At 50.9% G+C, this 60,948-nt stretch overlaps 1 protein-coding gene across 2 annotated transcripts; it reads left to right on the forward strand.

Annotated features, from left to right (window-relative positions):
* The first annotated feature begins 11,492 nt into the window (after positions 1 to 11,492).
* Positions 11,493 to 52,401, forward strand: LOC116755532 (L-gulonolactone oxidase). 2 transcript variants are annotated; one of them, XM_032635126.1, is made up of 13 exons: positions 11,493 to 12,392; positions 23,520 to 23,673; positions 24,420 to 24,521; positions 27,170 to 27,298; positions 28,577 to 28,671; positions 32,533 to 32,623; positions 35,932 to 36,117; positions 43,572 to 43,679; positions 44,525 to 44,601; positions 48,247 to 48,396; positions 49,244 to 49,408; positions 50,876 to 50,966; positions 51,617 to 52,401. In XM_032635126.1, the coding sequence occupies exons 2-13, from the start codon at positions 23,671 to 23,673 to the stop codon at positions 51,743 to 51,745; spliced, it is 1,326 nt and encodes a 441-aa protein (XP_032491017.1). In that variant the 5' UTR covers positions 11,493 to 12,392; positions 23,520 to 23,670; the 3' UTR covers positions 51,746 to 52,401. The 2 variants fall into 2 exon arrangements, with proteins under 2 accessions (XP_032491017.1, XP_032491018.1); XM_032635127.1 differs by having other exon boundaries at positions 11,494 to 12,392; positions 27,173 to 27,298.
* The last annotated feature ends 8,547 nt before the right edge of the window (positions 52,402 to 60,948 follow it).

Here is a 60,948-nt window from a genome sequence, read left to right on the forward strand (position 1 = left end):
CTGTGCATCGAAGCAGAGAGGGGAGGAGCAAACCAGGATAAGCTCAAGGTCTTGATGGAAGGAGGGACCTCAGGGGAAAGATGCTTACTTAATTGCAGCCCTAGTAGAGCAAGGATTTTCATTTCAAAGGTTGTTACAGTCTTTGTGGAAAAATCGGTACCTTTATTGGTCTGTGGTAGCTGTTGGCGGATGGTTTTGTTCTTAGAACAAAGCCTCTTGGCAGGGAAACGTTCGATATTCAAATTAGTCATCTGGCCACTAAGGCTCCCAGGAAGCGGTTGGGGGAATCCAGCAACTGGGGCTGGTCCTGATGGGCACCAAGCTGGGTCTTAAGGAGAAACCATGGTGGGAGGGGGGGCCGTCCCGCCAGCCTGTCTGCTCCCTCTTGGTGAGGAAACGGACTGGCCAAGTCCCTTCCTATCTATGGCCCTCAGTTTCCTCATCAGAAAAAGGATGGTCTAGTGGGATGGTTTTCACATGGATGATAGCTTTAAACATAAGCTGAATTCAAGCCAAGGAATAAAACATAGCATAGAGCAACTCTTTGATCAGGGGTGGGCCCTGGGAGCCCCTCCTTCCCGTCCCTCCTCCCACCCCACCCCGTCTTCCCCACCTCTCTCCAGCCTGGAGGCCGTGTCCAGGAACACTCAGGGGTCCAGACGCCCGCCCCCAGCCCTTCCACCTGTTGCTCAAGTTTGCTGAGCACCTCAACGTGCGGCTTAGACAAACTCCAGGTTAAGATCCAGCTCCTTGAGCTCTTTGAACTCTTGGCCAACATTTACTCTCCTGTCCTGTGAATTTGCCGAGTCTGGTGGAAACTCAGATCAAAAGCTGTGTTTTTCTTCTCAGAGAAGGGATCATGGCCTTTGCATTTGTGTAGTAAGAAAGGGAAGAGGGGCTTCCCTGGTGGCGCAGTGGTTGAGAGTCCGCCTGCCGATGCAGGGGACGCGGGTTTGTGCCCCGGTCCGGGAAGATCCCACATGTCGCGGAGCTGCTGGGCCTGTGAGCCATGGCCGCTGAGCCTGCGCGTCCGGAGCCTGTGCTCCGCAACGGGAGAGGCCACAGCAGTGAGAGAGGCCCGCGTACCTCAAAAAAAAGAGGCCCGCGTACCGCAAAAAAAAGAAAGGGAAGAGGAGGCAGCTCTGGGCAGCAAAGACAAATAGAATCAGCTGGATAATTTCAGCATCACCTGCTCCATTTTTTGCCATTCGCGGGCCTCTCACTGTTGTGGCCTCTCCCGTTGCGGAGCACAGGCTCCGGACGCGCAGGCTCAGCGGCCATGGCTCACTGTGGGATCTTCCCGGACCGGGGCACAAACCCGCGTCCCCTGCATCGGCAGGCGTACTCTCAACTACTGCACCACCAGGGAAGCTCCAAGGTTGGTTTCTTATACTTCAGATCCTTCATGAGCTCTGTGTTGACTCTTAGGAAGTCTTTCTCCTTAAACAGCCCCAGAGTCTTCTGAGACAAAGCTCCAGGATTCATGGAATTCCAAAGGCTTTGTTCTAGGAGTTTTTCCTTAGAACCTACAGCTGCCTGCCCAGGTGATAGCTTTGGGGTAATAGTAGAGCAGACTCGTTCATTTTTTTTTTAACTTTTTATTTTATATTGGCGCATAGCCAATTAACAATGTTGTGATAGCTTCAGGTGCACAGCAAAGTGACTCAGCCATACAGATACGTGTATCTATTCTCCCCCAGACTCCCCTCCCATCCAGGCTGCCACATAACATTGAGCAGAGTTCTGTAGGCTTACTGCCCCCCTCCACCTCAAGCTGGAGGAGAACTACCTTTGCGACAAAAAACTTAATCCATCGATCTAAGACAGAAATGGAAACTTTGTTCAAGCCGAATTGAGGGCTGTATAACCCGGGGACAGCCTCTCAGAAGGTTCTGAGAGCTGTTCTGCCTGTTCGAGGTCAAAACGCAGTTACGTGTTTTGAGACAGAGGGCTGTGTATTAAATGATGTATTATTGACAGTTTACACAATCTAGCAAGTAGTGGGTCATGGCTCATCGTGGCCCCTTACGACATCAGGAAGGAATGTTATCTTTTAAGGAGTTGTCTTGTTGATGCTGGGAGAATATTGCTCTTTATGGTTGAGCAGGTATTTCTACTGATGGGGGAGGTTTGGTCGATGCATAATGCAGGTACGCGATGCGCAGTGGAGGGGAGAAAGGAGGCCAAAGGGCAGAGATTTTTTTTATGTTTAAATTTTTCTTGTCCTGCCATAAAATATGAATTTTATTTCACACCCTCTTTGATGAATGTGAGCTTGCAATGGAGGGCAAGAAAATAAAAGCCACAATCCACGTGATCGTTTAGAAGTCACCCCCACCAAAGTCTTTATCTCACATTCTTTCCTTTTTTCCCCTCTCTTCTTCCCAACCTTCTAGGCTGTGTTGGGTACCTGCTATTACCGTGCTATCACAGTGGGAATAAAAATATGAGTAAGATACAGTGTGTGTCCCTAAGAAATTCACAGGCTTGTGAGGGGACCGGATCCAAAAATAGACAGTTCTCATGCAACTAGATAACTTTAACGATGGAGATAATAATAATAATAATAATAATCACCATTTATTGGCCTCCCTCCTATGTATCTACCAGGCATGGTCAGAAACAGGCATTATCTCCTATCATCCTTACAAAACTCCCATTTTATAGATGAGGAAACTGAGGCTCTGGAAGATTAAGTTGCCCAGTTAATAAGTAGTAGTGGTGGGGCTTGGAGCCTTGTTTGTTGGATTCCAAAGTTCATCCTTTAATTCCTATGATCAGGAACACAAAGGGAGGAGCCCTATCCAGCTGGACTGGTGGGAGGCTTGTCATTGGCCTGTGGGACTTAAAAATAGGGTATCACCTTTTATGAATTACAGAGCGTCCGATGGTATCGGCAGGGCACACAACCAGAGTACAAATGCTCTTATCTTCTCTCCTTTCTGGCCCTCACCTTTGTCCTCTTCATCCCTGTTGATCTGACATGCTTTCACGTGGGTAGAGAGACTTATTTACCTTTGGGCTCTCTTTGATTTTTTATTGACCCTTTTGACATTCATTTGCTCTTTTAAGTACTATTTGAGCTCTGCAGCCAGTCCAGACCTCTGGACTCGTGGAGATTCCTCCACACACTGAGACACATCACAAGCTCATGAACGGTAGCTAGGGACTGCTCTCAATAAATAAGAATGATGACCTGTGGCAACATGCAGGGCGTTTATTGAGCGCGTAAAATGTACTGCCTTCCGTGGCTATTTCTCGCCTCGACGTTCATCACGTGACTGAAGGCCACGATTGATTCTCCGTCATAATGGAATCTTACACATGTGAGGGGATTGTAATTAACATGCCAGCATTGTTTTCTTCAGAAAATCTCGAACTGCAGATCCAGCACTGCTTGATGATAAATGTTTCCTTGCCTGCAGAGCTGCTGTCTCGTAGATCCAGAGCTCTCATGACGTGCCATATGCAGAACAAATGAGTGCAGGACCTCTTAAAGTGTGCAGGGTCTGAGGGCTGCTGGCCACCAGAACACTTTGCTGACCTGGCTTACAGGACCCTTCTCTGCGGGAACATTCCTCAGAGGAAAGGAACAAACATACATTCAGCCTCTGCTCCATCCAGGACCAGTCACAGATGCCCTGGGGAAGAAGATGAGTAGGAGCTTGCCTGCTCTCAGGGTGGACCATGGAGAGGACATGAAAGGCTCTGTGAGATCCAGGAAGAGCTGAGCTGTTTTACTGTGATGGGGGAGGGTAGGGCTTCATGAAGAAGGCAGTGTTTGGCACAGGTGTTGAAGGCTTCTTGAAGGCCAAGCTGAGGGAAGTAGGTGCTCTTGGTGGAAGTTACAATACGTTAAACCACAGAGCTGAGAAAGTAGGGCGCCCTTCAGAAAACATCCTGCAACTCAGTTTCGCTGGTTCAGGTGAGCAGTTGGAAAGGAGGAGAAGAAAGTAGGCCAGTACTGTGCTCTAGATTGAGTGTTTGTGAGTCCCCCAAATTCGTGTGTTGAAATCCTAACCCTGATGTGATGGTATTAGGAGGTGGGCCCTCGAGGAGATGATTAGTTCTTGAGGGTGGAGCCCTCATGAATGGGATTAGTGCCCTTTAGAAGAAACTCCAGAGAGCTCTCTTGTGCTTTCCTCCATGTGAGGACACAGTGAGAAGATGACCATCTACGAACCAAGAAACAAACTGTCGCTAGATACTGAACCTGCTGATGCCTTGATCTTGGACTGCCCAGCCTACAGAGCTGTGAGAAATAAATGTCTGAGTTTATAAGCCACCCGATCTATGGTATTGTGTTATAGCAGCCAGAATGGACCACCATACACTGCCATACTCTTACTATTATAGGATCCCCAGCCTATAATAATAAAGTGATTATTATAAGTAATACATTCCCACTGTAGGGATTTAGATAAACAGAAAAGAAAGCAGCAGCCATAAACCCACCTCCCCGGTGTGGGGCGGGGTGGACGGGACCACTGTGAGCATCTCATATTTTATTCAAACCTTTTAAAAAAAACAAAACGTGTTTCAACATGAAAATTCAAATTCACGCACTTCTGAATGAAACTTGGGCTGGATGGGACAGAGGTTGGGAGCTTCTGGCTTTGGGTCAGATCAGTTTCCAAGATCTCTGCTGAGTCCTTCATTTTGCTTCCTTGGTTGTTCTAGGGAGTGGCGGAGGTTGAACTGGAACAGAACCTGAATCGGACTTTCAGAAGCTTCTTCAGAGCAAGTGATGAGGTGAGGGGTGTGGGCGGCAGGGTCGGGGGTAAGCAGGATGGGGGAGCTGCAGGGGTGCAGATCCCCAGATGGCTTCCCTGGGAGGATGGGGGGATAGGGGATGTCAGGGTGTGGGAATAAGCAACTTGCCTTCTTTTCTTTGACTTCTGTAGTTAGGGCAGTTAGGGTCCTCACTCCACTGGTCCCTTCATTAATGAGGAAAGGTCCTGTCCTCTCTGTCACACACCAGTAGGGCTATGAAACCCAGATCAAAGAAGGATTATAATGGTGACAGTTTAGAAATTCTGCTGTTATTACCATTTTCATATGGATAATTGCTTATCAAAGTGCAGAATTAATTGACGCTTCTAACCCTTTTCTTGAACAACCACAGGAGCCTAGAATGCTTTAACGCGGTAACCCCACCCTCCTGTCTTACGTGTTAGGAGTCACTGTTGCTGTTGCTGTATCTGGTCAGTGCCTACTTAGCTGGCCTGACTTTTGCCAGTTTCTTTGCTGACCACTTCTGGCACCTCACTCTTTTATACTAAGTGCAAATTTCTTTCTTACTGAAGTACCTTCTTTTGCAGTTTTCTCAGTAAGAGTCTGTTAGCAGTAAACTCATAATTTTTTGGCCTGAAAATATCTTTATTTTGCTTTCAATCCCAAAGAACAGTTTATCTGAGTATAGCATTCTAGGTTGACAATTATTTTCTTCTAGAAGCTTCTGTCATTGCTTGTAAGAAATTGGTCTCAGGTCTACCTTCTGGTGTATTATTTGTCTTTTAGTCATGTCTCATCTGCAGTTCAGCCCGTCTTTAATTTTGAAAGTTGCATTTGGTTCTTTTTCAAAGCCTTCTGATCTCTTTCAATAGAGTCTTGTTCTATTCTTGTTGTTCAGTTCCTTCTTTGGTCTTTAATCATTTGAAGCATACTCATTTTTCATTCTCTCTCTGTGCAAGTTCTATTATTTGGTCTTCCTGGAGAGTCTTGTTTTACTGTTTGCTGTGTTTGCTGTCTCCTGCAATGGGGCTTTAGTGTATATGTGCAGGGGGTGGGGCAGGGTAGGGAGAGAGCTCTGTAATTTGGGTTTGTGAGCTCATCTTTAACAGAACTTACTTACTCTGCTCCAACCTGCTCCAGCTGAGATGGAGGAAATGGCCCTCCTGGGTGGTTTAGCTTTTGCTTCTCCTGCCAGGCCTTCTGGTGGCATTACCAGCCCAAGCTCACTTTTGCTGTTGTTGTTTACTTCACTTAGTGGGGGTTTCCAGATCTCGTAGTGTGGATTCAAACAGAAACACATGTGAAGGCAGGCTTGTGGCCATGAATCCCTAGGGGAGCTTTTTTTGGGTTTCCTCTTAGTACCAAACTGAATGGACCAACTCCTTTGACATCCCTCTGTCATGGTGGGTGGGTTCTTTCTAGTCCACCCTTTAACTGAGGACCCCAGATTGAGTGGATTCACCGTGGAGGGGTGGGGAGGATCTCACTTTTACCTTCGCATCTGACCTGAGGTCTCATCTCCTGTTCCCACTGGTTGATACACCCAAGTCCTTACATTCCCAAGACCCGCCAGCACCCAGGAGCAGTCTTGGCCTTGGAGCTTGGTTGTGAGCTGCCTCTGCTCTGACCACTCAGGACCCGCCTAGCTCTCTTGGGCATTTAGCATGTGTGTATAGGCTGCTGGCACTTGTAGGGTTTTTAGATGCCCCGTTCCTACATGTTTCCTTTGCTTGACCCATGACATCCCTTCTAACTTTTCTCCCTCCAGACTTTTCTCACCACGAACAGAGTCTGTGAAATGGGTAAGAGACATTCTCAGGAGGGAATGGAGACAGGAGGGCCATGACGGGAACCAGCCGAACGTTAAATGAGTGTTTCTCCATCTGCCAGCTGTGGGCAGAAGCAGCCACCTGCCAGCCCTGAACTAGTTAAGCCCTGACTTGCTTAATGTAGATCCCCGCTGGGGAATCGCACTCACCCTAACCCTGGGCTGACCACACAGCCTTGGCTTCCTCTCCCCCATGAAGTTTTGGATTCAAGATCTTAAACAGTCAGAGCCTGGAGGACTCTCAGAGCTCTTCAGGGCAGATCCACCCTCTACTGATTAGGACAGAGACCCAGGAGAGGAACTGACCTCTGCAGGGTCACCTGGTGCAGGCAGAGTGGAAATCAGGCCAGACCCCCGGCCAGGTCTCCTCTGTCTTAGTGCCCTGGCCTCCCCTCCATCAGGCTCAGTTCCATCCCGTGAAGACAGCCCCTGTTCTCCCTCCCAGTTTGGATATAAGTGAGGAGCCAGAGCCGGGAGCAGACTGGCGCTCATCCCCTTGACTGTTCCCACAGAACCTTGCTTGTGACTTTGCCATCATTCCCTTGTATTTTTATTAATAATGATGATTGCTATCACTTGTTTGAGCACCTACTGTGTGCATCAGACACTGGGTTAGCCCCCTTTAGTAATATTGTTTATATTTCTCGTGACATCCGTAAGAACTCTCACTATTATCTCTAGTCTACAGATGAGGAAAGTGGGTCTCAGAATTTGTCCAGAGTGGCCAGGCTGGGATTAAACTCCTCCAAGCCTAAAGACCACACTCTTCTCACTGGTCAGGAACACCTCTCCCTTCCCTCCTTCCACCTCTTTACTTATTCACGTAGTCAGTCGTTCAGTCCTTCATTCCTCAAAAGTTTTGAGCACACACTTGGTGTGAGGCAGGGGCAGGTATCCACAAGCACGAGTCAGAGTCATTGCCCTCCGGGAGCCCAAGTCTCTTGGGGAGACAGAGAGCAGTAATAAAAGAAGCAGAGGTGGTGAAGGGTCTCAGGTGTTGGAACTTGGGACACCTGACCCAGAGGGTGGGAGAGGAAACAAGTGGCTTTTTGTAGGAGGACTCTTTGTGAGTACGCCAGGGGAGCCCAGCCTCAGCAAGATGGTCACCGAGGAGGACATCCAGTTCTACGTTCAGCAGTTCAAGAAGTCTGGTTTCAGGTAAAGAGAACAGCACCCCAGGAGAACACAGGAGAGAGAAGGTGGGCAGACAGGGGCTCTTCTGCTCTCGCAGTGCAGGGTGAGGCCCAGTGCCAGCTCAGTCCCAGTGAAAACCTGGCCAGCGTCTGCTTGAATGCCTCCAGTGCTGGGAGGCTCACTATCTGACGATGCTCAGCCTGCTCTAGTTTGGAGAGTTCAGCTTGTTCTCCCTTATGCTTAGGGGCCCCTTCAGAGCAGATGTTTTTAACTTTTTTTCAGTGGTGACCTCTGTGAGGATCAGATGACAGCTCTGAGTTCTTACTTCAGAAAAACACAAAATCCCACGTAACCTCAAAAACATATTCAGTGGGGGGGGCGGTGGTTATAGGCTCAGCTTTACTGAGCTCTAACTCACATACCATAGAATTCACCCTCTGAGAGTGTACAGTTCAATGGTTTTTAGTCATTTCATGGAGCTGCGCCGTCACGACACATTTTATGGATCGCCACGATCCATTTTAAAGTGTTTTCATCTCCCAGAAAGCAGCTCTGTTCCCTTTCGTGGTCACCCCCACTTCCCCTGGGCCCCCAGGTCTGATCACTCACCCATCTGCTCTCCGTCCCCCTGGAGCTGCCTATTCCAGATGTTTCATGCGACCGGAGTCGTACGCTGTGTGGTCCTGCGTGTGTGGCTCTTTTCACTCTGGTCCGCCCGTGTTGTAGTCTCTGCCAGACTTCGTTCCTTTTTCTCAGGTCTGTTTCTATGCTGCGGTTCAGGGCCCTGCCCTGAAATCACTGAGAATCCCTTTTCACAGCCCCTTTTCTGCGTGTCCCTTCACGTATTTGGGTATTGCAAGTCTTCGAAGCTCGTGAGTCCTTCAGGGGCGCTGCAGGTCACCGCGTTTCCATCTTCCTCCTCTCTCCTCACGCCCCCATCCCTCACTCAGACCCAGGGGTGCAGAAGGAGCCCAACAGCAGGACCGCCTTCGTCAGCCCAGCCCACAAGTTCACAGTGTGGCAACCTTGGCCGTGAACACCCGTGGTGGCCTTTAGACCCCAGTGTTTCCAGTATCACAATTTCAACCTTTCCCTAAGCATCTCCTTTCTTCCCCCCTCCCCACCCGAAGTGGGGGACAATTTAAGAGTCTCAGACTGGGGGACAGAGGTTCTCTGGAAGGGAACATACAGGCAACCTGATCCGACCCCTCCTTGCACAGGAGGGAAAATCAGAAGTCCCCAAAGGGCGCGTGACGTGTCCAAGGTCTCTCCGGGCCCTCCCTCTCACCGGAAGCCTCGAGGGCCGGACAGCACCAACCCATTCCACACCTGAGGATTGGGACAGTGCCCCAGGTACAGCCCTGGAGCCGCCCTACCTGTCCGGAGGAGACACCTCGGCATCACTTCCCGATGTCACGTTAGGAGGAAGCGCCTCCCGGTGGCCCTTTTCTGTGGGCTCCCTGGGACAGGGGAGTGGCCCTGGTTGGTGAGGGCACTAAACCAAGCTCCCCCACCCCCGTCTTCCGAGACAGTCCCGGGAGAAAATGGAGAGTCCTGTAGGGCTGATTTCTGTGTGTCCCCGGATGCCCACTTCAGAGAACATCAGCCCTCAGCCCAGCGCTGTGCCTGCACCAGGCTGTGCTCGATAAAGCCCGGCAGGCGCGCAGGGCACCGGGGTGTGAATCGGCACCAGGGTGTGAATCCTGGGATCTGTTCTCTTCGCCCTGCAGGAGCCTTTGCTCTTCCTGGGAAGACTGGCTCTATGCTGAGCAGGTTGCTGTGGTGGGGTCTGTAGCACAAGCGTCTACTAAAAGCTTTCCTCTTTTTATTCCTTTGTCCGCCCCCCCAGGGGGCCTCTAAACTGGTACCGAAACATGGAAAGGAACTGGCAGTGGGGCCGCAAAGGCTTGGGAAGGGAGGTGAGTTCAGCGCTGTTCTCCTCCCCAACGAGTCACCCTTCGGGCATCCATGGACCCAACGGATAGACCGCTGGGTCAGAGCCAGGGGTGGACAGACCGGCCGGCTGCTTTTGGAGGTGCCTGCACTGCAGGGTTTCCTCTTAGGACCTCTTTTGCTGCTGCTTCTCCTGGAACGGCAGAGGGGGGGGAGAGGGTGGGGACAGGGATCTGCCAGGTGACTGCAGCAGCGGTCTGGACCACCTAGGTCTCCCGGCGGTGCCCTGGCTCAGGGCGCAGGTGGTCCAGTTAACTCCCAGAGGTAACAAGGATGAAGCTCCTGGCTCACAGAGGAACATTACGTGCTGTCAGAGAGACGGGGCTGTAACCTCTGGCTCCTTCACCTCGACCGAGTCAGTCCGAGCCTCAGTTTCCTTGTTTGTCAAGCAGAAGACAGGTTTCCAACCCCTGGGTCTGCAAAGGGAGTCATGGGGTCCCTGGTTTACATTCAGAACATTAAAAACCTAAGGGAAATTGCATTTTCACATTCCTCAGCTCACTCAGTAGCCCTGGCCATCTTCTTGATTCAGTCAAAAATGAACGGCCCTCTAGAGCCAGGAATGGTGCAGATGACACAGGCGAGGTCCTGACCTCACAGGGTTAGGTCTTGAGGCAGTAGAGCATAAAAACAGTGGTTCAGAGCAGGCTGGGCAGAGAGTCGGCCTGGGATGTGGGACCTGTGCCCTGTGTGACCTTGGGCAAGGCACTTAACCACTCTGTTCTCCGTGGCCGCTAATATGGAAGTGACAAGAATGGTGCCTACCTCAGGCAGGAGCTGTGTAAGGATAAAGTGGGTTGACGCACATCAAATGCTGAGTTAGAACAGTGCCTAGTACGTAGTCGTGGTTTAATTAATGCTCTTTAGCCTATCATCACTCTAATCTGTGATGGACAAAAATGACAAAACTGCAGTTTGACTGGCAGAGACTCTCAAAGCATGAGGGACGAGGATGAGGTCTTCGGGGAGGTGAACCCCGATGGCAGTAGGTTTGGTGACCCCCTCTTCTGCAGTTTCCTTCCAGATCTTCCTCCTCTCCCACCTCCTCCCATTGCCTCCGCCACCATGTTACGTTTTCACCTGGAACATTCTAGAGTGTCCATCCCACCCCCACAGCAGCCCCAGGATTCATTTCAGCCACAAAACCACCACTGGGTCTTCACCCCTTGGTGAACGGGGCGCAGTGAGAAGCGCACAGTTCTGTGTTGTAGGTAAAAAACAGTGCGCATTCCTTACCCAGGGACAGTGAACGCCATTTGGAAATTGTCATGGTAGCTTGAGAACACAGAGTAAAAGGAGGTTCTCTCGACCTTGCGGTGCCCCATGCATCAGTAGACAAAAAGTGAAGTCCCTTTGCTGCCTGTAATGTCACACTGGCCCCAGCGTGGCTGGCCCAGTCACACTCTGGCTGCCCTGGTGAAGCATCCGTTCAATTCATGGAAAAGGAATATTGATCTCCATCTAAGGGCATCTTTCCTCCTTCCCAGTGCCATCTGTTTGGTGTCAGGAATATCAGTCACACAGAGTGGACCACACGTGTGTTCTTACTTGTACACACACACACACACACACAACCTGTGTGGTCAATACGTGGCTGAATCCATCCGTATGAGAAAAACCCATTTTTTTTCCTCCTGTGTGTCTCCTTTACTTTCACACAAATCGCTTTCTTTCTGACACTTCTTATCACCAAATGTGTGGAGGTTTTTCCACACACCACCAAGCCGTTCTCTGCAACACCAGCTGGGTGGCCTGCAATTTAACTCAGTTCTGGCACCATCTACCTGGAGACGGCGTCAGAGCCCACAGGATAAGGGCCCAGTCCCACAAGACTGCTCCCCACTTCAGACGCCAACCCCAAGTCCAGGTTGTTACCTGTGCTTCCAACTGATTGGCTATAAATTGGAGGCTCCCAGGACCTCCTCCTTGGGTCTATTAATTTTCTAGAGTGGCTCACAGAACTCTGGGAAACACTCACTTACGTTTACTAGTTTATTAAAGGATTTGATAAAGGACACAGATGAACCGCCAGACGAAGGAATCCACAGGGTGAGGTCTGGGAGGGTCCCAAGCCCAGGAGCCTCTGACCCTGTGGAGCTGAGGTGTGTTATCCTTTTGGTGTGGATTTCACCAACCTAGAAGCTCTCCGAACTCCTTGCTACTGGGATTATGTGGATGTTTATGGAGACTTCCTCACGTAGATGCGATCAATTATTAACTCCATTTCATCCCTTTCGCCTTCCAGACGTGGGGGAGAAGGAGGGAGCTGAAAATCCCAAGTGTCTAATCATGGCTTTGTCTTCCTGGTGACCAGCCCCCAGCCAGGAGCCCAGCCAGAGTCACCTCATTGGAACAGAAGTGCTCTCATCACTTAGGAATTTACAAGGGTTTCAGGGGCTCTATGCCGGGAACCAGGGGCAGAGAGCAAGATACACATTTTCTAATCTCGCACACCATCCTTTCAGATCTTTAGTAATACTGGTGCCTCCTTCACGCAAAGCACGTGGCAGAAACAAAGCCAGACCAAAGTGGTGCTGAGGGGTCTTCTGCGGGGTAGTTAATAGTGGAGGAGGCCCCACGGTGTGAAAATAACATCTCCTCGCCCGGGTGAGGGAGGGCCTGAGCGTGGAGGCTGCTTCTCCTTCCCGTTATCCCTCCCTAGATCCTGGTGCCGGCCCTGATGGTCACCGCGGAGAAGGACTTCGTGCTCGTTCCTGAGATGTCCAAGCATATGGAGGACTGGGTAAGGCAATGGTCCTGCTCGGGGCCATCGGGGCTTCTTGGAGGAGGGCGCAGGCATCCCAGAGGATGAAGAGTGGGATGTTCGGGGGAACTGCTCGCTTGATGAGGGCTTCCTCAGCAGCATCACTGTCGCCTTTTGGGAGCAGCGATTAAGACTGCTCCTCGGGGGCTTCTCTGGTGGCGCAGTGGTTGAGAGTCCGCCTGCTGATGCAGGGGACGTGGGTTCGTGCCCCGGTCTGGGAAGATCCCACATGCCGCGGAGCGGCTGGGCCCGTGAGCCGTGGCCGCTGAGCCTGCACGTCCAGAGCCTGTGCTCCGCAACGGGAGAGGCCACAGCAGTGAGAGGCCTGCGTACCGCAAAAAAAAAAAAAAGAGAGACTGCTCCTTCCTGGACTTCCCTGGTGGTCCAGTGGTTAAGACTCCACACTTCAGGGAACTAAGATCCCACATGCCACGCGGTGTGGCCAAAAGAAAACAAAAAAAGACTGCTGCTTCCTTTCCCCTTCACTGATGCAATCTCTCATCACTCACTCATTCTTTCATTTCATGGGCTTTTCCTGTGCACCTAGATGAGTTGGGACAGTGCTAGATACCAGGGCGGTAAAGATGAATGAGGTGCAGACCCCACCCCACAGGAGGTCATGTCCAGCAGTGTACCCCATATGCAGGAGGCTTGTGTGGACAAGGGCCCAGCTGGGAGCGAGGGCTTCACAGAGGTGCTGACCACTGCCTCTGGCCTTGAGGAACTCCTAAGCCTCGCCCGGCAGAGAGAGAACAGGAGAGGAGACAGGGTGTTGAGAGGTGAGGATGGATGAGAGAGGTCAGAGGGTGCGGCTGGGAGGTTATCCTGAGCCCACTGGGCCAGGCTGAGCTGTGTGGACCTATGGGTGAGGGGACCGTTGAAGTGGAGAGATGGGTATCAAGCCTGTGTTTTGGAAGCACACACTGCTGAAAGCGTGGAGCTTGGTAGGGATTGGGAGACCTGCAGGTGGGGTCCCCATGACTGCTCGTGTATCCTGGCTGGATGCTGAGAGCGTTCGCCTGCACTTGGCAGTGTCTTTGTTAGCTTCATCCAGTGTGGTGGAGAGAGCGTGATTCAAGGCATGTTGCCAAGGACGCCCTTTGTGGGTGGTGGAGCCAGTCCAGGGAGGGCTGTGACCCACTTTGGGGATTCAAGCCCCAAAAGGGAGACTGAACAGCCCTGCGTGCAGACCACCAGGGAGGAGGGAGATGACATGGGAAGGGGACGCAATCACGGCTACAGGGCAAGAGCCAAGCTCGACCCGGCATTTTCCAGGCAGTGAACGGGCCAAGTCCTAATGGTTCTGGAGGGAGACAGTCTTGTGATGAGTATGGGTCAGCCTGAATTCGAATCTTAGCTCAGCCACTCTCTGTGTGGCCTTGGGCCAGTTACCTAACCTCTCTGAGCCTTCATATTACCCAGAGGATCATGGTCAAAGATAAATAAGGCAGGGCTTCCCTTGTGGCTCAGTGGTTAAGAATCCACCTGCCAATGCAGGGGACATGGGTTCGAGCCCTGGTCCAGGAAGACTCCACATGCTGCAGAGCAACTAAGCCTGTGCGCCACAACTACTGAGCCTGCTCTCTAGAGCCCGCGTGCCAGAACGACTGAAGCCCACGCACCTAGAGCCCGTGCTCCGCAACAAGAGAAGCCACCACAATGAGAAGCCCGCGCACCGTAACGAAGAGTAGTCCCTGCTCGCCACAACTAGAGAAAGCCCGCACACAGCAACGAAGACCCAATGCAGCCAAAAATAAATAAATAAAATAAATGTATGTAATAAAAAGATAAATAAGGCAGCGCATGTGGAGCACCTAGCACACAGTAGGAGCTTGATCAGTGGTCATTCCCTTCCTAAATCACGCGGAGTTTTCAGGGGGGCGGCCCACCGGGAGCAGAGAACTTGCCTTGTGCCATTTACTTTTCCGGGTGGGGTTTTCTTCCAGATCCCCCACCTGAAAAGGGGTCACATTAAGGACTGTGGACACTGGACACAGATGGAGAAGTAAGGAGATGGCGGTCCCTGGGTGGGGGACGTCAGGGCTCCCTGTTCGCCTCCAATAAGCCGCTTGCTTTACCACCTCTGCCTTCGCCTGAGTGAGGGAGTGCGTCCAGACAGATGCGAATTGCCTTCTGTTCCCATTCCAGGCCCACAGAGTTGAATCAGATTCTCATTGAGTGGCTGGAGACCGACGCCAGCGACCCACCACAGGTCTCGAAGCTTTAGGGTGTGACGTGTGTCAGCCGCCAGCAGGCAGTCCAACCGCTTCATCTGCTGGGGGCTCTTCTCTGGTACCCGGATGGGGCCTTACCCGCATCTCTCAAAACCAGCAGCGTTGTTCTCAAGGGGTTTGCAGCAAAGAGTGATGTTCTCTAAATGAAATGAGTCAGATTTGACATAATTTGAGATATAGGAAAAATCACGTGTGATTAATCCTCTGGGTATAAACGTATCACTTTATGTCTAAGGATGGTTAGTGCTCTGTGGGGGACAGAACGGGATGGCCAGGGGGTGATTTCTCTTTGATTATCAAGTCAGCGTTTTGATGATGGAAAATCAGCAATTGAGAAGCTTTTCAGCAGAGATGGGAACTCCTTTATTCAATAAAGTGAAGACAACTGGCTTAGTGCTGTTTGAGTTCTTGGGAGAAAAGCAGAGTGATTGTTCTAAGAAAGTATCGCGTTTGGGTGAACACTGTTTCCTCTGCTCTGACTCTCTACGAGTCTCTGCAGGATCTGGAACAGTGCTGTCTGGTAGAACTTTCTTTTTTTATTAATTTATTTTATTGAAGTATAGTTGATTTACAATGTCGTGTTAATTTCTGCTGTAGAGCAAAGTGATTCAGGTACCTATGGGTATCCATTCTTTATCCATATTCTTTTCCGTGATGGTTTATCACAGGATATTGAATATCGTTCTCTGTGCTATACAGTAAGACTCTGTTGTTTATACGTTCTATATGTAGTAGTTCGCATCTGCTCATCCCAAACTACTAATCCATCCCTCCCCCAACCCCCTCCCCCTTGGCAACCACAAGTCTGTTCTCTATGTCTGCGAGTCTGTTTCTGTTTTGTAAATAAGTTCATTTGTATCATATTTCAGATTCCACATGTAAGTGATATCATATGGTTTTTGTCTTTCTCTGACTTACTTCACTTAGTATGACAACCTCAAGGTCCATCCATGTTGCTGCAAATGGCAGTATTTCATTCTTTTTTATGGCTAATATTCCACATCTTCGTTACCCATTCATCTGTTGATGGACACTTAGGTTGCTTCCATGTCTTGGCTATTGTAAATAGTGTCGGAACAAACATAGGGTGCATGTATCTTTTCAAACTATAGTTTTCTCCAGATATATGCCCAGAAGTGGGATAACAGGCTCAGATGGCAACTCTATTTTTAGCTTTTGGGGGAACCTCCATACTGTTTTCATAGTGGCTGCACCAATTTATATTCCCATGGAACTTTCTGACACGAATGAAATGGTCGGTTCTGTGCTACCAGATAGAGTGGCCACCAGCCACGCGTAGCCATGTGCGCTGTCTCCCTGCTCTGCTGGCATGGTGTGCTCACCAATCTATGTTCACCTCCCTCGCTGCTCTTTCTGCAGGGCAAGCTTGTGGACAAGGTGGTGTCTCCAGGCTGAATTCTGAATTAGGATGAATGTAAAGTAACCAGGCAGAAAAGGGTATGTATGTCCAGGTGTGTGCAGAAAGCAAGGGGCAGCTTAGAAATGTTAACAGCGATCATTCTTAAATACCCCTGTGTGCCTGGAGCCCTACACTGACCAACTCTTATCCTTCCCATTTAACAGATGGGAAAACTGAGGTTCAGATAATTTCCCCTAGGTCACTTGGCTACTGCGGGGCAGAGCCTAGATTCAGATGCATGCTGTCTGGTTCTGCAGGCTGAGCTCCATCTACCAAAAGCTCTTTTCTTTTCTGAATCTGGGGTGAGACTACCCGGATCAAATCCCTGCTTGGCCACTGACCACAGAGTGACCTCGAGAAAGAGGTCACTGTGCTTCAGTTTCCTCTAGTAGAAAAGGACATTAATAGCACCAAATTCATAGGTGGTCGTGAGTATTAAATGAGTGAATGCATACAGGGCCCTAGAATGGTGCCTGGCACAGAGGAAGTGCTACTGAAGTATTAGCCATAAAATTTCCGGTTTATCCCGGGATGAGGCTTCTGAGGGCTTTAAACTTCCAGCCAGCCCACCACCACCTCCTCCCTTTTGGATCAGAGAATTAAAGGACTCATTTAAAAAGCAAATGTGTGCTCTGGGGGAATGACTACAGAAGCCGGCTAACATTATTTCACTAACTGCGTGTGTCCAGGCTTATTTGTCCAGAATTGGTTGGAGGAAACAAGAATCTTAGAACGTCTCTCATCTGAAGAAGTACAAGTAGGCAAACCTATCCGGCCTGTCTCCATGTCGAGTATTCCACCCAGTCATCTCTGTAAACCATTCAAAATGTTCAGAAATTCTACTCTTTCGGCAAATAAGGGCCGGACGAATCTAGTTCGTAGCATTGCAACACAAATATCACCAGTCGTACAAGAGTGAGGGTCATAAAGAAAACGCTCCATTGGAAAAGGTCTTTAGGTCATTCCCGAAAATACTTTTCAGATGCCTTGTTAACTACAAGTTGTTTGAAGCATGTTCAAATTGATTTGATTTAAAAATGTTATTTTTATTTCAGACTACAAAGGGCATAAATAACAAGTGTATTTACCTCTGCAGAGGGAAATAGCTTTTTAAAAGAGGCATGGAAGACCCCACCCACGTATCAGTGAGATCATAGATCTCCCTCCAGGGAGCTGAGATCACTCCCAGGTTCTGTCCTCACACTCGGTGGCTGTCAACTAGCAGGGTCCAAGGTTTCCGGGAGAAATATCTTCTAAAAATGCATCTATTTAGAACATGCGACAAAAAGCTATTCCTGTCTCTCTTGGGGTATAACGAACCCATGGTTTTAGGCCTGGAAGTGACTCTAAGGCCCACTGTTCACACTGACATTACCATGAGCACAAATTAAAACTAAACAATGGTTAAAATATGTAGGTCAGAAGCTCAAAGGTTTTGGCAACAAGAATTGGGTGGGAAATGTCATGCCTCGCAGTTCAAAGGAATCCATCTGGCCACACATAAAATACTTTCTTGGCACTTGTGGAAGTTTCTCCCCAGTGTTGGCCGCTGCACCCAATTGTTAATTGTTTCTTCTGCCAGACTGTCAGCTTCTTGGGATTGGAGCCTGCCTGTCTAGATGATTCATCCTTGACCCTAGCCCAGCGCATGCCTGGTGTTTTGAATGGGTAAATGAGTTAGTTTCAAATGCTTGATTTTTGATGTCCTTCTTCATGAGATGGATGACCAATTGTCTGAGTATTTTCACCGTCCCAAGCCTTGGTAGATCTCTTACTGTTGGCATGTGTGCCGATAGCACTAAATTCAGGAGAACACGTCCAGATTCTAGACATCTACACATCTTCCCTAGGATCCGTTGGATAAACCACGAGGGTATGTCACTGAGCTTCTGCTTCATGAGACAAATGCGATAATTATTTTACTAACACAGTTGAAGCATTTAAAGATACTGTAGGTTTTTACAGCTTTCATATTGATAAGGTATGGGTAGTCATTTTGGCAGTTTACCTAAATACATTTTGTCTTATTTCCATACATATTTCCTGGATTTTGAGGCTGGCACCTGCTTTAGAAAGAATACCAGTGATACCCCTATTCCTGTAAATTCACTTTTTTTTAATTGTGGTCAAACTTGCGTAACATAAAATTGACCATTTTTCAGTGCACAGCTCAGTGGCATTAAGTACATTCACATTGCTGTGTAGCCATCTCCACCGTCCATCTCCACAACCTTTTCATCTTCCCAAGCAACCCTGTCCCCATTAAACACTAACTCTCTTTTCTCCATCCCCCAGTTCCTGGAAACCCCCATTCTAGTTTCCATCTCTATAAACCTGGCTCCTCTAGTTACTTCATATAAGTGGATTCATACCATATTTGTCATTTTGTAACTGGCTTTATTTCACTTAGTATAAAATCCTGTCAGGGAGGAAGAAAACTTTCCTCTGCCCTTCTATGTTCTTCTGGCTGGTCTAAGAATTAAATTGACATGAGATAGATTAACAGGAAAGATCAAATTTAATTTTGCACAGAACGGGAACCCTACATACGTGAGAGGGTCAGAGAGAGAAAAGTAAAACGAGGTATATGTGCCACCCTGAGCTAAGGAATGGGATAGGAGCCTGGGGCTTCCAAGGACAGGAGGGTCATACACAGGATGATAAAAGGAAGAGCAGATGCTGGGTACTTAGGTATTTGCCCTGCCACATACATGGTGCCACTCAGACAAAACTTATCTCCGGTAATAACTCTTTTCTGGGAAAAATCCCCAATTTAAATTCTTGTAGGTAGTTGAGGAAGGAGCAGTAGTTTCTCTTGAACCCACAGGGGGTCTATAGCCTTTAGCTCCTTGTGCAAAAGTAACACACTCTGGGGAGGCTCGTTCTGAGCCCCTGAAATCCCCAAGGCTTGTCCACATTGTGGCCTGTGTCAGAATTTCCTTCCTTTTTAAGGCTGAATAATATTGCGTTGTATGTATATTCCACATTTTGTTGATCCAGTCATACATCAGTTGACACTTGGGTGTACAAGTATCTCCTAAAGCCCCAGCTTTCAGTTCTTCTGTGTGCGTACCCAGAGGTGGGATTGCTGGATCGTACGGGAATTCTCTCCATGGTAGTGTTTTCCACACGGACTGAAGCATTTTACATTCCAGTCAGCAGTGCCGAGGGTTTCAGTTTCTCCGCATCATCATTGTCACTCGTTGTTTTCTGAGTTTTGGGTAATAGCCATCCTAATGGGTTTGAAGTGGCATCTCTTTGTGGTTTGGATTTGCATTTCCCTAGTACTAAGTGATGAGCATCTTTTCATGTGCTATTCGCCATTTGTATATCTTCTTTGGAGAAATGGGCATTCTTTGCCCATTTTTAAATCAGGGTTGGGTTTTGGTTGTTGTAGGAGTTCTTTATATACTCTGGATATTAATCCATTATATGATTTGCAAATATTTTCTCCCATTCTGCAGGTCATAAACTCACTTTTTAATCAAGTAGAAATTTACTTCCAATTTTAAAAGGACCTGGGTTAGGACCTAACCTCTGTTGTGTATGTAGTACCTTACTGTTTTCCATAAAGTTGCTGCCAAGATGGATGGGCAGATCGCCTCAGCACTGGGGAGCTTGTGTGACTATTTGGCTTGTGTCAGAATTTGGAAGACAAAAACAATTCTTTGTTTATGCAAACCAAGGTAAGAAAAATCCAGAGAAAGCCCCAAACAGTGGTCTTGGTTGCCATTGGAATAGATTGAGGAGATGTATTATTTGGTCAGTGTCTCCATCACTTATCCTGGATTGAGATGGAAGGGAACCCTAAGAAGCAGGGGATGCTTTAAACCTTGCCATCCAGCTTTGTCATTTGTTGAATGACAACAAATGAACTTTATGCCTTACAGAAGCCTTTTTATTTATTTATTTTTAATAGATCTTTATTGGAGCATAATTGCTTCACAATACTGTGTTAGTTTCTGTTGCACAGCAAAGTGAATCAGCCATATGCATACACGTGTCCCCATATCCCCTCCCTCTTGAACCTCCCTCCCTCCCCCCTCACCCCCCCCCCAGGTCATCGCAAAGCACCGAGTAGCTCTCCCTGTTCTGTGCTGCTGCTTCCCACCAGCCAACTATTTTACATTCAGTACAGCAGCCTTTTTTTAATTTTTTTTAATTTTTACATCTTTATTACAGTATAATTGCTTTACAATGGTGTGTTAGTTTCTGCTTCAAACAAAGTAAATCAGTTATACATATACATATGTCCCCATATCTCTTCCCTCTTGCATCTCCCTCCCTCCCACCTTCCCTATCCCACCCCTCTAGGCAGTCATAAAGCACCGAGCTGATCTCCCTGTGCTATGCGGCTGCTTCCCACTAGCTATCTACCTTACGTTTGGTAGTGTATGTAAGTCCATCAGCCTTTTTTTTTTCTTTTTTTTTAAATTTATTTATTTATGGCTGTGTTGGGTCTTCGTTTCTGTGCGAGGGCTTTCTCCAGCTGTGGCAAGCAGGGGCCACTCTTCATCGCGGTGTGCGGGCCTCTCACTATCGCGGCCTCGTTGCAGAGCACAGGCTCCAGACACGCAGGCTCAGTAATTGTGGCTCACGGGGCTAGTTGCTCTGCGGCATGTGGGATCTTCCCGGACCAGGGCTCGAACCCATGTCCCCTGCATTGGCAGGCAGATTCTCAACCACTGCGCCACCAGGGAAGCCCCATCAGCCTTTTTAAAGAGAATGAGCTGGCTGAGTGTGACTAGGAAGTATATCTTACCTATCAGAAATCATTAAACACTCTTCCAAATGTTCACAGTGTTTCAAAGAAATGTGTTAAGTTACCATGCACAAATTGTATATTAAGGACTCGTTTTCATTGATTAATAAACACAGGAGGGGAAATGATTTTTAAAAAAAAAGCTTCAGCGGCCATCGAGATGGTAACATTAATTTCCCTTGCCAACAAATGTTTGAAAAAGTTGAGACTCAGCAAGTATAGAACAAGCTGAGTCCTTCAGACAAGAAGAAATGAGCGATATACCATCGACCTCAACCACGAGGTGGTGGCGAGGCAGATTGAATTAACTGATAGACACCATTTTTGCTGAGCTTTATATTTCCTTTCATGTCATTTTTTTTTTTTTCCATAAAGGCGATTCATAAAGGTGATGCGACTGGCTTGGGGGTGAGGGGGGAAGCGTTCCATGCAAGGGCGGTAGCACAGGGTGAAGAAAGCAAGCCTGGTGGGTGACTCCAGGCTTCAGGAAATCTCAGCAGAGGAGGGAAGGGAGCCTGCAGGCAGTCTGGGGGCACAGTCCAGGCCCACCGACACCCATGGCATCCAGCTTCTGGAATGTCCTGCCTCAGAATGCATTCGCCCACAGGAGAAAAACTGGCTTCCACTGTAGTTGCAGAGGAACATCTGTGGGTGGGCACAGGGTACATTTCGCCTGAAGCTGTGGGACAGGGCTTGAGGGTGAGCGGGAAGCAAGCTGTTTATTTGGGGTGGCATCGGGCTGTCCCCTCCCCTCCTTGCCATGGGCCTCTTTGCCCTTCTGGCATGATGCTTACCCCCCCCCCATCTGATGGCCACAGACCCTGGACCCCCTTCCAACTCGGAGGAGGGACAGTAGCCAACCTGATAGGTGCTTTCTCCATCCCTCAGCCCTTGGGCCTCCCCACTGCACCCCTACCAAGGCCTGCCTCTCCCAGGCAGGGAGTCTACGGGGAGGTGCCCTCGGGTGATGGAGCTGGCAGCCTTGGAGCCCCCTGGCCCTGACTTCCACCAGGGACAGCCCGAGGGAAACAGCGCAGAGGCGAGAGGGCTTGTTCTTCTCCCGCATAAAGTCCTTGGTGGAGACCCTAGCACAGGGGCTTGCAGGCAGCCACAGCAAGGAACCACAGACTGAGTGGCTTCAACAACGGACGCTCGTGGTCTCACAGCTCTGGAGGCTGGAAGTCTAAGGCCAAGCAGTCGGCAGGGTTGGTTTCTCCTGAGGCCTCTCTCCTTGGCGTGTAGACAGCCGTCTTCTCCCTGTGTCCTCACTTGGCCTTCCATTTGTGTCTGTGTCCTAATCTCCTCTTATTTAGACACAGTCATATTGGATCAGGGCCCATTCCAATGACCTCATTTTAACTTTACCTCTAAAAATCCTATCTCCAAATACAGTCACGTTCTGAGGTCCTGGGGGTTAAGGCTTCAACCTAGGAACTTGGTGGGGGGAACACGATTCAACCCATGACACAGGTCCCAGCTCTTGTGCCAAATCGGCTCCTTTCTGTGGCCCTGAGCTCTGCAGATTCCTCACCGATACCTGGGACTTTCCTCTCTGCTGTTGAGCTGCTGCTAAGCGATCATAAACAACAGCATCTCCACTAGTTGGGATCTCCCTGTGGGGAGCACATGGCTACCACTCCCCCTCAGCACACAACCTTGCAGTTGGGGAGTGTGATCTCACACACACACACGTGCACACACACACACATATGCACCTGGCAGCTGGAGAAGATCCTGGTTTGGGGGACACAGGTGTCCCCCAACCCCTATTCCAGAACAACTTCTGCATATATCTGACCCCAAGCTCCAATCCTGCAGCCCGGCCTCGCCTCCAAAACCCTGGAGCTGTTGCTCACGCTTCCCGCTAGACCCCAGCTCTTGGCTTGGAGAGATCGAATGCCAGGATGCTCAATGACTGATTAATCTGTTCGTTGCACAAACGTGCCTCAGAGGCTGGTGCGGTGCCAGGCACTGAGCCAAGGGGTGGTGACGTGGACAGGGACGTCCCCAGGAGCCTGCCACCGAAAGCTCAACGCTGGGGGCAGATGCAAGAGCTTGAAACCTTTTCCAGCTCTCATGGTGTCCCGGGGCTCCTCAGACGTCTGCTCTAACCTTTATGTCCACCCAGAGGATTAGGCAAAAGTGCCACCACTTTACTGGAGGGAAAACCGAGCTTCACAGAGGTTAACCGGCAAGGCATGGAAGAGGAACCCAGGTCTGCCTGCCTTAAGGCCTGGGGAAGGAAGACCTCAGCTAGAAGACTCTGCCTGGTCCGAGTGTCACTCGTCCGCCCCCCCCCCCCCATACCCCGTCCCCCGTGCCCCCGTGCTACAGCCACCAGCATCCCGTTCTGTCTCCCTATAGCGAAGGGCAGCCTGGTGCATCCCTCCCCCAGCTCTGACAAATGAACTAACACGCCGGCCCCCATGTCACAGCCTCCCCTGACCTGCGGCATTAAGGACCCAGTTTCGAGGCCGGGGGTCCTCCGGCTCCAGAATGCCTATACTTGGTGTCAGAGCTCAACAGCTTTCGGGAAGAGACCAGCCGCCTTGTAAATGCTGCCTGCCCACTCTGCGTGAGAGGAGCCCCGGGGCAGGGGGCAGGCCAAACTGCTGTTTGTCTGGGTGGAGCCTGTCGTCACACTGTTTATCTACCTCTGCTGGAGCCCCAAGCCCCTCTGTGTGCTGTAGCTGCAGAGTCGGCCCTGAGCTCCTGCGGTCACCGTCACCGCGCTGCTGGTTCCAGCCCCCTGCTCCGCCTGGCCTCCGCACCCCGCTGCCCTGTGCTCTGCTCCACGAGGAGGCCGGAGTCCGCCAAGGCCACTGACCCACCGCTGGAGCCATGGTAGGTCCACGTGGCCAGCCGTTCAGCCCTGCCGGTCCGCATCCAGGCTGGGCCTGTGAACCCGGCTTGGGAGGGCAAAATGAGGGCAGGTGTGGGGCTACTGGGAGGCCACGGGGAGGCTCTTGAATTGGACTCGCGGCTCTGGGGAGCCACTGGGGTGCTGGGGAAGGGATGGAAGAGGAAGGCCGGGGTTGGACTCCTGTGTCTTTCCTTGGTTGCTCTGTGAGCTCGGGGAGGTTACTCTACCTCTCTGGGCCTCAGTTTCTGCTCCTGAAAATGAGAGTAATATTACCTATTTCGTGGCTTTATTGTAAGGCCTAAATAAGGTGTGACATGCGGAGAGATATGACATGCGGAGGACCCCGGAACAGTGCCCAGCACGCAGCGGGGATCCCACAAACGGGAGTCTTTGCCCCAAGGCTCTCTGCTGTGGCCTCCAGGCCAGGAGAGGCTGCTGTGCTGTCTCCCAGGGCTGCATCCCTGATCTCACGTAGCCCCCTTCTCCGAAGGAGGGGCCGAGTTTTCTGCGTGATCTGCTGCCCTGACCATGGGGGTCAAGGGAGATCATAGCAGGAAGCCCGCACGTGGCTGCACGGCTTTAGAGCTTCCACTGTGTGTTCGAGCTTCCCAGTGGCTCAGCACCGTGGCCCCAGCCTCCCATCTCTACAATGTTGGGACAGTGGGATGGGGGTCAGGGCAGCCCTAGACCGCTTACTGGTGGTGACCCGGGTTTTGTCCTTTCACAGGTCCATGGGTACAAAGGAGTCAAATTCCAAAACTGGGCGAGGACCTATGGCTGTTATCCGGAGATGTACTACCAGCCCACGTCTGTGGAGGAGATCAGAGAGGTGAGTGTCCATCTCAGCACAGCATGCAGTGGTCCAGCTCCTGGACCTCCAGCTCCATCTGGGCCCTGCGGACCAGGCCAGCCCCAGAGAGGAGGTGGGCTTCCCAGCTAAGACCCTCATCCCCAGCCCAGAACTGCCGGTGGGGTGACAGCACCATGGGGTCATCTGCAGCTGAATGCTGCTGCTGCGTGACCCCTTGTGGTATCTGCCAATGACTGCCGGATTTTTATTTCTGGCTCAGGTCTCTTCTCTGAACTTCAGATTCGTTTTGACCTCTTTCATCAAAGACATCACAAACTTACATGCCCCAAATGATGTTTTTGATGTTTGCTTTCAACCTGTCCCAGTGTAGTCTTCCCTGACTCTATACCAACGACGGGATTGCTCAGACTAGAAGCCAGGAAGTAGGTCACTGTCCCTTATCGGACCTCAGCAAGTCCTGCCTCAGAAGTTTCTAGAACCCACCTCCCTCTCTCTGGCACTGTTGTCACTAAGCCCAGGCTACCATCCCTTCCTCACATGCCGTGGCCTGTGATGGCCTCACCCCTGCTCTCCCAGCTTCAGTTCTTACCTCCCTCAAATGCACTTTCCGCAATCAGCAAAAGTAATTTTCTTAAAATCTAAGTTGAATTGGGCTACTTCCTTGCTCTTCAGAGGCTTTCATTGTTTGTGGAATAAAACCCCAACTCCTGGCCCCAAGGCCACGCATCCTCTGGGCCTCTGGGCCTGTCTCTCCGGCCCTGGCTCGCTACCTCCATACCTTAGTACTTGCTGTTCCCACTGCCTGGGATGCCCGTCCCATCGCTTTTAATGGGACTGACTCCTTTTCATCCTTTAGGTCTCAAAGTAAATCACCTCCTCAGAGGCTTCCCAGACCATCTTATCTGAGTATTTCCCCATCTTCTGTATCTCAGCTCCTTGCTTATTTCTTTCATTGCATGTTCAAAACCTGCGGTGATTTCATTGACATGAACATTTGCATGCTTTTGTCTCTCTCCCTCATAAGGATTTAAGACCATGCTTGTCTTCTTTTCCATTTTATCCTCAGCACCCAGCCCTGTGACCTGTACACAGGAAGCACTTACTGAATATTTGTTGAATGAGTGAATGAATGAATGGACATGACCCGACTTCTGCCCTTAAAAGACTTGCCCCTAAGACAGGCTGCATGTGACTAACCCCAGAGGATGCAGACGTTTCACTAGCACCAGCAGAGAACAGAGAAGGGAGAAATTCATGGTGTGTGAGGGCACTTGGAGGAGAGTGGTGGGAACGGCACTGTCACCACTAAGTGATCAGCACCACTGCTTCATATCTGTGGTCTCATCCATCCCCACGACCCCCTGTGAGGTAGTGATTGTTACCCCCATTTTCCAGATGAGCAAACTGAGGCTCAGAGAGGCTTTGTAATTTTCCCATATTAGTAAGTGTCAGAGCCAGGATCCAAACCAGGATTCAAAACCCCCAACGTCTCATGCATGAGAATGAAGGAAGGTGGTCACTGAGCCAGGCCCTGGAGGATGCATAGGAGCTCCACAGGGAGCTGGGCAAGGGCAGTGTGAGGTGAAGGAAGGTGAGGAGGACACCTGGAGAGTCGTCAGACATGGCTGCCGGAGGGTGCATGGGGGAAGGGGAGGGCAGAAGAGGAAGGCTGGGAGGCAGAGTGGCTTTGAACAGATCTGAGGGCCTTGAATGCCGAGGCAATATGCTTCATTCTGAGCTGAGGGGAGAGGGTGGAGGGATGCCGATGTCCTGCGTGTGAAGGCTGTTTCTAGCCGTGCTAGCCTGCACGACTGTGACTTACAAATAGGAGGAGGCTACTGCAGGCCTGTGTTTCCCTGGAGAGCTGGGAGGGTCGGAGGGAGGGGCGGGTGGGGGGGAAATAAAAATAGTTGTGTGGTCAAGGGAGTGCGAGGGAGATGGTGTTAAACAGATGTCTTCATTGTATCGACATTCAGTAGAACCTGCAGCCTTAAACGTGCTTCGCGCATGGGGGTGGGCGTGGAAGACAAGTGCTATGGAGCATTTCCCAATCTTCCTTGACCCTGGAACCCCTCGAGGTATAAATCCTGAGACTGGTGTTCCACGCCCAGACACAAGGGTGAAAGAGTATGGATTCCTTTGAGTGACACCATGCATTCATTTCTTTATTCATTCAAGATCACTAGAGACGGCCTATTCCCGTCAGGCCCGGGGTAGACACGGGGGCGGGGGGGGGGGGGGGGGGGGGGGGGGGGGGGGGGGTGGGGGCGGGGGGGTGGCTACGGTGTCAAATTAAGCCACCGCCCCTGCCCCCGGGAGCCTTCATCTACCCTGGGAGGCAGCTGAGGCCCATGTGGGCCAACACGAGGAGACGGGCCTTCTTCTGAAGGTGCCAGGTGCCTTTGAAAGGTTTTGCCCAGGAGAAGAATGTGATCAGGTTTGCCAGCTGCCTAGGGGAGCACGCCCAGGAGCCCCACTTTGGGGTGCTTTCTTGGTTCTCCCTCCCACTCGCTCTCCGGCCCGTCTCTCTGGCTCTTTCCTGGAGTGGCCTGCACAGCGGCCTCCAGCCAGGCAGGGCCTTGGGGGGCTGGGAGCCCAGAGCCTGGGTGGCCCCGTGGCCTCACAGGGAAAAGCCTGGGCCGGGTCTGACGCAGGCGTTGCCTCAGCAGGTGCTGGCCCTGGCCAGGCAGCAGAACAAGCGGGTGAAGGTGGTGGGCGGTGGCCACTCACCTTCAGACATCGCCTGCACCGACGGCTTCATGATCCACATGGGCAAGATGAACCGCGTCCTCAAGGTACTTGGAGCCCTGGGCTCCCCGCCTCTGCTGGGCCCCATGCCGGGCAGCCGTGGTCTCCGTCTCAGAGTCCAGGCGGAGACTCCTTAACCTTTTCCCTTGGGCCTTATCCCCTCCCCACCTCTGAGTCCCAAGGTGACCCCCCAATTCCTGGTCCCCAGTGATCGCCCCTCCCTGGGGTCCTGCCTGGGCTTGCTCAGGCCTCTCGTCTGGTCTATGCGCCCCCTTGTGGCCACGGAGAGGATGTCCTTCCTCCCCTCCGGCCAGAGCCTCCTCTCCACTTCTCTAGAACAAGAATGGGCAAGTCAGGACCCCAGAGGTGGACTCACAATGACAAATCCAGAAGGCTTTGCACTTAACTTGTTTTACGTATGGGGAAACTGAAGATCAGAGAGGGAGAGTGATTTGCCTAAGGTCACACAGCCGATCTGCAGCAGAGCGGGCTGCAGACTCAGGGGTCTGACATCAGCCCTGTGCTGGGATACTGTCCATGCAAGTCAGCCATGAATTCAGGCCCCACCACCACTACCTCAGGTGCCTGCCTGGGAGTGAGAGTACTGGCAGGCGTGCCGCCCGTTAGGAGGGCTCCTGTTCTCACCTGACCTGACGGGGCCAGCTCCCCTGAGCTGTAATGTTTGCCAGGTACCCTCCCCTCCAGCCCTGCTAGCAGACGTTCTGGGTTTCTCTCTACTATTTAGTTCCTGATTTGCTCAGGCTGACGGTCACCACCCCGTAGAAAATGTTCCAGTCAAGACATCAGTCATGGCAGAAATTAACTCTGATCGCTAATCAGTAAGGACTGTGCTCCAGTAATTGATTTTGCCAGGCTCTGCACTCGGGGTCAATGGAACGTGTGTTTTGGAGTCACACAGATGGGATTCTCATCTCGGTTCTGCCACCGATGTTTGTGTGACCTTGGGCAAGTGACTTCAAGTCCCTGAACTTGAGTCTCCTCGCTGTGAAATGGAGGGAGACTTCTCCTCCCCCAGCCCCTGGGGCAGCCATGGTTGGGGGCGGTGGGTCTCAGGACACAGCACAGTTCTCCCAGTCCCGCAGTGACTTGGGCAAATCCCTTCCCTTCCCTGCTTCTTATTTCTTTCCCCTGTGAAAAGAAGGGTTACACAGAATAGTCCCAAAGCCCCAGCACTCTAGGGCTCTGCCTGCACCCCTTTGGCTGCCTGCAGCGGGAGACACGCTTGTACTCACAGCCCTGCGGGACTGCAGGACAAGGACTGAGCGACGGCCTAGCTCATCCCAATCTCTGCTGGTCTCTTGTAGGTGGACACGGAGAAGAAGCAGGTGACCGTGGAGGCCGGCATCCTCCTGGCTGACCTGCACCCACAGCTGGACAAGCACGGCCTGGCCTTGTCCAAGTAAGAGCCACCTCCCTGATTCCCAGGTGGGCCAGTGATGGCCCCTGCTCCCTGCCCTGGCCTTGGCTGGACACTCAAGCATCTGTCAGGAGCCAGAGAGAAGCACTTCTTAGGATGCACCTGTTTCTCTGGACCCCTGTTCCTCCCCCACAGAGTACCCATCTCCCCATCCCCTGTGTTCAGGGGCTATTGTGTGAGAATAGAAAGAAACAGGCTAGCATTAAAAAACGTCTAGTACAGGGATGGGAAAACCATGCATTAAGCCTTTCTTAAAACTTGCAATAAAACTATATGAACCCAAACAGAAAGATATACAAAGTAAGCACTCAGAGAAGCAGAAGAGCATATGCTGATTGAGACACAGGGCTTCCCAGTATACCTATATGTGGCTTCACTTGTTTTTCCTTCCAAACGTGGTATCAGTGAACGCTCAAGTTTAATATCAGGAGGCTTCCACCGAAATAGGAAATGAATTTGGCTGAATGCAGCCAAAGGAGTGAATGTCTAACTGTGGGGCTTCAACCACTAGAAACAAGTGACAGAATTATTTTGGATATTGGGGTAGCAATCTCTTCACAGCTGGAATTGCCACCATAGAAGCCTGTGGTTGGTCTTCAAGTGTGGGTGGTCCATTCACCTGGCTTTCTCATTGCAGGCCCTGAGGCATCACTATACTTTTTCACTCTGAAAACCATTCTGTTTCTGCCTCTCCAAGGGTCATGGCAACTCAAACATTTATGGAGTGTCTACCATGTGCAGGCTTTGTTCAGGCCCAGAAGAGGCCAGGATGAATAAAACCCAGACCCACTCACAAGGAGCTCCCTGCAAGGCGGGGAGACAGACCCACGAAGTGACAAGCGTGACACAAAGCAAGAGGCTCAATGCCAGAGAAGTGTTCAGGGCACCGTGGTGTTCCTGGGGGCCCGTGTTCAGCCTTGGCCGGCAGGGGAATGTGTGAATGGATGGGAATCAGGGCAGGCTTCCTGCAGGAGGGTGCCCTTGGTTGAGCCCTAAAGGGTGACCTGATGTGAACCAGAAAAATGAGAGGAGAGAAGGGATTCAGGCAGAGAGAGCAGCGTGAGTGAAAGCCCAGGAGAGGGAAGGTGTGGGAGCGTGCAGGGGTCTGTATGCAGCTAGCGGACACATCTCCGTGACCAGCGACTACAGGAGATATGTTCTGTTAATCACAGGCTTTAGCTTCTGGGCCCTGGAGCATCTCTGTGCCCTGTTCATGATATATCTCTGTCCTCCCTGGGGACCCAGTCCTCCTCCAGTACCTGCCTACACAGGGCTCGTCTGCCTCTCAAAGGGAGTTTGGGTGTCCTGTCCTGTGTATCCCAGGGGCCACCTAGGTCTGCAGCTCCAAGGATGCTGTGGGGACCTCGGGAGTGGCTGGGGGATTCGGGGGAAGCACAGAGCTGTGTCAGGCCGCATGCCGGTGGCTTGATGTCCTCTCTCATCATATCATCATCCCTGGGAGGAAGGCCCCATTTAAGGATGCATAAAGCAGGGTCTTGAGGCAAAGGTGCTTCTCAAAGTCACACAGCTGGGAAGCTCTGGAGCTCCCACTGTGTGGTGAGCCAGAGGGAGCAGGACACAGGCGCTGTTCCTAAGAGGGAGGACAGCAGCTTGGTGAAGACCCCAGCTCCAGAAGCAGGCCTGGGTGCAAATCCTGCTTCTGCCTCGTACCAGCTGTCACTCAAGTTCCTTGACCCTTCTGGGCCTCAGAGTTCTCATCTAGAAAATGGGTCTGTGAAATAGGGGCGCTCAGAGGCCTGCGTGAGTCAGAGGTGCCCCACATAGTAATTACCAAGTAAGTGTCGGTTCCCCCTTCATTTTCCTGGCTCTGTCTTGCTCCACACACCCTGGAAGTGACCTTTCCCCTTGTTCTCTCCACCCCTCGGGGGACTAAAGTCTAATCCTTCCTTCCTAGGTCTTCCTCCCTGAGGGCCTCACGTTTGTCCAGCTTATTTCTTTTACTTATTTATTTATTTTTATTGAAGCATAGTTGATTTACAGTGTTGTGTTAGTTTCAGGTATACAGGAAAGTGATTCCGTTTCATATATGTGTGTGCGTGTATTCTTTTTCAGATTCTTTTCCATTATAGGTTATTCCACGATATTGAATATAGTTCCCTATACTATACAGTAGGTCCTTGTTGGTTATCTATCTTATATATAGTAGTGTGTATCTGTTAATCCCAAACTCCTAAGTTATCCCTCTCTTTCCCCTTTGGTAACCGTAAGTTTGTTTTCTATGTCTGTGAGTCCACTTGTGGTCTATAAATAAATCCATCTGTGTCGTATTTCAGATTCCACATATAAGTGATAGCATGTGGTATTAGTCTTTCTCTTCTGACTTAATTCACTCAGTATGATAATCTCGAGGTCCATCCATGTTACTGCAAATGGCCTTATTCCGTTCTTTTTTATGGCTGAGTAATATTCCATGTCCTTATCCATCCGTCTGTCAGTGGACACTTAGATCAGCTCTTTCTTTTAACGTGGTCCCAAGCCCATTTCCGTGTTGCTCGTTAGTCTCTGTGAGCTTCGTGGACGAGGGTAGACTTACTGCAGGTTGGTGAACCATCCCCTCCCCCGTCACGGGCACATGGTCGCCCTGAGTTCTGCACTATCGTTCATGACGCTGTGATGAACATCTTCGCGCATCTACCTTTCCACACGCTGGGGCATTCCCTGCGACAGGACTTCTGTGGCCTTCTTTTAACGTTCTGGTATTTTCACAAGGGGTGATATCACCAAGTCACCCAACTAATGTGGACAAAAAGGTAAGAGTGACACAAGAGTGAGGGTAGAGGAAGGAAGAGGCTTCGGTTTCTTTCCTCCTCTTCCTGTTTCACCAGGGCCGCCCAGGTCCCATTGCAGGAGGGTATGAGGCTAGATTTTCTCTTCCTTGTCAACCTGCCTCTTTGGAAGCCAGGGCCCTCCTGCCTCTGGGGCCCTGGGTCTGTGCTGAGGGCCAGGTTGGGTCCAATACCCGCCCTCCCGGCTGGGCCCGTTTCTCAAGTGTGAACCAAGGCAACTGGGCTATCGTGAAGCTGTCGTGTAGCGTGCAAAGCTCCAATCTCCTTGGCTCCCAGTGGGCCTTCTGTAAACACTGGTTCCTTTCTCCTTTCAGCCGGGGCTGGGATGTCTCAGAGAAAGCTCCTGAGAAGTAAGATTTCTGAAAAACTCCTGACCCACTCTCTTGCCTGGACCCTGAGATCTGAGCACATCTTTCTAATTCCTGTCCTCAGAGCCCACGCCGGTGGAGGCGTCTTATTCCCCTTTAGGAATCTGGTCCTCGTGTACACAGCATCCTCTTATTATTTGTTCCAGGGCCTGGAACGCCAGGCTGAGGGGTGCGGGCTTGATCCTGGAGGCCCTGGGGGACCCTGGAGGTTTCTGAGCAGGGGGTGACATGATCTCCTTCTCCTGTGTCCTCCTACTATCCTGGGATGGCTGTGCAATTCTGACATGGGGACTCTACAGGCCTCGATAGGCTGGGTCTGGAGAAGTCTGGAGAAGTAGGAGCGTTTGGCCTGTGGTTGGTGGAGAAGATATTGCTGGCAGATGGATGTCGGAGGAAAGGGATGTTCTAGGCTGCAGAAAGCCCGAGGCAGGCAGGCAGGCCTCCCCTCGGAGCTGAGCCGTATCCCCACTAGCTCATCTGATGGGCCACGCGGCTCACAGACAAGGGCTGGCTTGAGTCAGACGATCTAAGATGGGGTAAGTTGGGGACGAGATTCCCAGGCAGGAGATGGATCAACTATTCTGCTCTGAGGGGCCTCACACTGAAACCCCAGGGGGCATTGTCACAGGAAGCCTAACTGGTCCCTTCGTCCCTCCCCCTCCCTCCAGCCTGGGAGCCGTGTCAGACGTGACTGCAGCTGGCGTCATCGGGTCCGGAACGCACAACACGGGGATCAAGCACGGCATCCTGGCCACCCAGGTGAGTCTGTCTGCTTCGCCACTGACTGCCAGGGAGAGGGGAGGTTGGGACGGAGCCCCTTTCACCCTTTGCACCGTGGCTGCTGGACAAGCAGGTACTCCAGGGCAGTGTCGGCACAGCTCCACGAGGGCCTCAAACCCACCCAGTCTCACCTCTGACGGAGACTCGGCAGGGGTCCTTCAGAAACATCATCTCCCCTAACCCTCATCCGTTCCCAGCAGACACAAGTGACGAAGGCGCCCTCATGCATGTTGACGCAGCCCTGCCTCTCAGGAGCCTCCTGGCCACCCTGGGGAAAAGGGCAAGCAGAGCAAAGGGTTCCATCTCCATTGAAAGGTCTGAGGCAGGAGCCAGGCAAAGCAAGGGGACTTTCCAGATTAGCAAGTCGGGGAGGAGCCAGGAAGGAGCCCAGCACAGGCAGGCCTGGGATCCGCACCTGACCTTCACCAAAAAGCATTTCTTAAACTTCACAAGAGCCCAGTTTGGGGCACAAGTTTGGGGCTCAGACCTGCGCCCCAGACCTAAGCCTGATGTGTGCTGTGTGCGGCACGTAGGCAGATTTTTAACTCCTCTGGACATTCCTGTTTTCAGCTGTCACCTGGGGAGAATACTCCTCAACCCAGGGAGGGTGTTCAATGAGACAGCATGTGTCAATGCCAGGGGGCTGGATGACAGTTCATGACGCCTGCGTCAGGAGCCACCCCTTTGGGGGCAAACTCCTTTAACTTTCAGTTTTAGGAGGAGCTTCTAACAGGCCAGGCTATGGCTCCGTGAAGCAGGCTGCTGGGGGGTACCCGTGGAGGCTGGCCACTCACTCTCGGGGGAGGGAGAGAGACCCTCGTGCTGGCCATAGCTCACCGCGTGCCTCTCTGCCGAAGTCCACCTAAACTCTGGGCCATGTGGCCTCTGGCCATCGGAACATCACTGCTAAGTGCTGGGGTTTGGCTTTTGCCTCCCAGCTCTTTGACTATTGTCTGTGTGACCAGGGAGGGGACAGGTCTCTTCCCCTCTGGCTGCCTCAGTTTGCTCCCCTGGAGAATGGGGATGATCGCAACAGCAGTGCGTGCAGGGTGCTTAGCTGAGTGTACACAGTTAGTGCTCAATACATGTTTGTGATGGGTTTGTATGTAGGACAAGGCCCTTTCCAGAGCCCACACTACGCTGTCAAAGAAATGTCAGCATCCTGGCGGCACTGACCGCACTGACGGCTTACGTGTTCCCCAGTCAGCCAGCCAGGAGCACGGCTCCTCTGTTCTAAGGAAGACGGACACCCCGGCAGGTGCTGTCTGACTGTGGCTTCTGGGAGCTGGTCCCACGTGCTCCAGTCCAGAGCTGCATGGGGTGGATAGAAAATGGCCAACAGCACTTTCCAGGGCTTCACTTTGTTTTCTCACACACCACGAGGGGGAGCCACTTCAGAGTTACTGTTCCTTAAATCTGCACTTTGCTTTCTCATCAACCTTATGCACTCACACTGGTGGCCCTTGTCCTTTTCCTCCCCCCTCTTTCAAGCACAAAAGCCTCAGAGAATCACCAGGCAAGGGAGAGGCATCCTGAGGGGATGCCATGAGCCAGGGAAGGGGAAAGGCCCAGGGCATTCGACCACGAAGCAAAGCAAGGTAGGTTTTGTGGGACCTGATTCCCAGGCACTCAGAGCCCTCCATAGACTTGTCATTACCCTCTCAGAGCAGGGTTCACCGTCCAGGAGAGCCCAGTGGTAACTGGGGCTGAAGGATAATAAACCACCCCTCCCAAGATTTGGCCACAGTCCTAGTCTACTCTCCAGGGGTGAGGTCAAGCTGGTTGCCTCAGTTTCTACAAAATGATCAGCAGAGTATGGAAAAGAATTCTGAGTGGCCAGAAATCAAAATGCTCATGAGATTTACTGGCCACTTCCCTGAGGGGGCTCAGCTGAACAGGATGGGCCCCTGCACGCAGGAGACGGGAGGGGACTGGCATATTTAATATCCACTGTACCCCAGGCAGTTAGCTGGGTGCATCACATACTCTCTCTGAGTTGGTTATTCTCCTCATTTCACAGATGAGGGAACAGAGAGGTTAAGTCACATGTCCAAGGTCACACAGCTGGTGAACCATTGTCCACCTTTATTGTCACTGGACCCTGCTGCAGTGTTTCACTGGCAGCTCTCATGCTCTGCCCTGGATCTCAGACAAAGTCTGCTTTTTTTTTTGCAGTACGCGGGCCTCTCACTGTTGTGGCCTCTCCCGTTGTGGAGCACAGGCTCCGGATGCGCAGGCTCAGTGGCCATGGCTCACGGGCCCAGCCGCTCCGCGGCACGCGGGATCCTCCCGGACCTGGGCACAAACCCGCGTCCCCTGCATCGGCAGGCGGACTCTCCACCACTGCGCCACCAGGGAAGCCCCAAAGTCTGATTTTTATAAAAATCATTCTGACGCCCTCACTCCCACAGAGGGCCACCGTGCCCCATTTCTGCCAATGTCTCCTCTTTCGTCTTGGTTGCTCTTAATTAGAATTAGTTCAGCTGTATCTGTTCTCTCATCCTGAGCACCCAGCCACCAACTGCACACGTCGAAAGCAATTTGCATCCAAATGAGCAGGTAGCAGAGTGTGGAAAAGTACTTCCACAGGCAATGAAAGAGGCTTCCTCTGGAAATGGGGGCCAGGATACTGACGATAACCGCCTGTCTTCAACTGCGCAGCCCACTCTTTGCAGAGACCAGAGGTTTCCAGTTGTGTGTGGCCAAGTAGGGGAATCTAGTTCCTGAGGCAAGTGAGAGGTCCCCGAATGAGAAGATGGACTCGAGTCGGTGCCCAGGGGGGCAACAGGCAGAGACAGCCTGCAGGGGACCCTGGTCCCCGGGCTGCGTGTTGGGACAGCAGGGCCGGCTCTCCCCCGGATGCACACACATCCTCCCTTTGCCTTCACAAGCCCCCTGTACCCAGGGCCTCAGGGCTCTTTGGAGCCTGTGTCATCTTAGACTTCTTCCGGGCAGAGGACAAGCTCGCTGCATCCCGAGTGTGAAGTCCATAGAATGACCAAGGCAGTGGTGGGAGGACAAGCCACTGGGGTCCCACGGAACCACATGGCTGAGGGCCGATGCCATCCAGACACAGCCTCCTTCTCCCCATTTCCCCTTCCTCCCCCAAGACTGAGGCTCCCTCAGGCTGTGACTGGAGACCCAGCTGGGAAAGTTCCCTGTGACCAGATGACGGTGGGCTTCTGGGACTAGGAGACACCTGGCCTCACTTCCAAGGACAAACGGGGAAGTGAGGGCATCACCCATAGTCTAGGGGTTCTGAAATGTGGCTCTTCTCCCACTGCCAGGTGGTGGCGCTGACCCTCCTGACGGCCGACGGGACCATTCTCTTGTGCTCTGAGTCCAGCAACGCAGAGGTGTTCCAGGCGGCACGGGTGCACCTGGGCAGCCTTGGAGTCGTCCTCACCATCACCCTGCAGTGCGTGCCCCAGTTCTACTTGCAGGAGACTTCCTTTCCCTCAACCTTGACAGAGGTACTGTCTCTCCTTCATCACCGCTCAGCCTCAGAAAATAAATGGAGGGCATTAGTAAGTCATGCACCACTGAGAGGCCCCGCGGCTCTGTAGGCCCCCTGCATGGGGCAGTGGGCTGACCTCACCAGAACTCCGTTGGCCCTAGGTTACTGTAGCAGTATCCCTTTGTGAGCAGGTCAGGGGAGCTCAGAGGAACTGGATGATGGGGGCAGAAAGGATAGCTTCTGATTGATAGCAGTGTTTTTTTGAATGAATGAAAACCCATGTTGGTTAGCTGGATGGATGGATGGATGGATAAATGGATACGTGGATGGATGATGGATGGATGGATGGATGATGGATGGATGGATGGATGAGATGAATGACTGGATGGATGGATGGGTAGCATGGAGTAGGCCTGAAATGCCTGGCAAGCATGGACCTATCCCTGGTAATCACTAAGCTATAGGACTCAAATCTATGGTTCCAAGTTCCTTGGCATTTGAGTTCCTCCATAATCACCTCACCATTCAATACAGGTAGACCCTCTGTGCAGATGGAGTCGGCAGTGATGCAAGCACTACTGGCCCCACATGGTTATGGTGGGATTGGGGACCACATTGACCTGGCCTTGAATGCTGGCAGTACCACTTCCAAGCTGTGACCCTGAGCCAGCCACTGAACCTTGCTGAGCCTCAGTTTCCTCATCTAAAAGCAAAGTAAATCATGTCTACCTTAAAGTATTGAATCTGAGGATTAAATCAGATAACACCTGCAAAGTGTCTAGTTCAGTATTAAAACATGTTCCCCATGGTACCTAGTCAGTGACGAATGGAAAATATTGTTACCTAGAATCTGGTCTAAAAATCCTTACCCTTGGAATTTCTAATGCATTAAACCTCAAGGCAAAGGATTTAGATCCACAAGGCCCTTTAGTCAGAGGTATGGTGTTCGGTGAAACTTTAACCCCAGAAACTTTAATCCCAGTTGGTGGCTGAGAAAGTGATTCTGGGGATGCCTGTAGGGGGCGCAGCATTGATCCCTAGAATATCAATGCTGAGCCTGCATGGACCAGTATTGGCAAATGAGCTGCCTGATGCTTTGGCCCAAGAAGGAATTGCTTGGCAGTGACGATGCATGGCTAAGCCAGGGAGCCCCACGAGGGTGGGGCTGGTCCATGTGACTGCCTGGAACCACCCCGGGGCTCTGAGCTCTTGGGGGCCACCTCCAGTCTGCCTCCCCAGACCAGCGTTAAGGGGCAGATCTAGGCCTCTTTTTCACTCCAAGCAGGCCCTAGCTTCAAATATAGTCACATTCTGAGGATGAGGGCTTCAATATATGAATTTGGGGTAGATGCGTTTCAGCCCAAAGCAGAGATCAACAGCCCCCTGGGCGGTTGACCATGGCAGTGGATGGGATCACCCACGGAGAGAGGGTCTGGGGGAGGAGAGAAGGGAGACTTAGTCCTTAGTGTCCGGGACAGAGCAGCCAGGAGTCCAACGCTGTGGGGAATCAGGGATCAACACGAGGGTCTGGCCATCAGGAGCCGTTGCTGACCTCGGTGAGAATGGTCTCAGTGGAGCAGTGGACAGGTTAAAGGGTGGGTGGGCATCTCAGGCAAAAAAGGGAGCTGGGCAGAGACCACCTCCAACCAGAAAGGGGCTGTAACATGCTTAGTTGTTGAATCTATTTTCCTGCCTCTCACTTAGGTCAGAACTTGTTCATTTCGAAGCTGAATACTTTGACCCAGAGATAAAGAGATTGCTTCTTTTTGCAAGTAGGACTGGCCCCCGGGCGCGTGTGCGTACACACACACACACACACACACACACACACACACACACACACACAATTATACAGCAGTAACACTCAATGAGTATATTGTAAGGGCTCTGGGGAAGCAGGCAGGGCCCCAAGCCTGACTGTGCAGCTCACTCTGTGTGACCTTGACCAAGCCCTTCAAACTTCTGGAGCCCCGGTTTCTTTGTCTTTTAAAAGTGGGGTCAGATTAGGCGAACCCCGAGGTCCTTTTCAGCGCAGACGTTCTGTAAACCAGTGCGACACTTTGATACAAGACTGTGTCCGCACCTCGTCACCCAGCCCTGCGGAGGGTCCTCTCTTACGTTATTCTTTCTTTCCCCTGGAGCATCTGGTGACGTTCTCGGCCCTTATCCCCGAGGAGGGGCGTGAACCCTGGTGGGAAGGCCTGGTCCTTCCCCTGGGACCCCAGCCCATCCTGCAAGGCCTCCAGGGGCTAGACCCTGCTCTTCCCCCTCTTCCACGAGTCAGCAGATCCCCCGTGGATTCTCTCCCTACCCACTAGCGGCTCCTGCTGCTAGGCCGCCCCGCGCCCTACACCCAGCTTAGGTCTCTGTCGGGCCCGGCATCAGCATACACAGGACGCCCACGGACAGCCTTCCCTGCCCCCAGTCGCCGGCCACAGATAAGGACCGCACAGAGGGTGGGTGGCATTTACAGCCCTGGAATTTACTGCCGGCAGTATGTACAGTCAATCGGCCCACATTCGATTCACTTTTGCCCTCTCTCCACTCAGAGCAGCCTTTAAGGGGCCCCTTCAAGGGGCTGGGAATGCTTGGGAAGAAGTGTAAGATGGAGGTGGGATCCAAGACCCAGGCTGCTTCCCTATAGGAGGAAACAGCCCATAGAGGAAGGAAGGAGGACCGATCGGAGAACCGTCGCTAGACCAGTTGTTCCTCACTCTTGAGTTGCATGGAGGTTTTCCTTCTAATCCAAAAGGAAAAATAATGGGGCCTCACTTCCAGGAGCACGCAGATTCCTGAGAACCGATAGGAAGACAGTAAACCTTCCTGGGTTCATACGTTGACATCGGCTCCCAGTTTCTTGCCATTCAGGTGTCTAGGAAGCTGCCCCACCTCCCCTGGGGCTATAGACCATGCTGCCCCGAGCGTTTGCCTCTAAGTAGCAGCTGCTCCGAGATGCACACAGCCCCCCAGCCTCATGTCCCCTCTAGACGAGGGTGGGCTCCCTGATGGCCAAGCCCTCCAGGTGGGCTGGTCGTGAGCCACAGGAGGGCATTGGAGGAGAGGACAGGAAGCCAGGACAAAGGACTGTGACGATGGCTTTCTGCATGTAAAGGCGGGTTTGAAGATTCAGCTTCTCGGCCACTTTTCCTTCCCTTGCGTGTCTTTCCTTTCCTATTCCCTTCCTCCCATCCAGCACGTGTATCTATCCTGGGGCTTCCAGCCTGAGCTCTGGAAGAGTCCCAGGAAAGCCACCACGAGGGTGCAGTGTAGAGCCTGTGGCACCTCTCTGAGCCAGACCGCCCTCTCCACTGAGCCGCTGTGACTTTGCACAATTCCTCCCTCCCCCAGCCCCAGCTTGGATTCCTCACCGATACAGTAGGGATAGGAGCACCACTGTCCCCACGGGGTTGCTGTCAGGACTCAAGGACACACAGCACTTGAGTCCACTGCCCTTTATAGCCTCCGAGAGAGGGACCCTCAGTCCGTCCCCTCTCTGGCTTTATTCGAAGAGAATACTACCTACTGATACCTGCTCTGTGGGTAGATTCTAGACTCTGAATCTAACACTGCACTTTCCAGGCCACACATGCTGGTTGCCCTAATTTGCTCAGGAGCCTCTTAACATTTGTTTTCCCTCCTCCTTCCTGCTTGGTGGTCAGTTTCTGGAGAGCAGGGATGTTATCTGAGGTCTTTTTACCTCCCCAGGGTCCACAAAATACAGACCTCAATACCAGGTAACTCAAGGTCAGTTGGTCAAGAATTTATTGAAAATCCATCCCTTTCTGGGATTTTCCGCATCTCCTCCCACCCATGCTGTGTGTGGTCCATCTCAGATGCAATTCCGTGCTTCCCGTGACTGATGTTCTTAACTACATCCCAACACGGTTTCTGAAGGTTGCTCAAAGCCGTATGAGGGGAAGGGGGAGTTCGGAATCAGTGTTTCTGGGCAGTGAGGCCAAGAAAAGGGCAGCCTTCATGGCTTTTTATGACAGTCTCAGCATTTCTGACTCTTTGCAGTCTGATTGGTATGAAATCACAGCCCGTGAGAGGACATGAGGATTTTGGAAATTGCTGTCAACCTTTTGCCCTTTATGCCGTCCAAACCATAATGAGATGTGAGGAGTACAGCTGGCTGCCTGCATCACCCGCTCCCGCTACGCTCTGGGAAGCAGGTTTGGTCCCAGGGACACACCAGCCTTGTCAGCAGCATCCCAATGCCTGCCACTATCTTGGGTGGCCGTTCGCTGATGACCGGGTAACCTCCAGCCACGGGACATGGAGCTCTCAGCTTCTGCTCTTGAGCCTGGTAACCAGGTCCCAAGAACCAGCTCAGTAGTGGCACTAATTTGGGGGGAATGAATCCTCTAGAACCCTTCATGCCAATAACATGGCAAGGAAGACTTCCTCTGGGGCCCAAACCCCTTTGATGGTGCTCCCAGGAACCACAAGTCAGACCGAGGAAATCCATGATCCTAGGGACCCTCCTCCTCCAGATAGGATTGTTTGTAGGCCCTGAAGGGAGAGAGTTAAGCTCACAATGGGATGGGCCTTGGATGGGCTCCATCGTTCAGCCACCACTCCATGCTAAGTTAGGGAGCACAGAGGGTACAGAGCTGGAGCATGCGTGGTGCATGCCTCCAGGAACTTAGAGTTTAGTGTCAGGGAAAAAGATATGCCTTGTCCCTCTAATTCAGGGAGGAAAAGAAATGACAGAGATCAGGAGAGAGGCACAAAATGTGATGTGAGAGTGGCTCTCATCACTCCATTCGGGGTGGAAATCTGGGCGCGCATCTCTCAGTCACCAGAGCTGAGAAAGGGGCACCATTACATTTACTGCTAAGATTCTGGGCAATATGGGATGGCCTTGGATGCTGGGACATGAGGAAATGGGGGATTTTCTGCTCTCTCGTGTCCTAGCCCCATCCTCCATCCAAGCCCCAGACTGTGTTCCCTGCTCTCTCAGGAGAAAATCAGCTCTGCCCGGAGGTGATGGGTCAGGGGTCCACCACCCAGTCAGGAGGGAAGTGATAGTAACAGGGTTCTGGAGTTTCTTCCTGAACTTTCCCCAGGTCTATAGCCCAGCAGAAAAGGCCCTCCTCTTCAAATAAGGAATCATAGGGCCCTCCCGCATTTATTGTGTCCAAGGAGCTACGCTAGCAGCTCTAGGGCAAGGGGTTGGGAAACTACGGCCCACAGAGAACAGCTGGCTTACTGCCTGCTTTTGTAAATAAAGTTTTATTGGCACACGGCCACGTTCCTTGTTAATGTATCCTCTGTGGCTGCTTTCACGCTACCATGGTAGAGTTGTGTAGCTGGAACAGAGACGGTAAAGCCTAAAATATTTACTATCTGGCCCTTTACAGAAAGAAAATTTGCTGATCTCTGCCCTCGGGGAGAAACTAAATATGAATGAAATCGTCACTGACCTATAGGAGACGCTTGATGAATTTCAGAGACAGATGTATGCTTCAATACCTGTAATATACTTCTGGGATGGATGTGATATAAATAGAAACTGCTTAGAATGGAAGGAGAGAGCTTTGGGGCCGGGCGGGGGCGGATTTACATGGAGCTTTAAAATTATAATACATCTCAGGTCAGATCCCACTTTCCAGGTACTCCACTGTCACTCGTGGCCAGTGGTGAAGGTACCGGACAGTGTCTGTAGAAGGAGGCTTCTTAGTCCTGAACTGTTTGGGCTCGATTCTGTAGGAGATGGAGCGCTGCTGGGGATTTTTGAGCTGTGTTTTGGGATGCTTCCCTGTGACATTGTCTGGAGAGATGAAAAATGGAGCAAATTATGAGGCTAGTGCGAGAGGGCCGGTGAGAGCGAAGAAGGCAGCTAAGTCAGCCACCGTCCTTGGCAGCAGGAGCGGATTATAGGGAAGACTGGAGAGACACGTGCGGAGATGCAATAGGGTGACCAACAGCCTGGGCCTGGCATGGGCCGGGGGAGGCTTAGCATGGCAGCCAGGTCACTGGAAGGCAACCCATTCCTGTATCCCCCAGGCCCCATCAAGCATCGGTTAACAAGTTAGGGGGCCTCCCTGAAGTGATGACAAGGATCCACAATTCTAAAGTTCCCCCACTGCTCCCAGATGCTCCAAACTGAAGTTTTAGGTGGGCTCACCTCAGCGCTTCATCTTGGCTTCACCTCCCTTCCTGATCAGATGTGGAAATCACAAGTTGTGTTTAACAGCTTATAAACTGCTTTCACATCCAGCAACTCCCTTGGTCCTCACAACAGTTGGAAGGGAGGGAGGGAGGAAGGGAGGGAGGGAGGAAGGGAGGAAGGAAGGAAGGAAGGGAAGGAAGGAAGGAAGGGAAGGAAGGGAAGGAAGGGAAGGGAAGGAAGGGAAGGGAAGGAAGGGAAGGAAGGGAAGGAAGGAAAGGAAGGAAGGGAGGAAGGGAGGAAGGGAGGGAGGGAGGGAGGGAGGGAGGGAGGGAGGGAGGAAGGAAGGAAGGAAGGAAGGAAGGGAGGAAGGAAGGAAGACTATTAAGGTCTCTACAGATGAAGACATGCTGCCCAGAGGCCTCAGAGGGCTTCTTGAGACTCACAGCTGAGAACTCGGCAGGTGGGGAATAGGGCCGGGGCCCTAAATGTGTGGCAGCATTGCTCACATTCAGAAACAAGACTCTCCACTGGGCACAGGCCACGTGGCAGGCACTCAACTCGGAAGATTCAGCATAGGTTATTTCATTTCATCTGCACAAGTGCCCACATGTTATTGGTGGGAAAGCCAAGGCTCAGGGGATGTGGTTCCTGCAAGGTCGCCAGAGCCAGGACATGAATCCAGAACTTACTCCAGGACCACTGCTCCTCCCCTACCTCCCGGCTGCCTGTCAAACCCCAAATCCGTCTCTGCTTTGGCTCAGAACTTGTCCTGTATCCGCTTGATGGATGTCAAGGAGACATGATTTGCTCTGCAGTGTTATTTCCACGTGTGCAAATGATGAGCCATATTCGAGCAAGGCTCTCGTGTCCATTTTATTGAGGGCCCTGGACATGTCAGGCCTTGTGGGGATAAGCGATGATGACAATGACAATGTAAGAGTAAGAGCGGCAGCAGCAGCCCGTACCCGTACAGGGCTCACCAAGCTTGTGACACCGTTTTAAGCACTTTCTAAGCATTAATGCATTTAATCTTCATAACAGTCCTGACATGGGTACTGTTATTAATCCCACTTTACAGATAAGGAAACTGAGGCGCTTGCCCAAACTTACATAGATAGTAATTACTCAAGCCAGAACAAATGAGAGGTCGTTTTTGTCCTCTAAGTTACTAAAGGAAGTCCACCTGTAAGTGGATATTGTTAACGGCCAGCATCTTATAAGACACATTCTGTGCTATTTGGCAATGTTAGGACAAGTTCAGGTATTTTCTTTTGATGGTGGGCTCTGGCTCCCAGCATCCCCACCGTCATCCTGTGACCAATACAATCTCTGCTCCTCCCTCCTGCCTCGGACAGGTTCTTGACAACCTGGACAGCCACCTGAAAAAATCTGAATACTTCCGCTTCCTCTGGTTCCCGCACAGCGAGAACGTCAGCGTCATCTACCAGGACCACACCAACAAGGTAGCCGGGGCATCTTCCCCTCCTCACACACAGCCCACCATTCCCACACGTCCCCACCCACCCCCGCCAGCTCCCAGGGCGCCTGACGCCTGTTATCGTGCTGTTGAGCCGTGAGAGGTGAGAGGAAAAGCAAGGGTGAGCATCACTGAGCCTGAGGAGAGAAGCACAAAAGGCCAGAGGGTGGAAGGAAGAAGGAAGGTGGGCCCAGTAAGGGTCCATGTGTCTGCGGGGAGGGATGCGTAGGGGTGAGGTCAAGAGACAATCTAGATGTGGGGCAGGGGAACAGGGGACAGAGGTGTGGGCAGGACAGGATAGGCTGAGTCCTAGGAAGCTGGGCTAGACCTCAGAAGCCAGCTAATACATCCCACCTTCCCTCCAGCACCCCCATCTTTCCCACCCCCAACCGTACAGGTGAAGAAACCCTTGGTTTTGTCTCCCCACTGTGACCTTAGCAAACAAGCTGCTTCTCAGCAGAAGAAAACAAAACCGTCACTTAGGGTGATGTTGATTGAACAAGTCAGGCAAAAGCCAGGACACCTACTGTGTGTATAAGGGGCTGGCGTAGGGTTCATAAAGGATGATTGCTGGACACCCGGCTCGTGGGCTCTGAAGAGGAGGGACAGATGCACATTTTTGTCTTGTGCAAAATACATGAACATATAAAAAAAGCATAAAACCGAGGGGATAGGGCATGGGAATCAGCGGTAGGAAGTGAGGCTTTCAATCATCCTGGCAGGTGGGTCACCCTTCCCCCGTGACACACACACAGCCTCTCCTGGGACACATCTCCTTCTAAGGAGACACTCAGCTCTGGCCCCAAACTGACCACAAATTCTGCTTCCCAGCCTCCCTCCTCTTCAGCCAACTGGTTTTGGGACTATGCTGTGGGATTCTATTTACTGGAGTTCCTGCTCTGGATCAGGTAGGAATGCAAGTGTCTCTTTTCCCAGCACCCGCCATATACTGTTGCAGATGTGGTCCATCAGAAGAACAACGTCCTACCTAGTTGTGCAAACTGGGTCTGTCTCCTGGGTCCAGAGCAGGGGTTTTCAACCCTGGAGAGCTTTTTAAAAAATACCAGTGCCCAAGCCGCACTCCCTGGCTCACAGGTGTTGTGAAGCTTCGTATTGTCCTGTTTCTTACCTCCTTCCCAGCCTGAAGTCTGTGCTCAGGCTCAGGCCCCATGTCTGCCACCAAACACGTAACTATGAGTGATGGGGAAGGTTTTATGGGGCCTTGAGTGGTGACTCTGTATCCAGCCAAGACATGGAATGGCATCAGATAAAGATTTTTGAAATGTTTCATACATGTAAATAATATAGGCAACACACATTTAAAATATAAAGACTAATATAGTAAGCACCCATATCTTGTTGTTGCTACCGTATTAAGAAGTGAGACAACACTAGTAAAATTGGAGTCCTCTTGGTGGAACTCCCAGATCACAGTATCTCCCCAAAAAGGTAAACCACCCCCCTAGACTTTATGCTTATCATTCTCTTGCTTTTATCGATACTGTAGTTTTCTGAATCCTGAAAGAAGAAATTGGTAATTCAGCTTTGATAGTGATATTTTTCTGTGTTGATATGAATAGCTGTAAGTAGTCATTTTCCACCGTACGCATTTACCGCAATGTATGTATCCATGCTCTTGTTGATGGATATTTGGGTTGTCCTCAGGAATATTTTTGTCCATTACAAACAACGTTCCTGTGAGCATTCTGGAAAATTGCTTCTGATGTCTTGAGTGTATAATCATGAGTGGAACTCCTGGGTCACCCAGTATAAGCATCTTTCATTTTATAAGATCAAGTTGTTCTCCTAAGCAGTAATACCAAGTTAACTGCCATGCACTGTAAGGTTCTCTGTCCTCCATAAGCTGGACAAAATTGGACCTGTCAGGCTTTTAAATTTTTGTGTGCTGTGTGTTAAATGGTACCTCATTATGGTTTTTAATTCTTATTTCCCTGATTATTAATAAGGTTGCCCAGCTTTTCAGTTTATTGATCTTTCAGATTTCTCTTCTGTGAGGTGCCCATTTACGCACTTTGTTCTTTTAAAAAATTGGGTTGTTTTTTTCTTAGTGTTTTGTACAGCTTTATTTACATGTATCTTGAGCACCGGCCCTTTTCTGGTTATGTGTGTTGCGTCACCTTCTCCCTGTTGGTGTCTTATCTTTCACTTTCATGGTGTTTTATCATGTGTAGATGTATTTAATTTTATCGAATGTAGCCATCTAGTCTTTTATCTTGAGGACTCTGGTGTCTTTTTAAAGACGGTGAGCCCAACCTAGAGGCCATCGCTCCATCAGATGACGGATCGGGGGCGAGAGTGGAAAATGCCCAGCCAGCTTCTCTCCCCTTCCATCACAGCAGCCTGGCAGTTGTATGTGCTTGTGTCTGTGGAGTCTGGTCCCAGGGAGCATCTAAATAAATTGGGCTGTAAATCACAGTTGGCACATCCCAGCCAGGGCGGATGCTCCGAGGGAGCTCCGTGACCTCTGAGCACAGCCCATGTGGCCCCCCTTTTCATGTCTTCTGGAAACTGCATCCACCCAGCCTCATCCCTGCAGCTCTGGGCCTCTCGCTGAATTATGTGCCCAAGGATGCGGGAATGAAAACTAACATAATGGATTGGATACCTGGTGACTTAATGGCTGCTTTGCGATCAGACTCACTATAGCCCCATGAGGGCAGGGATGCCGTCTGTCCTGTCACTGTCAATCCTCAGAGCCCCAGAGAACACCTGGCACCTAGAGGAGGCTCATAGTATTTGTGTAGGAAATGCTAACGAAAAGCTTGGTCCCTGTCCTTGAGGTGTTCAGTAGCGGTCAACCGTAGGGGTGATGGTGTTGGCCCTGGCTGACCAGGACAGAGAGACAGGCTTTCTCGGGAACAGATCCCTGGAGGGTCAGCCAGGACCAGGGCCAAGCTCAGCTCCTGTGCTGAGAACAGCCTGGTGCCCTGGGGCCGGTGGGAGCTGCCCCATGGCCATGCTGGCCTGGGACACCAGAGAGCATCTGCCTTGAGAGAGACAGCGTTCTCCTCCTCTTCCAACCCCTGCAGCGTGTACTTTTCACCCTCCCAACCCCTGCAGGAGAAGGAGAAGCAAGGAGAAGGCTGATTTTGCTTTCTTGGCTTCCCAACACATCTACAGTGAAAATTGATTTCTTTTATAAAGACAAAAAAAATGAACTTTAATCTGTGCGTGTGTGTAAGTATACATTTGGAAGAATGTGACTTGGTGAATGAGTTTCCCAGAGCAGAAAGCCAGGTGACGGCTCCTTCGTGGCCCAAGAAGCGCAGAGCCTTCCCTTTGCAATTCCTTGGGCAGCTCATTTCCAAACACAAGAATCCATAAGCCCAGCCCGCATGCTAGGCCACTGGCCCCCACTGGCCGCTTACAACAATCAAGTCCTCCCAGGATGGCCAGGTGTGGAAGGAGGGTGAATTACTACAGTCCTTATGGAAATTAAACTGGCAGCAACTTGCTGAAATTAAAACTCTGCCTGCCCTTTGCCCCAACAATCTGGTAAGAATATAAGTACAAAGACCTTTGTTATGGTGTGGCACGTGGTGATACTACACCGAAAATGACAGGCTTTGGCGAGGATGTGGAGAAATTGGACCCTTCTGCGCTGTTGGTGGGAATGTAAAATGGTGCAACCGCTAGGGAAAACAGTATGGAGGTTTCTCAAAAACTTAAAAATAGAATTTCCATAGGACCCAGCAATTCCACTTCTGAGGATATATCGGAAAGAACCGAAAGCACGATTGCAAAGAGATATTTGCACACTTGCGCTCACAGCAGCATTATTACAACAGCCAAAAGGTGGAAGCAACACAGGTATCTGATGGATGACTGGATAAACAAAATGGGGTATGTCCATACACCGGAATACTATCCAGCCTTAAAAAGGAAGGACATCCTGACACATGCTACAATGTGAATGAGTCTTGAAAACATTATGCTAAGTGAACTAAGCCAGACACATAAAAGGACAAATATCGCGTGATTCCACTTTTATGAGGCACCCAGAGTAGTCGAATTCATCGAGACAGGAAGTAGAATGGGGGTTGCCAGGGGCTGGAGGGAGGGCGCAATGGGGAGCTGTTGTTTAGTGGGGACAGAGCTTCAGTTTTGCAAGATTCTGGAGATGCACCACACAGCGATGTGAATATACTTAACACTACTGAACTGTACACTTAAACAGTGGTTAAGATGGTAAATTTTATGTTACGTGTTTTTTTTTTTTTTTTAATCAAAGTTTGGGTTTTTCACCAAACCCAAACCCTGAGAATAACCTAGTCATTAAAGGGGAAGAGAGGGATAAAATGTGAGATAAAATCCATAACTGGATCATGGGGCAGCCATGGAGAGAGTGATGGAGGGCGATATTCACATTCCCTGGAGGGATTTCCAGGCTGTAGGTAAGCGTACATGGCAGAGTATGTGGAGAATGAAGTCCTGGTTTGTAAAGGACTCAGCCCGGCGCCGAGCAAACAGCCGGCACTCACTCACTGCTGGATAATACGATGATCACAGGCCCCTCTGCCCTGCCCCCCCAGCACCTTCCTCCCAGGCCTCGTGGGCTGGATCAACCGCTTTTTCTTCTGGCTCCTGTTCAATGGGAAGAAGGAAAACTGCAACCGCAGCCACAAGATCTTCACCTACGAGTGCCGCTTCAAGCAACACGTGCAGGACTGGGCCATCCCCAGGTAGGGGCTGTGTGGGCCAGCCTGCGGGTGGGTCGGCAACAAACAGATTCCCTTGGGATCTGCCCTAGCACGTACACTGCCAACCAGGCTCCCCGTTCTACCTGTTATTTGTGGGGGGCAAACTGGAGGCTCTGAATCCCCATCCGGTGCCCTTGCACCATTGTGACTCTCAGGGAAACCAGCCAGGGGATCCCCTCCGCTTTCCCCATCAGCTCCTCTCCAGCCATGCAGCTGGGTAACAGCAGGCTGGCCAGCATCTGGTTTTTCTGAAAGACTGTCACCTGCGTTGTCCCTCGTCGGCTGAGTCCCATGGAGCAGGCTGGGGGCCGGTACGCTGCATCTCAGTCCCTAGGGACACACCCCCTCAGGACTGAGGCTAGGTCTGTAGCCCAGATCACTGCAGCTTTCTCTCTGAATTGCCCCTCTTTGTCCCTCTTCAAGAAAAGGCGGGGTGGGGGGGAGGGTTGGTGCCCAGGGCTTAAGGGGTGCCTCTATTACCATGTTCAGGGACTGAGGCCACCACACTCTTGGGGAAGGACTATTAGAAAAAGTAGAAGTCTTGGAATCAGTGACCTGACTGTCTGAAAAAGAGGAGGCTGGGGCATGGGACAGCTGTGGTCAGAGACCCAAGGGGAGCCCCCGATTGGGTGGGGTCCCTGGGATCTGAGCTGGGAGCAGTTGGTAGGTCTCCTCTTCTGTGAGGACTTTGAGAGCAGCCATGAGGAAGGGGCCTCCTGGGGACCGGGATCCCCGAGGCCCCCAAGGCTGGGAAGCCGTGCAGAGCCTCATGGGAGCTCAGGAGGCCCCTTCTTGAGGTCTGGGTTCCATCCCCCTGGGCCGAGTGCAGAGAGAAGACCAAGGCGGCCCTGCTGGAGCTGAAGGCCATGCTGGAGGCGCACCCCAGGGTGGTGGCCCACTACCCCGTGGAGGTGCGCTTCACCCGGGGGGACGACATCCTGCTGAGCCCCTGCTTCCAGCGCGACAGTTGCTACATGAACATCATCATGTACAGGTGAGCAGCGCGTGGAGGGGGCAGGGTGGGGCTGGGCTCCCTACCCCCACCCTGCCACCCTGCTTCGAAGGGACCCCTCTCCTTCCCCAGCTTTCAAGTCCAGTTCAAACACCACCTTCTCCCGGGAGACTTCCCTGATCCTGGCCGCAGAAAATCGTCTTTCTCTCCTTCCAGTTCCTACAACCACCCTTTCTAGCCTATGTTATGTTAATGCAGTCATTAATATTAATGAATATGTAATAGTAATTTTAATGTTAATATGCATAGCTACTACTTGTGAAGCTGATATTACTGAATGACAAGTCTATGCTATCTCCTGTGCCTGCCCTAGTCATTGATTCCCAGAGCCTGGAACTGTGTCGAGAAGGATTCTGAGGCCAGGTTTCAGTTCAGCCAAAAAGAGAATCAGGCCTGGATGCATTTGTCCATCTCAACCGGCTCCACCAGGCCCTGTGCCGATACCTGATTAGTTGCACAATAATCTCTTGTATGGGGCTTACGGGGCGGGCATGGACGGTTTAAGAAGCTCCTCTTTTCTAAAACTTCCTGCCTAAGACATGTCTTCCTTCCTTCCCATCCCCCATTGATAACAGCCCTTCTCTGACTTTGCAAAAGACAAATATACTCTCTCCCAGCCTGAATCTTACTATGCTGTATTTCTCCAGCATGTAAAATACCCCAAACTCAAGGGATCCCAAGGGACAATTCAAGAAGGCGCTGTCCTGGCGGGAGTCCCCGAAGCCAGAAGAGAGTTTCTGAAATGCGTACTGAATGAGAGGGGGCTTATTTCATGTAGGGACAGACTTGCAGCCAGCCTCATCCACATCTGTCTGTCTATCTTATCCCTACCTGTGCATGTAAATTCAGAAGTGAGAAAGTTGCCATGGGGCTGCATCATAACATTTGAATTTTTAAAGCTCTGACTTCGATTTTTTCTGTCAGTAAATCTGACTTTGCAGGACTGACCAACTAGGTTATATGGCCATGCTTTCCATACATCAATGAGGGGATTCTGATATAAATATTTATTTTTAAGGTTTGTGTGTGTGTGTGTATATATACATATATATGTATATATATATCTCCTTAAAGTAATCTTTACATTAAATTTTTTTAATTTACATTTTAAAATATTTAGATTTAAAATTGAAATCTTCAAGCTACATGAGTATATAAATATACATACATATATGTGTGTGTGTGTGTGTATATATATATATATATATACATACATACACACACACACACAAATCTTTAAAATTATTTAAACTCATGACAACTTTCAGTGGCCAGTTAAAAAATATGCAAGAGGATGTAAACCTTTTCCAAATCCTTCTGAGCAGAAGCCCTCAAGGTGCTGGGTCACTGCTGTCCATGTCCTGAGGGCACAGGCAAGGTGCCTAATAACAGTGGGTGGGACCGTGCAAAGCAGAGACAGGGCCTCACCTCCTTCTGCCCCCTCCCCAGGCCCTACGGCAAGGACGTGCCGCGGCTGGACTACTGGCTGGCCTACGAGACCATCATGAAGAAGGTGGGGGGCAGGCCCCACTGGGCCAAGGTAGGATGTTTCATGGGGGTTGTCAGCTGGGCAGCTGCTGTGAGCTGAGGCTTGCACCAGAGGGCGCCTCTCCTCCCAGTTGCCCTGCCTGCCCAAGGCTTAGATGTGGGGAAACTTGGGCTGAGCAAGTGACAGGAAGGAGGGCCCCCACGACCCTAACCAGACCCATCTTCCCCCTGCATTCATGTTCCAACAGCCCAGTGACTAATTCTCTGAGTTTTCAGAAGACTTCCTCACCTTTCATTTTATTTAATTCTCATAGTAACCCTACGAGCAGGATAAGGCGGTGGGTCTATTTAACAGACAGGAAACTAGGGGTCTCTCAGAGGTGATGGGACTTACTTACTAATTAGCAGTTGAATTGGGGCCAGAGCCCTCTCCACTCACACACTGCCAGGTGGCAAAGGGAATGGGAAGTTTAATGCTGCATTTTAACACCTTCCTTCTTTACTTTCCAAGAACTTCCTCCCTCCTCTTTGGGTCTCTACATTATAGGTGCATGTGAATGAACGCATGCATGTATGTGCTTGTGTGTGCCTGGGGGTAGCAGCGTCACACATGCAGGCATCCAGACGTGGGGGCCTGTTTGCAGCTCCGCTGCAATGCTGGTTCCAGGGAACGAGGCCTGTTGAATCTGGTTGCTTCCTCAGGCCCACAACTGCACCCGGAAGGACTTCGAGAAAATGTATCCTGCCTTTCCGAAGTTCTGTGCCATCCGAGAAAAGCTGGACCCCTCGGGGATGTTCCTGAATGCGTATCTGGAGAAGGCGTTCTACTGAAGCACAAACAGAAAACAAGCCAAGCCCACCCCATCCCATTCCCCAGGCCCACTTCCCACGAGGCTGAAGGCTCAGCGCCCCTCCGGCCTGATGGGGAACAGACCTCTTCCCCAGGCGCTCTGCCGCGGTGCCCACAGCTGCTCTAACCCAGAGTAAGGAGTCTGGATCCGGGCAGCTCCCACTTCCCTCATCCTCACAGGAACCCCATGTAAGGAAGTGCACCAAATCCCCATTTACCTCTTCAGCCGCATCCTTTCAGCCCAAGCCTGCAATCACCACATGCTGTTTCCCAGAAGACAGAGAAGCCCCCAAATGTTCTGTGTCTAGGAGGTCAGGATTCAGCCTTTCACAGGTTCCACCCGCTGGTTGGGTGTCTGGAGCTCCAGGGATCCCTTGCCCACCCATGCAGGGAGGGGTCCCCCTGGCAAGTGTTTGGGCACAGAGGTCGTGTGTGCTGTGCTCTGCTTCCTTTCACTCTCGAGGGTCTTTCAGATGCTCAGGTGCGTGCCCCCTGCCCTGGGACTGCCCTCTTCCAGAGGGTCCACCTGTCCATCTGACCTCCCATAGCCCGACCTACAGTGTGTCTATTCCAGGGGATGTTTGGGGAGTGGGACTCTCCTTGCCTTCTTTTTAATAAAGGCCAAGAGTTCATTCACTCTCTGCTCCCTCCTCTTCATCTCCAAGGTAATCCTTTGGGAGCAGGGGGCTCCCTGATTCCCCGACTGCCTTCCAGAGGTAACGGGTCTCGAACTTGCCTGGAAAATGCTCTTCATAGCCCTCCTGCAAACTTAGTTTCAAGCTGCCTCTGACCTACCACACTTTGTGGCTATTCTTTCACCAGACTCTTGTTGAGCATCTACAAGGTGCCAAGTGCTTTGGGGGAATTAAAAGGACCTTAAGGGGCGTCCCTGGTGGCGCAGTGGTTAAGAATCCGCCTGCCGATGCAGGGGACACAGGTTCGAGCCCTGGTTCAGGAAGATCCCACATGCCTCAGAGCAACTGAGCCCATCAGCCACAAGTACTGAGCCCAAGTGCCACAGTTACTGAACCCCGCACGCCTAGAGCCCATGCTCACAACAAGAGAAGCCACCGCAGTGAGAAGCCCATGCACCACAACGAAGAGTAGCCCCTGCTCACTGCAACTAAAAGAAAGCCCGTGCGCGGCAACAAGGACCCAATGCAGCCAAAAATTAAATAACTAAATTTATTTTTAAAAAAAGAACCTTAAGACAGGTTCCTGGCATCCAGAAATGTATATTTTAACCATATGTTTCATAAGAGGCTAATACGCAGACTATATAAGAACTCCTCAACAACACAAAAACAACTGATCAAAAATGGACAAAGGGCACTGGTTGGGAGTCTGCCTGCCGATGCAGGGGACACGGGTTCGTGCCCTGGTCCGGGAGGATCCCACATATCGTGGAGTGCCTGGGCCCGTGAGCCATGACCGCTGGGCCTGCGCATGTGGAGCCTGTTGCTCCGCGGCCGGAGAGGCCACAGCAGTGAGAGGCTCGCGTACAGCAAAAAAAAAAAAAAAAAAAATAGACGAAGGGGCCTCCCTGCTGGTGCAGTGGTTGACAATCCGCCTGCCAATGCAGCGGACACGGGTTCGAGCCCTGGTCTAGGAGGATCCCACATGCCGCGGAGGAACTAGGCCCGTGAGCCGCAACTACTGAGCCTGCGCCTCTGGAGCCTGTGCTCCCCAACAGAGGCCGCGACAGTGAGAGGCCCACGCACCACGATGAAGAGTGGCCCCCGCTCGCCGCAACTAGAGAAAGCCCTCGCACAGAAACGAAGACCCAACACAGCCATAAATAAATAAATAAATTTTTTTTAAATAAGGCAAAATTTCTTTAAAAAAAAAATGGACAAAGGACCTAAATACACATTTCTCCAAAGAAGATATACAAATGATCAGTAAGCAGGTGAAAAGAGGCTCCACATCACTAATCACTAGGGAAATGCAAATGACATCACCATGAGATATCACTTTACACCCATTAGGATCACTATTATCAACACAATAACAACAGAAAATAACAATTGTTGTCGAGGACCTGGAGAAATTGGAATCCTTGTGCGTTGCTGGTGGAAATGAAACGGTGCAGCTGCCGTGGAAAATGGTATGGAAGTTCCTCAGAAAGCAAAACATAGAATTACCATATGATCCAGCAATTCCACTTCTGGCACATACCCAGAAGAACAGAAAGCAGGGACTCAAAAGAGAGATTTGCACACCCACGTTCATAGCAGCATTATTCACAGGTGCCAAAATGTAGAAGCAACCCAAATGTCCACTGATGGATGACTGCATAAATTGTGGAATGTACATACAATGGACTATCAGCCTTAAGAAGGAAGGAAACTTTGATATATGCTACAATTAATGAGCCTTGAGAATATTCTGCTATGTGAAATAAGACAGTCACAAAAAGAGAAATGCTGTACAATTCCAATTACATGAGGTACCTACAGTAGTCAGATTCGCAGAGACAGAAGGTAGAACAGTGGGTGGCAGGGGCTGGGAGGGAGGGAGAGTAGGAGATAGTGTTTAACTGGTACAGAGTTTCAGTTGGGGAAGATGAAAAATTCTGGGGACGGATGGGAGTGATGGTTTCACAATAAAGTGAATGTACTTAATGCCACTGAACTGTGCACTGAAAAATGCTTAAAATGGTACATTTTATGTTATATATATTTTTACCCCAATGAAAGTAAAGAAATTTATACTTGAATTCAGGGAAACAAGAGTAATGTGCATAGGGCATTAAATAGCAATACCAGGGAGTGTGTAATGGAGTGTCAGGGAAATGGTACAGCCACAGACACCTGGCCAGTCCACTTGGACTCAACTTCCCCAGAGAGGCTGGCTCGAGACCTAAGTCCACGGCCTCGAGGGCAAGAGCTACCCCTTCAGCAGGACCAGCTGTGTAATTCACAGGGCCCAGCACAAAACGATTAAGAATTTCACGAGGGCACCTATACTTCAACTAAAAAAAACAGAATTTCAAGAGGGTGACAGCAGAGCATTAAAACAAGCATGGGGTCCTTCTGAGCACTGCACAGGCCAAGAACCCATGAAACCAGCCCCACTCACCGCCACCAGGTGTGGAAAGTAGGTATGTGTCAACTTACTGGGCTACAGTCTGAATTGTTTCATCAAACACCGATCTAGGTGTTGTTCTGAAAGAGGTATTTTGTGGATACACTTAACATCTACCACGAGTTGACCTTAAGTAAAGGAAATTACCCTCCAAAATGTACGTGGGCCTCATGCAATCAACTGAAAGGCCTTAAAAACAAACACTTGAGGTTTCTGGGAGAATAAGTTCTGTCTCAAGAGCTCCTGGCTGAGTTTCCAGCCTGTGGGGCTGCCCTACAGATTTCAGGCTTGAGCCAACTCCTTGAAATCAGTCTGACATAAACATATACCTTGGTTCTATTTCTCTGGAGGACCCTGACTGATACATAAGGAAAGAGATGGATTGGTGAAGTTAATACAAAGAAAAGCATGGCAGGCTAAATCCTGAGGCTTGGGAAATGGCAGAGTCCAAGTCACTCCCACGTTCTACAGATGAGGAAACAGAGGCTCAGAGAGGTCAGGATACTTGTCCAACGTTGCATAGCACGTTAGGAAAGGCAGTGCCAGTAAACCAAAGTACATCCTGAAGCCCTGTATTTTCAATAGCTGGAATTTAATTTTTAAAATCTATGAATTTGGGGGCTTCCCTGGTGGCGCAGTGGTTGAGAATCTGCCTGCCAATGCAGGGGACACGGGTTCGAGCCCTGGTCTGGGAAGATCCCACATGCCGCGGAGCAACTAGCCCCGTGAGCCGCAACTACTGAGCCTGGGCCTCTGGAGCCTGTGCTCCCCAAAAGAGGCCGCGACAGTGAGAGGCCCACGCACCGCGATAAAGAGTGGCCCCCGCTCGCCGCAACTAGAGAAAGCCCTCGCACAGAAACGAAGACCCAACACAGCCATAAATAAATAAATAAATTTTTTTTTAAATAAGGCAAAATTTCTTTAAAAAAAAATGGACAAAGGACCTAAATACACATTTCTCCAAAGAAGATATACAAATGATCAGTAAGCACGTGAAAAGAGGCTCCACATCACTAATCACTAGGGAAATGCAAATGAAATCACCATGAGATATCACTTTACACCCATTAGGATCACTATTACCAAAACAATAACAACAGAAAATAACAAGTGTTGTCGAGGACCTGGAGAAATTGGAATCCTTGTGCGTTGCTGGTGGAAATGAAATGGTGCAGCTGCCGTGGAAAATGGTACGGAAGTTCCTCAGAAAGCAAAACATAGAATTACCACATGATCCAGCAATTCCACTTCTGGCACATACCCAGAAGAACAGAAAGCAGGGACTCAAAAGAGATATTTGCACACCCACGTTCATAGCAGCATTATTCACAGGTGCCAAAATGTAGAAGCAACCCAAATGTCCACTGATGGATGACTGCATAAATTGTGGAATGTACATACAATGGACTATCAGCCTTAAGAAGGAAGGAAACTTTGATATATGCTACAATTAATGAGCCTTGAGAATATTCTGCTATGTGAAATAAGACAGTCACAAAAAGAGAAATGCTGTACAATTCCAATTACATGAGGTACCTACAGTAGTCAGATTCGCAGAGACAGAAGGTAGAACAGTGGGTGGCAGGGGCTGGGAGGGAGGGAGAGTAGGAGATAGTGTTTAACTGGTACAGAGTTTCAGTTGGGGAAGATGAAAAATTCTGGGGACGGATGGGAGTGATGGTTTCACAATAAAGTGAATGTACTTAATGCCACTGAACTGTGCACTGAAAAATGCTTAAAATGGTACATTTTATGTTATATATATTTTTACCCCAATGAAAGTAAAGAAATTTATACTTGAATTCAGGGAAACAAGAGTAATGTGCATAGGGCATTAAATAGCAATACCAGGGAGTGTGTAATGGAGTGTCAGGGAAATGGTACAGCCACAGACACCTGGCCAGTCCACTTGGACTCAACTTCCCCAGAGAGGCTGGCTCGAGACCTAAGTCCACGGCCTCGAGGGCAAGAGCTACCCCTTCAGCAGGACCAGCTGTGTAATTCACAGGGCCCAGCACAAACGATTAAGAATTTCACGAGGGCAACTATACTTCAACTGAAAAAAACAGAATTTCAAGAGGGTGACAGCAGAGCATTAAAACAAGCATGGGGTCCTTCTGAGCACTGTACAGGCCAAGAACCCATGAAACCAGCCCCACTCACCGCCACCAGGTGTGGACAGTAGGTATGTGTCAACTTACTGGGCTACAGTCTGAATTGTTTCATCAAACACCGATCTAGGTGTTGTTCTGAAAGAGGTATTTTGTGGATACACTTAACATCTACCACGAGTTGACCTTAAGTAAAGGAAATTACCCTCCAAAATGTACGTGGGCCTCATGCAATCAACTGAAAGGCCATAAAAACAAACACTTGAGGTTTCTGGGAGAATAAGTTCTGTCTCAAGAGCTCCTGGCTGGGTTTCCAGCCTGTGGGGCTGCCCTACAGATTTCAGGCTTGAGCCAACTCCTTGAAATCAGTCTGACATAAACATATTCCTTGGTTCTATTTCTCTGGAGGACCCTGACTGATACATAAGGAAAGAGATGGATTGGTGAAGTTAATACAAAGAAAAGCATGGCAGGCTAAATCCTGAGGCTTGGGAAATGGCGGAGTCCGAGTCACTCCCATGTTCTATAGATGAGGAAACAGAGGCTCAGAGAGGTCAGGATACTTGTCCAACGTCGCATAGCACGTTAGGAAAGGCAGTGCCAGTAAACCAAAGTACATCCTGAAGCCCTGTATTTTCAATAGCTGCAATTTAATTTTTAAAATCTACGAATTTTGGGGCTTCCCTGGTGGCGCAGTGGTTGAGAATCTGCCTGCCAATGCAGGGGACACGGGTTCGAGCCCTGGTCTGGGAAGATCCCACATGCCACGGAGCAACTAGCCCCGTGAGCCACAACTGCTGAGCCTGCGCGTCTGGAGCCTGTGCTCCGCATCAAGAGAGGCTGCGATAGTGAGAGGCCCACGCACCGCGAGGAAGAGTGGCCCCCGCTCGCCATAACTAGAGAAAGCCCTCGCACAGAAACAAAGACCCAACACAGCCATAAATAATTAATTAATTTTAAAAATAAATAAATCTATGAATTTTGCATTCTATTTCATTATGTAATTTTGTTTTAAACTTTTGAGCAATGTTCTATTTTCCAAATATTTAAATGACATTTCTGCTCAATGCAGGAGTGCCATGTTTGTTATGTGCTTTTATCGCACCTCACATCTACCCCAGGGGGAGAAGTACAGACATTAAGGAACACACAGTGCAATGACTTAAGCCCCAAACCCTGAGGTTCAGTAAAACTTCAATTCCTGGAATGCTGAGGCCAAAGAATGTTCTGGAAATAGATGTTTTAATTACCAGAGAACCTGGGTCCCCTTTCTGGATCAGGCTTTTGATGAATATAATTTACTCTTCCTTTGATTTGAGATCTTTTGATGCCTGAAGGTCATCCTCCCCCGCAAAAAAATTCTCCTTGCAGAGTCTTTTTGGTACCAGCTGTGTACTGAAGCCATAAATTGCGCTTCTGAAGGCACTGCTAATGTAGATCCACTTTTCTCTCCTCCCTCGTCTCCTCGTGGCCACTGCTGGTCCAGGTTCCCACTGACTGGCTTCTCGCCTCTCCCAGCACTGCCCTCACGTCCAAGCCTCAGGTAGCATGAGCCCCGCTGGCACACACTCAACTCATCTCAGGGGACTCGGAAAAATCGTGGGTGCTGAGGCTCAGAGCCTGTACTTCTAACAGCGAACAGTGATTGCCAGCTAAGGAATCGGCTGGCAGGATGAGGAAGGCGGTCCCCCTGGGCCAGTGTGAAACTAAATCATAGTACAGCATCAGAGCTGTTGGGCCGTGAGCAGCTCTCAAAGTTGAATTTGCGGTGAGTGGTCACCGGCCAAAAGGAACCGTATAAATCTCATGAAGCCGACTGAGTGAACTCTGGACAGCTCCTCCCCTCAGGGCGGCCGCCTGGCCCCATCACCCCACAAATTCACAGCTGAGAACGGGAGGGCTCCGGGTGAGCTCTGAGGGTCCCAGAAGGATGCACCACCGCTCAGAAAGCCTCCCCAAATGCAAAGATGTGGGACATTTAAAAGCCAAGCCAAGCCAGATGCCCCCTCACTTCAATTGTAGGTGTCTCTGCATGGGGATAACCCCAAATCTGCAGAGTCAACTTGGCCACCTGCAGGGGCTGGGCCCAGAGGAAAGATACGGGGATGTGGGTGGGTCACCTGACTGGAGGGAGAGAGGGCAGCGAAGCCCAGCCATCAGCGGATCCGGAGCGCAACTCTGGTCCTTCTCTCAAGGTCCGCGTCCGCTGTCAGCCCCGGAACAGGGATTCATGCCGCCCCCTGGTGGCAGCTGTCGGGATCCTTCGAGGTGCGGGCGCAGGCGGGGCAAAGCGTCCCCCTCTGACCTACAGGCAAGAGGCTGGCTAGTCCCAAACCCTAAAGCGACCAGGAAAGCCTCAGAGAAGGGAGCAAACCCCGAGGGACGCCCTGGAGGAGGGGCAGTGCCGAGAGGGAAGAAATCTCTCCACAAAGATAGGTTTCACAGTTAGAAGGGGTGTCTCTGGGTCCGCTACTAGGAAGATCTTACCTGTAGGTCTCCAGTCACTAAAATGAGTCCAAAGCAGGAGTTATTCCAAGGATGGGGCAGTGGAAGCTGGAAAAATAGCTACGAAAAATAGTTCCGTGAGGAACCCGTGAACTAAGGGGGAAAAAATACAAGGCAGTGTCTGAGTGAAGCTGCACTAAATACCCAAGCCTGGCTTATCTTCGTTTCCATCCTGAGTTTCTTTCCCCATGTGGCAGGATCAAGAGCGGCCCAGACATTTCCAGAAAGTTCCCAAAAAGAGTTATCAAAATTTTGGTTTAAGTTTTGACATCCACAAATGGATGTTTTTACATACACAGAGTGAGAGAATGTTACACTAGGCTCCAGATAATTGCTATTTTAAAAAATGATACCTTGGGACTTCCCCTGGCAGTGGGTCCAGGGGTTAAGACTCCGAGATGCCACTGCAGGGGGCACGGGTTCCATCCCTGGTCAGGGAACTAAGCTACCCCCATGACGTGGGGCACGGCCAAAAAAAATTTTTTTTAATTAAAAAGAAAGAAAAGGAATGATACCTTGTGCACTCTGGGCAGGTGGGTTGGGGAGGGGTCGCAGGCTTGAATCTGGGAAATGAACAGCTTCCTTCGGTGCTGTCAGTGCATCTCTGTGATTTTATACCTGTGCACGAAGCCCTTCCCAAAGAAGGCAAAAGCCTCTTTATGGATGTGAGGCTGGAGTAATTGGTCCACCCATCACCCACACCTGTGTGGCGGTCAGCGTGGGTCAGGTGCACGTTTTTATTGAATTGGGCACCGAAGGGTCTGGATATCAAGAGGAGGTTGTAGGAGAACTTCTGGTCCCAGCTGAACGTCGTTATCGTTACTCCTTTGGTGCTGGAGGCAACAAACAGATGAGGGCAAGTAAAGTGCTGACCTGTCTCCATTCCCTCTCCTAGCCTGAGTGACTCCCCTTCCCCAACCTTGGAGTGGACTTGACCTGGCTGGAGGCAACTGTTGACCGAGGCCTCAGAGTGGTGGGCGCAGGGCAGGAGGCGCTGGACCAACGGCCGTCACCCCACCCCACCCTGCGCAGTGTCACCCTCCAGGAGGATTCTGACAGAGGGGTCGAGATATCCCAGGGGCAAACAGAGAGTTCATTATTAACCTCGTAAATTGTTCCACTTGGCCTGGCATTCGCTTGCTATCATATTGACTGATTTGGTAATCGTCAGTTCTATTAATAAATTCTGCAGACCCGAGTCCCTCTCGAGCTGTCTTTAGATACATTTCATACTTCCTGGGTTTGCCAAGCTATCCTGTCACAGCGAGAAAACCCCGGGCAAATGCCGGGTCTAGAGAGGATACTAAGGTGGGAGCCTGGCCAGCGAGGGCCCCATGGACCCCAGAATCAGACCTGGGTTTGATCCCAATTCTGCATGACTGCAAATAAATGGTCCTTATTATGTCTACACCCGCACTCCCAATTACCTCTCCCCGAGCCACTTCCTGTCTGCACCTCATGCTCAACTGTGGATGCGACTC

The sequence above is a fragment of the Phocoena sinus genome, chromosome 6 (assembly GCF_008692025.1).
Source record: "Phocoena sinus isolate mPhoSin1 chromosome 6, mPhoSin1.pri, whole genome shotgun sequence".
NCBI classification, from domain to species: Eukaryota; Metazoa; Chordata; class Mammalia; order Artiodactyla; family Phocoenidae; genus Phocoena; species Phocoena sinus.

Coding starts and splice junctions, on each gene's coding strand:
- LOC116755532 (XM_032635126.1), top strand. Junction 24,522..27,169: donor CTGTGGAGGAGATCAGAGAG/GTGAGTGTCCAT, acceptor GCGTTGCCTCAG/CAGGTGCTGGCCCTGGCCAG. Junction 27,299..28,576: donor AGATGAACCGCGTCCTCAAG/GTACTTGGAGCC, acceptor GGTCTCTTGTAG/GTGGACACGGAGAAGAAGCA.